This window comes from Martes martes (assembly GCF_963455335.1).
Source record: "Martes martes genome assembly, chromosome: 8".
Classification (NCBI taxonomy): Eukaryota; Metazoa; Chordata; class Mammalia; order Carnivora; family Mustelidae; genus Martes; species Martes martes.
The window spans coordinates 5,429,932-5,499,746 of NC_137895.1; the positions used below are offsets into that span (position 1 = coordinate 5,429,932).

General features: G+C 54.3%; 2 protein-coding genes across 2 annotated transcripts in view; both read left to right on the forward strand.

Moving 5' to 3' along the window:
- Positions 1-1,984: 1,984 nt before the first annotated feature.
- SULT4A1 (sulfotransferase family 4A member 1) lies at positions 1,985-32,873 on the forward strand (the record flags this gene model as incomplete). The annotated part of the gene is made up of 7 exons (XM_080812320.1): positions 1,985-2,153; positions 18,378-18,508; positions 19,681-19,761; positions 20,300-20,426; positions 24,731-24,825; positions 29,950-30,088; positions 32,761-32,873. The coding sequence occupies 7 exons, from the start codon at positions 1,985-1,987 to the stop codon at positions 32,871-32,873; spliced, it is 855 nt and encodes a 284-aa protein (XP_080668446.1).
- Positions 32,874-63,943: 31,070 nt separating this feature from the next.
- EFCAB6 (EF-hand calcium binding domain 6) overlaps positions 63,944-69,815 on the forward strand; it is a gene marked incomplete at its 3' end in the record, with an annotated part of 203,919 nt that continues 198,047 nt past the window's right edge. The window contains exon 1 of the mRNA XM_080812428.1: positions 63,944-64,092. Coding sequence (XP_080668554.1) covers positions 63,951-64,092 — 142 coding nt within the window. The 5' untranslated portion in view covers positions 63,944-63,950. The remainder of the gene's footprint in view (positions 64,093-69,815) is intronic.

Sequence of the window (69,815 nt, forward strand, 5' to 3'; positions counted from 1 at the left end):
ATTTTCATTGTATGGGTATATCACAATTTATTCAGTCTACCACTGATAGACATTTGAGCTGTTTCCTTTTTTTTTTTTTTTAAGATTTTATTTATTTGTCAGAGAGAGAAAGAGATAGAACAAACAGGGGGAGCGGCAGGGAGAGGGAGAAGCAGGCTTCTTACTGAGCAGGGAGTCCAACGTGTGGCTCGACCCCAGGACCCTGGGATCATGACCTGAGCCGAAGGCAGACACTTCACTGACTGAGCCACCCAGGTGTCCCAAACTGTTTCCTATTTTTGTCTAATATGTACAGAGTTTTTCTAATTTGGCCTTTCAGTCTAGCCCCCGTGTCCTTTTGACCTATCCTATCATTTTTTAACACTTTATTTTTTGACCAAGAAGATGCTTTAGACTCATTTTGTACTTTTTTTTTTTTTTTTTTTTTTACCCAGCCCTGGAATTGGCCTTGTTTCCCTGCCCACTCTCCCACCCCCCACCCCCCACCGCCCTCGGCAAGAGAGTCTGGTTCCTTTTGGTGGGGAAGTATTTAGGAAGGAAGATCTGGACACCTGGTGTGCCTCATTATTACTGGAATACCAGTACCTAAAAGCCTTTTCAGCAAAGATAAATAGGGACTTAAAAAAATACTAAGTCCATGTCAGTACCTCAGATTCCAATCCAAAACCTTCTCCCTTGACTTCTCCTGTAGTGAGAGCCCCCATCTGGAACATTGGGACGATTGTTCTTCATCTGCTCATTTTCTCCAGCCTTTGGTTAGCTGTCTGTGTCATTACCTAATCGTTAATGTCTCAGGTGCTTGGGTTGTCCTCTTCCGTTTGGATAAAGACACCCACAAGCCTCCAGAGTCAAGGTTAATTCCTCTTCCCTCCTTCTGTCCACTGCGTACACATGGCCCGTGCCCCCCGGCTCACGTGTGTGTGTGTGTCTACGCAAGTACATCATTCCAGAGCAAGAGAGAGAGGAAGTAGGTCCTGCCCACCTGCCTTGCTCAGGATTCTTGCTGGTATAGTCGTCTCTGCGTCCTCTCAGCTATAGTGCCTAGGCGTAGAGATTATCATTCCCTTCCCACAGTGGAGGTCATCTAGACTCAGAGAATTAGACCCGGATCCTACTGTTTTCATCTTTGTGTTCCCCCAGCCCCAAGCATGTGGTAGGTGCTTCGTACACGTTTGCTGAGTGAATGACTGGATGGACTAAAACCCCTTTAGAAATCATTTGTTCTTGAACTGCAGAATGAAAAAAAAAAAGTGCCTTATTAAATGCAGATTTGGAGGCGCTATCCCGACAGTCTGTCTCTTGAGGTCTGGGGTTGGCCTTGGAACCTGCAGTTAACACCCCCCCCCCCCTTTCCGCCCGCGGGATATTATGAAGCGTGTTCTTCGTCGCACCCATCACCACCTGAGATTATCTCGGTTACTGGCAAATGTAAGCTCCAGGAGAGCCGGGCTTTTGCCCGATGTAGCTCGGGAACCTGGACCAGTGCCTGGCACGGATCAGAGGGTCCCTAAGTACCTGTTAGATGAACCTTTAAGGTCCCTTCTCGCGGGAGCGCTCGTGAGCCTGCAGAGCGCTCGCGGAACGACGGCGTCCGCGGGTGGATGAGTGAACGCGCGACGGCGGGGGACGCGGACTGCGGGCGCGAGGGGGGCGGCGGCCAGGGGTCCCGTCCGCCGCAGGGCGCGTAAACGGCGGCCCGGTGCCGCGCAGGCCCGGCCCGGAGGCCCCGCGACGTCACGTCTGCGGAGGGCAGCCGGCGCGCGGCGGGCGGGGCCATGACGTCATACCGCGGAGCGCCGGCGGGGCGGGGCGCGGGCCGGGCGGCGCCGTGACGTCACGCCTGCGGAGCGCCGCGCGGCGGCTGGGGCGGCGGGCTCGGGCGCGGGCGCGTGCGGGGTGCGGGCGCGGGCGCGGGGTGCGGGCGCGGGCGCGGGGCGGGCCGGGAGCGGGCGGCGCGGCTCCGGGGCCGGGCGGCGGCGGCGGCATGGCGGAGAGCGAGGCCGAGACCCCCAGCACCCCGGGCGAGTTCGAGAGCAAGTACTTCGAGTTCCACGGCGTGCGGCTGCCGCCCTTCTGCCGCGGGAAGATGGAGGAGATCGCCAACTTCCCGGTGCGGCCCAGCGACGTGTGGATCGTCACCTACCCCAAGTCCGGTGAGCCCTGCGCAGACCCCGCCCGCCCCGCTCTGCGGCGCGCCGGCGCCAGGGGCCTCCCGTCGGGGGCGGGGACGGATCATCCCCGGGCGGGGTGGGGGTGGGGGTGGGGGTCGGCCGGCATTTGGGGAAACCAAGGCCGGAGACCTTCCGAGGTGGGCCCGGCTGTCCACGGCTGGACTGGACCGTGTGTCCTGGGGATGGAACCTGTTAGGCCGGAGCTTCCAGGACAGGCCCAGGGCCGGTCGCTACCCCTCCCTGCAGCCCCTCCCGTTACCCAGCTGGCTGTGTGACCTTGGGCAATCACTTAACCTCTCTGTTCCTGGGCCAGGTTCAGCGTTTGTTGAGTGCAAAGTCTTGGTGATCATTTGGGAAGGGGGCTAAAACGGGCGTCAGGGCGTCCCTCATTTTCTGCGTGGGCACCGGGTGGGGGATGGGATCGGCCATGCATGCCCGGTGTTCCCTTGTTTCAGGGCCGGCCCCCATCACTCAGGTAGCGTCAGGCAGGACCCAGGGCATTCATATTTCCCAGCATTAACTGACCTCATACTCGTGATAGTCATAGTCGTGTAAGGTAGAGACGGCCATTTTCACTTTACAGTCTAGGCAGTGAGGCTCAGAGAGGGGCAGTGGTTTGCCCAAGGTCACACAGCTGATAACTGGCAGAGCTGGGATTTAAAGCCAGGCTGGTCTGCCCAGGACTTGATGTACGAGATCATCATGTGGTGTCTCTTCTGAGGTTTGCAGGGGAAAGAGGCCGCTTCCCTGTTCTTGGAGCACACCTGAGGGTTTCCCTTGTTGCCACTGTGTTGGAGAAGGAGGGAGAGACACTTGGATCCAGACTGGGCCGTGTGTCTGTAGCTGGTCTAGACGGTGGCCAGCCTGGAGGTCCTGTTGGCTCAGCAGCAGTGCAGCTTGCTGGAAGAGCTGATTGCCAAGGTCTCCCAGCTGTTGCAGGGTCCTAGACTCCTGAGGGGTAGGCCTGATCCTCTGAGGAAGGTTGAGGACGGGGCCTCAGCGTTGGGTGGGATGAGTGTTGGTGGGGGAGGGGAGCTTGAAGAAGTCTGAACGTGCTGCCAGGCTGTCCTTGGGAAGGGGGAAAGTGAGGAGATGCACACAGGACTCTTGCCGTAGCGAGGGGCTTTCCTTGTGCAGCAGCCCCACAGCCCCAGGGGTATGGGGGACTCAGCATTTTCCCTTCAGAGCCATAGATCTACAGCTGAGACCCCCAGCTGGGTGTGGGACTGTGCTTTGGACCCACGTTAAAAGCGAGAGCAATCATCTCATGTCAGTATAGGACAGGGTTTGCCTCCAAATGAATTGTGAAAAACTTGGTTTGGGGAGAGATTTAGGATTTTTGAATTGCAGATGAGGGGTTCTGCTTCGTGTACCTTCCTCCATTTTATGAAGTTAAGAAGCTGGTGGGGGAGGAGGCACGGGCCCGAAGCCTCACTTGGAAAGCCGTGTACTTGGGGCTCGTGGGGCTGCTTTAGAGGGACCCTCCATTGGGGACCCTGGTGTGGTTTTGCAGGGACCTTTCTGGGCACCTCGATGAGGAATGAGGTGTTAGTTTAAGGAGGTTTTCTAGATGACCCAAGCTCAAATCTGGTTGGTAACTTACATCTTGCAAAGACAGATGAAAGCACACTCTAACCTTTTTATTAAGAAGAATAAACAGGGCTCTTTCCCTTGGTGACAGAAAACCCAATGGTGGCCTTGGGACCCTCGTGCCTTGTGTGAGATTCCTGCAAGAACCCCAGAGAGCCACCTCTTTAAAGCTTAAAAAAAAATTCCCAGCAGCCCTTATGGCCTTTCCAGGCTCTTAGCAGTGCCTCTGAGGGCTTTCATTCTCCCCACCCCACAGTTCCTGAAGTTTGTTAGGTGAAATGAGCAAGGGGGTGGAGCACAGGTCTCCAAGTCTGTGGTGAAGATTTTTCTCTCAATCAGAGAAAAGGGCCCTGGAAGTCACTGCCAGGGGCCTCTGCCGGCAGGAAGGGCCAGTTCCAGTAAGCTGTTGCCTTTGGGCGAGGCTGAGCCCTGGTTTCTTCTGCCATGAAAGTGGCAGCTGAAATTGCGCAGTCTTGGGTCTTGGGGGCCGTTTTCTTGAGCCCAGGCTGACTGCGGCGCAGGATGGACCCGGAATGCTTTAGGACTAGGTGAGCAGCCACTTACAGAATCCTGCAGGCCAAGTACTTTGCCCCCTTTGGAGCTGTGGTTTCCGCAGGGACAGGGGAGACTGCCTTACCACCTCGCTGGGCAGTGATGCGCGATCACCCCCTGCCTGTGCCAGCTGCATGGCGAACACGGGAAGGGGTCCTGTCATTCGCGCTGGCCTTCCCTCCCTGCTGTGCCCACTCGCTTTTCTGTGTGCTGGGGCTGCAGAGCAAAGTCCCGCCTGCCGCCCGCCCTCAGTGAGCTCACCGTCTGCTGGGGGCGCGGTGCCAGGATCCGGACAAGTAGCCAGGGCTAGCAGAGGCCCCAGAGGGAAACCGCAGGCCCCTTGGGTTTCCAGTGCCCAAGTCTGAGAGATTGGAATGACCTTGCAAGTGGTCAGAGCCGGAAGGGCTTGTAGAGCCCCTTGTCCTCTCCCCACTGCCCCGCTGATGGGGAACAGGGGTTCAGGGGGCTGGAGCGTCTCTGGTGGTAGATCCTGTTTTCCCCCCAACGCTCCGCTATGCTCTAGAAGCATTTTCTTTGTTTCTGACATCTCAGCTCAGGGGACAGGTCAGGACTGCACTGCCCACTCTAGGAGCCTCTGGCCACATGTGGCTTTTTAAATTCAGTGAGTCGAGATGAAATGTAAGTCGAAATTCAGTTCCTCAGACTCTCCGAGTCTTGGGTGCTCAGTAGTCACATGTGCCCGTGGCTGTCATGTTGGACTACAGGGACGTCAGGGACTTCCATCGAGGCTGAAAGTTCTTGCGGATGGCACCCGTTCAGACTGTGTTGCAGATACTGGGAACCCACTGTGCCTTCTGGGGACGACTATTGTCTTTATCTCCATCCTGGTGTATCATCATTCGTTCTTATAGCCTCTTTGATCCAAGGTGGTCGTGGTGTTAAATCGGCTCATCTGTGGGAAGGTCTCAGGACTGTCTGGCTGGGTGATGGGGATCACCGCTGGTGTTTTTGCCAGCAGGTTCCCTGTCCCCAAAGTCACGCACCATCAGCTTGGGATACGCTCCTTGCCTGGGCCAGAGCGCCCGCCTCCTGATGTCGGTTTCCTTTCCCGCCCTGAAGGGCATTCACACTCTCCAATCACTGGTTAGGAGGGAAGAAGTGAATCACCGCTGACGGGTGAGAGCCCCTGGGTCCTGCCCTGTCCCCGTTCCTGGGTGACCTCGGTTTGCCCATGAAACATGAGGGGTTTGGACCTGATGGACTCCCTTGAGTCTTAATTGTTAAGACGGCCTGGGGTGGGGCGGCTAGAGGGAGACCCTCGGGTCCCAGGCAAGGTGGATGACTTCCTTTTCTTTATACGTGCGTGTCACCATGCCTAGGAGAGGCCGGTTGAGGAGTGTTGCGAATGTGGTGACACTCTCCTCAAGGAAAGGGGGTGACATTAGGAAGCCGGGCTCCTGAGGCTGAAAGCTAACTGACAGGGTCATGTCAGGGGCCCAGGAAGGAGGATCACTGGAGGACTGCATGGAGGTGGTCGCCTGGGACCTTGATGTGAGGCGGGGTGGGATTACAGATTTCAGCCCCAATCCCAGTGTCTGCCTCTCTTGAGCCTCCGAACAACCCTGTGTTCTTGTGGTTGTTTCCATTTTGTAGATCGATACAGGTCCAGTGAGGGGAGTGGGGGGAGGGGTGGACCCAGCCTCTGAGCGGGCAGGGCAGTTTTTACTTGTAGATGGTGGCGGTGAACAAGCCCCAGAAGAGTGGGAGGAGAGATGGGGGGATGGGCACCCGCATTTGCCAGCACCTGTTCGGGGCCAGGTGGGTCCCAGGTGTTTACGTGCAGCATCTCGTTTCATTTTCCCACCGCCCGGGGAGGAGGGTGTTCACGGCCTCAGTGCGTGGACCGGGGACTAGTGCTCTTGCACACAGCGGCGGGTGGCCCGCATCCCGGAGGAGAGGGCAGAGGTTTGAAGTGTGTGAGGGGAGCTCTCCTTCCGGAGTCGCTGTGCCGTTCCTCTTCCCTTCCCCCCTTCCCTTTCTGTCCTCCTTCCTCTGCTCCTTCCCTTTGCTCTCATCCCGACTGTCTGCACATAATGCAGGGGTCTTGGGATCGGGGAAGAGGGTGGCATGTCCAGGCTCCTGGATTGGCAAGGGGGACCCCGGTCCTTAACGCCGCAGGGGCTTGGAGGAGAAAGCCTGAGGACGCGTCCCCAGGGCTCTGGAGAGCGGAAGGAGCAGGGGCCTCTAGGAGGAGTGTCTTCTGACCCCAGCAGACTGGGAGGAGATCCTGGTGACCCCCCAGCGCCAGGGTCTTGTCCTGATTCCTTATTCCTCCTCGACAGGGACAACTTCTGCCTCTCCTCTGCACACACCTTGTGATCCGTATCCGCTGCTCTGTCCCCTCCCTGTCCCCACTGCTGGGGAACCAGGGCTCCCAGGGCCTGGGGATTTCTGGGAAAAGCAGTAATTAGATCCTTTTTCCCCTCCAGCCCTCCACTGCTAAGAGTATTTTCGCGTTTCTGGCATTTTCGCTCAGGTGACGGGTTAGGACTGTGCCGCCCACTTCAGTAGCCTCTGGCCACATGTGGCTTTCTGAACTCGATGAGTCAAGATGAAATGCAAGTAGGAATCCATTCCTCAGTAGCATTTGCTGTGTCTCAGGTGCTCAGGAGCCCCACGTGGCCTGTGGCTGTCCTATCGGGCTGCACCTGGTAAGCTCAGACGTGTCTCCCCCCGCCCCTCCCGCCCCTGCTCCAGTCGTGGGCTTTTTCCTCCCTCACCTGGAACACTGCTTGGCCTCCCCTCTTAGTTTACCTCTTCCTCGGCAGCTGGAGGGACCTCTTAGAAGCAAATCCGGCCTCGGTCGCTCCCTCATTAGACCTTCACTGCCTCTTCTTTGCCTTCAGGCAGCATTGAACTCCGTAGCCTGTCCTTCTGGGACCTGGGACCTGGGACCTGGGACCTGCCCTGTGCTTCCTCCGTACTTGCCGGCGGCAGGAACCGGCGGAACATGCCCAGTTCTTTCTTTCTTGCCTTTGCTCCTGGTGTACCCTTCCCGCCCCCTTCCTTCTCCTCCTTCCTCTCCCCTCTGATGACCTGATGAGTTCTTCTCATCTTCACGATGCTGCTCATCCCGTAAGCATGGGACCAGCCATCCGTCCTCCCGGGGTCCCCGTCCTGGTACTGTTCAGCCGTGTCACCCGGTCGTCTTCTGGCTTACATAGCGTCTGTGGACGAGTTGGCTGTAATTCTTTGTTCCTTTGTGGGGTGGGTCTTTTCTCTTCAGAGCACCTTCAAGATTTTCTCTTTGTCTTTGATTTTCTGCACATTGAACAAGATGTGTCCAGGTGTCTGTTTTTTTGATTATCCTGCTTGGGGTTGTCTGAGCCTCTTGGATCTGTGGTTTGTTGCCTTTCATTATTTTTTTTTAACATTTTAAAATTTAAATCTAATTAATTAACATATAGTGTATTACTGGTTTCAGAGGTACAGGCCTGTGATTTATCAGTTTTATATAACACCCAGTGCTCATTACATCATGCGTTCTCCTTAATGCCCGTGCCCCAGCCACCCCGTCCCTCCACTCCCTCTCCCCTCCAGCAACCCTGTTTGTTTCCTCCGATTAAGAGTCTCTAATGGTTTGTCTCCCTCTCTGGTTTCATCTTGTTTTATTTTTTCCTCTCTTCCCCTTGGATCCTCTGTTTTGTTTCTTAAATTCCACGTATCAGTGGGATCATATGATAATTGCCTTTCATTGTTTTGGAAAAAGTCTCAGTTATTAGCTCCTCAAATATCTCTACAGTCCTGTTCTCTCTCCTTCTGAGATTCTGGTTATATATCTGTGAGATCAGTATTATCCTACAGCTCTTGGATATTTTGTGTTTTTTTCCCACTCTTTCTCTATGTGATTGTGCTTGGGAAATTTCTGTTGACTATTCAGTTATTCAGGTCAACTGATTTTTTCCCCCACTATGTCAGAGCTACAAAGTCAGGTCTGTGAGACATTCAGAAGCATTCCACATTCCTGTTTCTGTGATTTAATTTTTTCTCTACCATTTCCACTTCCAGTTTCCATGTTGCTGCCAAAATATCCTGTCTGTTCAAGCATGTTGTCCACATTTTCCATGAAGTCCTTTAACATATTAAACAGACTTATTTTAAATTCTCTCGAGTCTGATTGTGTCGATTGATTTGTCTCTTGACCTGTAACAATTCCTTTTTCTGGCCTTTTTTTTAACGAGTAGTCCTTTTTGATCGAATGCTGGACATAGTGTACTGACTTTGGAGATGAAGGTCAGTTGCATTTATGCTTGGAAATGGGCCTGCCTTTTTTTGCCAAGCCATTAGCTTGGAGGGGGAGTCAGTCTGGTATGAGTTGGGCTATATTTGGGTTCTGTGGTTGCTCTGGTTGCTTGAACGACCACTCGTTTTAATTCCGGTCGCATCACCTTGTGCTTAGCATGGGCTGCGCTTTTGGAGGGTCTTTCCTCATTGTTCCTGACGCACACATGCTTGTCCCCACACCCTTGTCCCTCCCCCAGGGGTGGACTGTTGTTATTTGTGACTCTGATTTGCTGCCTTAGAGAGGAAGGGTTTCGAGGGGGAGGGCCTACCCCTCGGGGATTTCTGCCTCTTGGCTGCCCTGCGGCTTCGGCTCTCTGATGCGCTTGGACTCGGGTGAGGATCTTGTGGCTCCAGCCTTTGCTCGCCGGCGTAGGAGCCGCGCTCCTCCCGCTCCCTGCATCCTGGGGGAGCGGCGCTGCTTCCTTGTCTCTTGACGGTCTGATGAGGCAGGGGGCAAGCCTGCAGCTTCTGGAATGTCGGACAGGGCGCCTCATGGCACGATGCTCTGTTGTTGGTAGGGAGCAAGGACCCAGCACAGGCTTCCGAGGTGCATTAAGGCAAGCAGAGGGGCGGTTGGGAGTTGGAAACGTCCCCAAGGTGCGCTCTGCTTGGGTCTTGGAGAGCCCGGAGCAAGGGTCAGAGTGGGGAAGTGAGGTGGGAGGGGGTCTCAGGAGGTGAGGGGGGAGATGGTCTCAGGACTGGTGCCCTTGTGGGTCCTGGGGCTCCCTGCCTGCTGGGGCCTCCAGATGGTGTGGAAGTGCCCTGGGGGCTCCCTCGGGGGGCGGGAGGGTGGTGCCCAGCGGCCAGCTCCTGTCCGTCAGCGGGAGAGGGTGTTGAGTGCGCTGGCTCCTGGCCCTTTGCGGCCTCCTCCTCCAGGGGCTGAGCAAGAGGCAGGCACAGTGCTTGCAGGTGATGTCCAGGGTGGCTGGGCACCGAGAGGGTCTGCTGGAGGAGGGGCAGGTTACAGACACCCGGGCCCAAGTCTCGGTTTGGGGTGAAGCCCTCACCCTTTCTGTGTCCTGCTCTTTGAAGTGGGGGTGATGGGCTCCGTCTCGCTGGGCAGTGGGGAGGATGGCATGAGGTATTGTGCCTGTAGCGCCCTGCGAGGACCTCGTACCTTGTTAGCCCTTGTTTCACTTGTCCCCTCTTTCACACGCATTCCACCTGGAACATTCTGTGCTTGTTGCCGTGTAAGAGCCCATCTGGACTTGGTGCCTTAAAACCAGACTGATACTGTAGCTTAGTGTCTGCTGTCCCTGACCTTGGGTACCACCCCCCACCCCGGGGTGGGGTGTCTGTGGGTCAAGTGGAGGCTTCGGACAGGGCTGTACGACCCTCCTCCAGGTGATGCTTCTCCCAGCGCCGGGACCTGCAGGCCAGCCAGGGAACGGCCCTCTCCTGGGGCTGGTGGAAGCACAAAGGAGCAAGTAGAGTTTTGGGGCTTCGCGTCCTGCATTGGCCCTGGCAAGTGGCCTGTTTGTGCCCAGTGTCACAGAGCTAGGTGCTGCTTGCTTACAGCGCAGAATGTGGACGGGACACGGTGGAGGCGGGGGGCCCTGCTGCTGTGCCCAGATGCTTTTCTAGCTCGAAGCGCAGGAGAGTGTCATGCTTGGAACCTGAGAGGTGGAGGTGTGCTGGCCATGTCCAGCCCCCCAGACTTGGCGGGAAGAGTGAGGCTGGGCATCTGGGCCCCAGATTCGAGGGGCCTCCTCCGGCAGGGACTGTGGCCGCCTGGTTGTCTGAGGGCTGGGTGTGCTGCGGCCACTTGACGTCATCTCCATGGGAGGGGGTAGTGCTGCTCAGCCTCCAAGTCTGTGTCCCCTTGGTGTCTAGCGGGGACCCAGATGCTGGCATGTGGGCCTAGAGGCCAAGTTTCCACAGTGGTGGGGGGGGGCCCAGCCCCTTCCTCCCTCTGCCTCACCCTTGTTCCATCCCCAACTGTGGGGGCTCAGGGTTAGAGCTGAAGCCTGCAAGTGAGAACACGCGGCTCCAGCCCTTGGTGTGCTGCCCGCTTGCTTTGTGAGCTTTGGGGTCTGTGTGTGTGTGTGGCTTGTATGCATATGCATGTTGTGTGTCTGTGTGTGTGATTTGCATGAGTGTGGTATGTATGAATGCGGTGTGTGTGTCATGTATATGGTAGTGTGTATGAATGTGTAGTGTATGTGTGGTGTTTATCATGTGTTGGTGTGTGTGTGTGTTATTTGTGTATATGTGTGGTGTGTATGAATGTGTCTAGTTTGTGGTGTGTATGAATGTGTATAGTTTGTGGTGTTGTGTATGTATATGGTGTGTGTGTGGTGCGTATGAGTGTGTGTGGTACATATGAATGTATATGGTGTGTGTGTCATGTGTATCTGTCATGTGTATGAGTGTGTATGGGGTTTATGTGTGTGTGGTGTGTGTTTTTACAGGTCTATGGTGTGTATGAGTCTGTGTAGCGTGTATGTGTCATGTGTGGTGTGTATGAGTGTGTGTATTAATGTGTCATATGTATGTGGGTGTGTCATGTATGCATGTGGTATGTATGCGTGTATAAGTGTGGTGTATTGTATGAGTGTGTGGTGTGTGTGTGTGAATGTGATATGTGTATGAATGTGTATGTCATGTGTAGGTGTGGTGTGTATGAGTGTGGTGTGTGTGTGATGTGTGTGATGTGTGTGTGTGGCACGTGGGAGGAACCACTTGGTTCTGGATCAGAGTTTAGGGTTCTGGGTTCATGGCTGCTGGTGTCTGTGGCCTGGGGCAGTTCATCTCTGAGCTGGTTCTTGGTGTGTGAAGTCCGATGATGGTGACCACCTAGGGGCTGGTGACAGTCGAATGAGGACATGGCTGAGTTGAGGTGACCGTGCCCGGGACACTGAGCACCATGCCGCTGTCTCTGACGTGACTGCGGCGCATGTATGAGCCGCGCCCATCTGCAGCCGAGGGACTGCGCTCTGGGGCGCTGCAGATGCCCGCGTGTCCGGGGGCTCCCAGGAGAGCCAAGAGGGCCCAGGTGGAGTCTCTCGGCACGGGGGACAGGGGCTTCCCCGGTGGTAGATGGGCCTGCTCTCCTCTCTCTTCTGAGGGGGTGCCTGGAGGCCATAGGGCCTGTGCGGAGAGAGCAGCTCCCACGCCTGGGGCAGGACCTACGGGAGCTGGGGGCCTGGATGGCCTGGGCCTGCTCTGCGGCCGCAGCTTCACACGCTTGGCTGTCGCTGTTTCTGTAACACGTCGGGCCCGGCTGTAACACGTCACTGTCCGGTGACACCAGAATTCCTGTGTGTGCATTCGGGGGAATGGCACGCGTCACACACATGGGCTCATCTCTGCTTCCTTTTAAGACCTCACTGCAGACGGTCAGGGAGTAGGAAGGTCTGCAACCCTCAGAGAGGGAGGGACAGTGACTTGGGATTTCGAACACGTGCAGATCCCACGGTCAGACGCGGTGGCTGAGCGTGAACCAACCTAGCAGGCGGAGAGCCAGGACGCCGGCAGCCGGAGGGCCGCAGGCACACCAACAGTTCCCGCTGGGGGACCCCAGCAGCGGGGGGCACCTGACACCTCCGAGGGTGGCAGTTGTGATTGGGGGCAGACGACAGGAGGCCGTTGCAGGCACGTTTCTTTCTTTTTTTTTTCTTTTTTTTTTTTGAGATTTTATTTATTTGACAGAGATCACAAGTAGGCAGAGAGGCAGGCAGAGAGAGAGGGGGAAGCAGGCTCCCTGCTGAGCAGAGAGCCCAATCCGGGGCTCGATCCCAGAACCCTGGGATCATGACCTGAGCCAAAGGCAGAGGCTTAACCCACTGAGCCACCCGGGCGCCCCCACAGGCACGTTTCTTTGGGGAATTTGATCCGGGGAGGCTGCGGACTCGGGGATGTCGAGCACAGTTCTCGGCTGGGATACGGTGCCAAGTCAGAAGCGGGGGTCACCTGAAAGCTAGGTTCCCAGCCCCCTCCCCTGCTTGGCTCCCAGGATGCAGGTGGACCCCCAGCGCAGGGAGCGGATGAGCTATAACGATTCCCTCGGGCTCTGCCGGGAGATGCCCAGGCGAGGCCGCAGTCAGCAGGCCTTGCCCCCCACAGATGGCTGTGTTCTCCAGGGGCTCGTGCTCACCTGCCGATGGACTCAAGGTCACCAGGTCTTCGTCTCCAAAACGAGGGCAGAGACCTGCAAAAACAAAAGGCGGGAGAAAAGAGCTTGGAGGAGTCCAGGGCGGTGCATGGAACAGGAGAAAACCCAAGACGGGGGACCCCCGCGCTCCTGGCTCTGGAGAGCTGCCTCGAGAGTGAGGACACGGTGCCTCCCTGCAGAGACGACTGGCCAGAAAGGAGCAAGGACAGGTCAGGACAGAACTCGGGATGAAGAGGACAGCCGTTGAACGTTCTGAAGACTCAGTTGCCAGCTTTGGATGGCCACGTGGAGGAAGTATCTTGGGAAGTAGGAGAAAAGGTTTTATGAAACGATGGCAGACAGGAGCCAAGAGATAAGAAAATGGGAGGATCCCGGAGCTCCAGGAAGAGAACAGTATGGGGGGGAGAGAGTGAGGGAAACGGGGATGTCGAGAACACGAGGGCGTGAGCTGGAGCCCCCCGAGGAGCCGGCAGGACGGAGCTGGTCGGAGCACGCTGCCCTGCGGTCTCGGCATCTCCAGAGGCGAGACGGGCCGCGCTCGGAGGACCGGGCAGCGGGCGCGCCTCGGTCCCAGCACGAGCAGCTGGGGGGTCGGGACTGTGGAGCGCGGGTCTGGGGAAATGCTCCGTGGCCCGGGATTCTGAACGCAACCAACCAAGCTGCCGGCCACGAGTGAGGTAGACGCGGATGCTTGCCTGCTCGGCCCCATGCTCAGGAGGCGTCGGGAGGCTGGGCTCCGCCAGCACGTGGCAAGACCCCAGCGAGGGGCACACGGAGAGGGGACGCGGTGCTTCCAGGCCCAGGAGATGGCGGGCGGACCGTGGTGGAGAGCAGAGGGGGCAGGGGGGAGTTCAGCGGAACAGAGAGCATCCCAGAGGGCAGGCTGCCGAGTCGGGGAGAGAATTGCTGGCGGCTACAAGGAAAACAAAGCAAGTAAACAGAGGCAGTGATTTACTCCAGGAAAATGAGTCTTGTACAAGAAAGTAAGTGTAATCCCTACACGGAGTACTTTGAGCAAAACACTCGGTTAAACTCCCAAGTAAGCCCAAAACTCCTGCTCTGGGTACACTGGGAGGAGGGAAGCGTGTGTGAGCGGACTTGGCCGATCCTTGTCTGCCTCTAATGAGAATCCGTAGACTGGAAACTAGACCGTGAACGAACTATCCAAGCACGTTAGAAGTTTGAGGGTAAGAGAAGCCCAACCGAGAGTTTGCTCTGAGTGGGACTGGGGGTGGGGAGGAGAGCTGGATTTTCTGTGACTCGCCTTCTAGTACTCTGTGAGTTTTTAAACAAGGTATATGCGTGGCTTTAGTCAAAGAATGCCGCAGGGTCCCAGCCCCAGGATCCTGGCGGCTTCGGGCCCAGTGCTGACGGGTTCTGGCCACCAGAGTTCTGGTGGGAGTTTTGATGGGCTCCACCCCCGTGTTGTGACAGGCGGACCCTTGATTTCGGGGGAGTTCCGCCTAGAACGTCAGTGGCTTCTGAGGAGTCCGGACCCAGAGGCCCAGCGTCAGGAGGCGCTGCCGCTGCCCATGGGAGCCGTGATTTGGCTGGAGTCAGCAGAAGCCCTTCTGGAAAGGATCGTCCGGTCGACTTGAAAGCGGAGCCGTCGGAGAGCGCGTGGATTGTGTTTCTGCCCAGGAAGGCAGCGCTGCCCCGCCAACCCTCCTGGTCTCCGGCTGGAAGGCCTGGCTCTCCTCCGTCTCACCTTGGGTTTGCCAGCGGGCGGTGGGCTCCTGGTGCAGGCTTCCTCCCGCACCTGCCTCCCCCGCTGGCCTCAGACGACAGTGGGAGGGTTGGGGGTGCTGAGGCCTCTCTTCTCCCCCACCTGCTCTAGTATGCCCTGGCCCAGTGGCCACAGGAGCGGGGGTGCTTCTGGCCTGGATGTGCCCCCGCAGCCCCTCCCCACCCCCGCCTCCGTGCTGGCTCTCCATGGGGCTGGCTTCCCTGCCCTCATGTTTGCTGGGCGCGCTCGGAGGCCCCGGGGCTGGGGTGGGCACAGGTGGGGACCTGCAGACTTGGGGCCCCACTCCGGAGGAGCACTCCCCTTCCCAGCTCGCTGACCTCAGGCTAGTAGCCCAAACCAGAGACGCTGCAGCCTTATGGGCACAGGCGGTGCTCCCAGGTCGTCCTCCTGACCTGTACAGGAGCTTCCCACTCCCCCGCCCGGTGTCACCTGTTGCCCGGGATGTAGCTTGGACATGAGGGGCCCGATGGCTTGCGTCCCTTGTTGGGATGAGGGTGGCCTGGATGGGCAGGAGGCTGTGCTGTGTGCTCGTGTGCACGCAGGCCTGCTAAGTGGAGCCTGTCGCGGCCTTAGGAGCTCAGAGAGGCGCTCATTTGGCTTGGAGCTGCTCACTTCATGGCCGTGCCCCCAACAGCCCTGTGAAGAAGGGGGGAGCATTGTCACATTTTTGAGGGGGGGAGGACTCCCAGGGTGGCTCTCGGCGCAGGCCGGTTGAATGAATAAAGGGGCGGATGAAGGGATAGCCCTTGAATGGCCGCCACCAGATCCTAAGGGAGGACTTTGACCTAAGTCCCTTGTGGGAGATACTCAGCCCCACTGAGTGGGGGTGTCCGCAGCCGGGCAGGGGAGGGCTGCGGCAGGGGAGAGCTGCCCCAGTTGTGAGGGACGTGTGGATGGCAGTTGTGGACGCAAGCCTGCAAGATGAGTCCCGTTTCCCAAGTGGGTGGGGGAGATCCTAGGGTCTCGTTCATGTGTCGGGCCTGTGTACTTACTGAGCAGCTACTGAGCGCCGGGAACCGTGTGGGGAACGTAATGTGAGTGCAGTCAGTAGAGTAACGGCCCCAAGCCATCCACGTTCCGATGCACAGACCTGTGAGTAGTTCACCTTTTGTGGTGAGGAGGATGGAGGTTACCAGATTGCTCCCGGGCGGGAGGTTGTCCTGGGCTCTGGGTGAGCTCACTGGGTGTGCCCACACTGGTTACCTACGGAGGAGGAAGGAGGCGAGGTGACATGATGTGGTGACAGCCGGAAACGGCGAGAGAAGGACTTTTCCCCTGGAGTCTCCAGCGGGGAGTGGTGGTGCCTGCACCCTGGTTGGAGCCCACTGTGGTCTGTGTTGGCCTCTGATGTCGAGCTGTGGGACAGTAACTGCCGTTTGAAGCCACAGCAGCCCTAAGAACGAAGATGTAACTAAGACGTGTTCTCTGTCCCTATGAGCCCCCCGGTCATGCCAGTGCGCCAGATGTGGTCAGAGCAGAGGCACAGGGTGCTGTAGGGTGGGAGAGGGCTACAGATAAGACACAGGGCGTCTGGGAAGGCCTCTGGTAGCAGCGGCTCAAAGACCATGTTGGTCAGGCAGGAGGGCGGCCTGGTGAAGCCTTGGGCCACGGGGGTGCTGAGTTGTAGGAGGAAGGGAAGACCCGGCCACAGCCCAGAGAGCCGGAGGGGTGGAGAGAGGAGAGGGGCCAAGAGCCGCCGGGACATAGCAGGTAGGGACATGGGTGGAGGGGTCCCTGCAGCCACCGAGGGGCCGACCGGGCTCACGCTGATATCCAGGCACCACCAGGGTGGCGGCAGTGGACGTGGAGAACAGAGGCCCACAGGGAGAGGCTGGGGTGCGGCTGGCGCCTGGTACAGACCCTTCTGGATGGCGAGCCTGGTTACGGTGACCCGTCAGTGCCCTTGTCATCATCCTCTTCAGCTGGTTTTTCTCCTGTGATCATTCTGTCCCGTCTTGCTAGCTGCAGAGGCCAGGGGCTGCCCGCTGTCCTCGTCCCGTGTGTCCCGTTGGCCGCCCCAGTGCTGTGGCTCATGCTGAAGGCCAGGCCGAGTTGCTCGAGCAGGAAGAGGACATGGACGGGCTGGAGGGGGCCGTGGGGGACAGGCCAGCAGTGGGGCAGGTGGGGAGCTTCCTTGGGCTCTGAGGAGGCTGGTCTTCCGGCGTGGGTACTTAGTGGAGGTGAGGAAGGGGCGTGTGGAGCTGATGGGTCACCGACAACGTCAGGTGGTAGTAACGTGCAGAGCGTCTGTCTGGGTCATTGCCTGTGAGGGCTGCAGGGCTGGGGTCAGGGCCACTAAGGACGGGTCCTGAGGCTGTCCCTGGGAGAGGCCTGCTTTGGGAACTCTGCCCACAGTCTGATTTCGGAGGGCAGGTGCCCCGGGCCGTTGGGTGAACAGACCTCGCCAGGAGGAGTAGGGTGGGAGCCGCATGCTGGCCGTGTGCCCCGGGACACAGTTTGGCCTCAGGCTCCTCATCTGTAAATGGGGGTGATGGTCACCACCTTTCAGGCTGGTGGGAGGATCCCATGGCTAATAGGTAAAGTCATTTCTGTTTGAATTAAAAAAGCCACCACACTGTTTTCTTCAGTTTCTTTGCTCCAAAGCTGCCTCCCCCAGGAAGTCTTCCTAAATCAACTTACCGTCTTCTGATTGCTCAGCAACCAAGGTTCGCTTGTGCGTTCGGAAAACGGGTTGGGCACGGCCATGTGCTGGCTGGCCGTGTAGAGCAAAGAACCAGGCCCGTGTCTTTCCAGCGGGGGGGGGGGGGGTGGGCACGAAAGGAACGTGCAAGCTGTTCCTGGCCCGTCGGCGCGGTGTGGGGCCGCAGGGAGTGTGCGAGTGTCAGATGTGGCCGGCAGGGAGTCCTCACACCTGAGGGCCTGCTGGAGGGAGGAAGGGGCCCAGGCAGGCGCCGCCGATCAGATGGGGGGTGAGCTGGGCGCACTCCGACCGGCAGGGAGGCCAGTAGGAGCTCGGTGGTCGGAGAGCGGGGCAGTCAGGGGTGCCGGGTAGGGACACAGAGAGCTGCAGACAGGCCTGCAGGCCGTAGGGAAGGCCTTGCTCTGAGGAGACGTGAGGTCCCTGCGGGGTCTTCACGGACGAGGGATGCCATCTAACGTCCGCATTGGAACGGCCGATCTGCTGCTTTGAGGAAACCAGACCGGTGGGTGGGGTGAGCTGGGCCCAAGCAGAGCCCTGTGGGGGGTCTTGTGGTGCCGCCTAGGATGGAAGGGACGGCTCTTCGCTCCCCCCGATTGGCAGATCCGGGGGTTGCTGAGTGTGGGCCTGAGCAGGGCATGGGCAGGCTGGCCGTTCGTCGTGGGGGCAGGTCCGGTCCCTGGGAGGCGGTGGGCAGCGCGCGTTCCTGGGTACGCAGACGGCCAGGGGAGTGTGGAACCGTCTTTGGTGGGGGGACGGCGTGAGGCCCTCTAGGGAGCGCAAGCAGCCAGGAGGGCAGGGGTCTGAGGCGGTGTTGGGGGCCGTCAGCATTTGCAGGGTGGGGAGATGAGAACAAGCCACAGACACATCCCCCCGGAGTACATGGACCGAAGTCTGGAGGAGGTGGCCCCGGCCTGCGGGGTCTGTTTCTCCTGAGAGGTTCGGGGGGTGGTGATGGGATAGCCCTGGGCTCGCCGGTGGTGCCGTGGAGCTGACAGCCTGAGCGGCGCGGGCTCCGCACACGGGCCAGACGAGGTGCCGGGGGTTACGTTCTTCGGTGGCCTGCCTGTCCCTGGGGTGTCCTGCTCTCTGCGGCTCTGCATTTGGTGGTTGGCTGGATATGGGATGGGCTGTGGGCCTTCTGGCCCGAGTCCGGGGCAGCAGGTGCTGCCTGGAGAGTGGGGCTGGCCCGCGGGTTTCCTCTGAGTGCTGCCCCCCTGGGGGCTTCTCTCCCTCCAGGCACGAGCCTGCTGCAGGAGGTGGTCTACTTGGTGAGCCAGGGGGCCGACCCCGATGAGATCGGCCTGATGAACATTGACGAGCAGCTCCCGGTCCTGGAGTACCCGCAGCCAGGCCTGGACATCATCAAGGTACTTCTCTGGGCCAGTGGCACCCAGCCTCTAGGATTCCCTGGGGACCTGGAGTGACAGTTGCTCCTGGGGTTCAGGGGGCCCACGGTGGAGGGAGAGCAGAGAGCTGCCGATCCCCCTGGACACCCAGGTGAGAGACCGATCAGCCTGAGCCCATGCCAGTGACCCTGAGATGAGAACGGTGGGTGACATGGGTGACTTTGCAGTAGAAAGGGGGCTCCCCGCTGTGGCTCACCCCCTCTGTCAGGGGAGCGGAGGAGGATGCGATGCTACGGTAATCAGTGTCAGGAACAAAAGGGTCATTCTCCCGGAGTGCTGTCCCTCCTCGTGCTTGGGTACCGCTGAGATTCTTTGTCCCTTCCCATCCCTGTCACCTCTTAGCTTAGGCCTCCTTTCCTGCATGGACCACCTGTCCGTCTCCCACTGGATGAGCATTCTGAAGGAGAGCTCCGAGAGCGCCCCACCCCCCCATGTCATTGTTCTCAAAGTCCTGGGGCCCGTGTACCCCCGTCCCTGCCTGCACTCTGGCCTCCGGTGGCTGCTGAGCTGCACCGGCTGTTTGCTCCGTGGCGTGGAGCCGCGTGGGGCCAACCCATGCCGACTCAGCCGTGGAGCCCCCTGGGAGAGCTGTGCTGGGCGCCCACCACGGGGCACTGCTCTTGGCCCTGGGGTACAGCCGAGGACAAAACCGACAACACTGCGTTCCAGGGAGGGAGACTTGCAGGGGAGGAGCAGGGAGCCGTGGTTAAATGGTGATCAGCACTGTGTGGGGACAGCACCCAGGGCGGCCGTCCTCTCTGGGGCCCCGCTGAGTAAGGTCGTGAAACAGGGGCCACGCGGGCGAGCTGGGGCACGGGCGGTGTGGGTGCTCCAGGGGCAGCAGGAAAGCCTGAGGCCGTGGGACTGAGTCGGCAGGTGCCAGCGCGCGCCTCGGCCTCCCGTCTCCTCGGCTGCACTTCACGGCCTGGGCGGGCCCTCGGAGCAGACCCCCGGGACCGTGATTGGCCGGCTCACACTGTGGGTGCCCAAGGACAGGGACACGTCCTGTCCAGTCTGGAGGGTGGCCAGATCTCGGGTGAGAAATTTCCCGGTGGAGTGCGGGTCCTGACCGTTAGGCCGGCGAATGAGCAGCTGCGTGTCGTCTGAACGCCTCTCCCTCTGACCGTCCGCAGGAGCTGACGTCTCCCCGTCTGATCAAAAGCCACCTCCCCTACCGCTTCCTGCCCTCCGATCTCCACAATGGCGAGTCTAAGGTAACCCGCGCCCCCCCCCCCCCCCCCCCCGGCCCCTGGCAGAGCTCCCAGCAGGCAGAGCTGGTCCTGCCACACTCGGGGCTGCCGCCAGGGTTCCTAGAGGCCCGCCGTGCCGAGCACCATAGAGGCCGTCTTGAGCTTGTACCCCCAGGCTTTTGTCCACGTTTCTGATACGGGTTTTTCCTTACAGTGGAACTTGGGCTTGACCAGCCCGGGTCCGGCCTCTGTTCCTGCGTCAGGCCCCGGACCCACCGCTGCTCACGGTCTCTGATCTTCCGCGTTTTCTCAGCGTGTTCCGTTGATGAGGCCTCGATTCTCATCAACAGGGTCAGGCCCGTCGTGTTGCGGGACGGAAGTGTAATCAGACGCTCGGGCGTCGTCCCACCTGATGCTGTTAGCCAGAGGAGAACGCACCTCTGGCGTGGAGGCCACACACACCTGGGGCCTGCCTTGGGGCCAACCTTGGGGCTGGACTAGGCTGTCGGTTTACAGGGGGTCAGAGGAGCAGCGACTGAGCCACCCGTCCCTCCCACTACAGGTCATATACATGGCGCGGAACCCCAAGGACCTGGTGGTGTCCTACTACCAGTTCCACCGCTCCCTGCGGACCATGAGCTACCGGGGCACTTTCCAGGAGTTCTGCCGGAGATTCATGAACGACAAGTGTAAGTGTCTCAGCCTTCGAGGGTGGTGGGCGGGGCCGGCTCGTTCCCTGAAGCCCTGCGTGTACTCACGCTTTGCCCACATCGCCCCCAGTTTCCCCCAGGTCCCCCCTGGTCCCCCAATGAGCACGCGGCTGGGGCCCGCTGTCCCGCTGACAGGCAGAGAAGTGGGGCTCAGGGGCCCCTGGAAGCTCGGCAGGGGTCGTAGTGGGGGTGGAGGGACGCAGAGCCGGCGTCCAGCTCAGGAGCCCTTCGCTCTCACCGCATCGCTGGGCTTCTGAGAAGGTCCCTAGTTGAAAGCATTCCTCTTCCCGCCTGGATCCTGAACAGTAGAAAGGGAGGAAGGGAGAATTCTGCCGTTGGTGACAGAGGCCCACATCGGGGCTATGGCCTTGTGGGAGAGCCCCGGGGGGCCTGAGCTGTGCTCGAGGGTTGGGCCAGAGACTTGGCCCCCAGCCCCGGGCTGTGTGATGGGCAGGGGCTGCTCTGCCGGAGCTCATTCCCAAGAGAGAAGGCGAGGGAGGACCTGGCTTGCCGGGGACCCTCCCCGATCTCCCCTCTCCGGGACAGGAGCAGACTGGATCAGGGACCTGCCGAGGTGGCTCCCCGGTTGCTGTCCGTGGCTTCTCTGGCACCTTCCGGGACCCCCAGCGGCAGTTGGGTGAGGGATCCCCTGCAGGGCCAGAGAGGGGCTGCATCAGTACGGGGAGTGAATCCTGGCCCAGACGGTTTGTGTCCCAACTCGAGTCTTAGCGCTCAGCCCTGCCGTCCACTTGTGTGACCCAGTCCGAGGCTCTGCAGCGAGCCTGTGTGGCAGGAGTGGGGTGAGGTGCTTGGGCGAGCCGGGAATGCCCTGCCCCAGATGAACGCCGGGCAGCCGGACCCGAGCTGCCTCCCACACCACACGGAAGGGCGGACCCTCCCAGGTGCCACACTCCCAGGGCCCTCCGTGCCCGAGCCCCTCAGAACCTGCTTCAGCGGCACCAGGGGGAGCGTCCAGGGGTGGAGGCCACCCTGGAGCCTGCAGAAGCCCCTCTGCCCAGCTTCCCTGTCCCCCAGCCTCCCTGCCACCTGGCTCAGGCCCTTTCTGGTCTGCTGGGTGTTCGGAGTCAGCCATTGATGCGGTTTTCAAAACCATGTTCTTAAGTCCCAGTGTGTTCTGCCTCTGGAGAAGAGCGACCAGCTCGGGGCCTGCGCCCCATTAAGGAGTCGGCGTCCACCCAGTTCAAGCTGCCACCTGGTGTTGGTCTTACGTTAGCCTCTTGCTCAGGCTGGGGGAGTTCAGTTATCCTAATACAGGTCTCTTCGTGTTTTGAAGGTCACAGCCCACTTCTTGAAGGTCAAGGCCACAGGCACTTGCTGTGATCCCACCCAAGCCTCTGGACACGTGTTCTTAGCCCCCACTTTCTCTCTCCTCCCGGCGCTCGCAGCCGGTGCACCGTAACTCGGGCCCTCGGAGGCTGGCGTTCTCTCCTCCATCTGAGCATGGAAGGGGCAGTGGCCAGCCCCGTTCACTGACAGAGCGAGCTTGGAGAGAAGACGAGGCAGAGTCCGGAGAAGGGAATGAGGACCGACTCACCAACAGGCCTTTGACACAGGCCTGCCCTTGGGTGTTGTGACCTGTGCGCTTGGGGCAGGCGTGCCTGGGGCTGCATGTCCCGGTGACAGGAGTGTGGGAGACTCACCGTGTAGACAGGGTCATTCCCGGAGAGGGGGCTGAGTGAGCTGCTCTTGTCCCGGATAATCTGTTTGGATAAGCACGCTGACCTCCTACAGCAGAGGGACCCTGGTGGGCGGAGGCTGGGGGTGCCCCGGTGGGGTTCCTTCCCAGGGTGACACATCCTGAGTGGGAAGAGCAGTGTCTCCACCAGCAAGGTCTGTGGCCCTCTCTGTGCCGCTGGTCAGGGCTCAGAGACACAGGCCATTGCTGTCCTTGTGATCATTGACCCCACGGGAGTGACCACTGTCCCCATACCTCACTGAGCCCCCCACTTGTGTTCTCGTGTGTAGCGACCACTCTCCTCCACCCTCACTGTCCCCACGTCACGCTTCCTGCTCAGCCCCCAAGTCTGCCCCTGGGGGCATTGCTTGCCTGTTGTGCAAGTTTGCTCGCGCAGCCCCTTGGAACAACAGGGATTTTCTTAGCTTCTGTGTTCATGGCTGTTGGACTCCAGCTCTGTCTCAGGGCTGAGGTCACCTAGACTGTGTGCCATCCTGGACACTGACACGGGAGGCAGGTTCTCCTCTTGGGGCCTCCGTGATTATGAGCCTGTTGGTGAGTCGGTCCTCATTCCCTTCTCCGGACTCTGCCTCGTCTTCTCTCCAGCGGGGAGCCCGGCCTGGCTGTTTCAAGGCCTGCCTAGGGTGTGTGGAGTGAGTGTGATGTGCTGGGCTAGCCGAGGAAGGGGTGCCAGAAAGACCCCGGCCCAGCCACTAGACCTCTACAGTGAGGAGACCTAGGCCTCTGCCGGCCAGGATTTGCCCCGCAGGGGGTCCCAAACTAGGCCTCTTGGCTGAACCTGTGTTCTTTTCGTTCTGTCATTTCTGCCTTTCCCCCCACGCCTGCAGAGCCCCTGCTTCGTTCCTTATAAAATGTGGGTTGGGGTCTGGGTGGCCTGAAGGGGGCCTTTCTGCTGTGATCTGGTCCTTAAGGCCAGCCCTTAGCGACCCCTGGCCCACTCCTCATCCCTCAGAACCCCTTTGGGCTGTGGGCCAGGCGGCTGCTCTGCTGCCACCTGCTGGCGAGATGGCAGACTGCAGGGGCTGGCCTTGGCGGGAACTAGGTCTTAGGTTTTCTCTCATCTCTGTCGGCCTGTGAGTCTACAAGGTTCTCAGCAGCTTGGGGGCTGAGGCTACGTTCTCTGCTTGAGGTGTGGCTCTGGCAGGGGTGGTAGGTACCAGTCCCCTGCCACCCCTCGGCCTCCGTGCCCCTCCGCAGTGAGCAGGACCCAGTGTGGGTCCCACGAGAGGGAACGAGCGCTCACTTCCCTCTGCAGGCTGCACTCACGCTGTCACCGCCCCCGGCCACGCGGGGAGGCACAGGTTCTGTTGTCCCTCCGTTCCAGGAGGACGAGGCCCCGGAAGGGGAAGCAGCCTGCCCGGGTTCCGCAGCTGGGGCAGGCCTGGAGAGGCTGCGTCACCCAGAGGCTGTGTCCTCTACCATTCTGCCGTGCTCCCTCCTTCCCCTCCGATCTAGTCACTGTGCCCCGAGCCACCCTGATGGCCTCGTGTGCCTTACCCTTCTGACTCCATTTGCAACTGTCGTGCTCCCTTCAAGGTTTGTGTCCACGTGGGACGGGGCTCCCCTCTGTCCACGGTGCCTCCCTCCCAGCGCTGATCAGTCCATAGCCTCGCTGCCGGTCTCCTTGGTGATTCCCGCCAGGCCGGGAGCTCCTTGAGCCCCAGGCCACGAAGTGGGATCCACGGGCCTGGGTCTGTGAGACGGGTGGGCACCCCGGTGAGCGAGGGTGCAGGCAGTACGGCCACCGCTCCAGGCCGGCACCCAGTACCCAGCGGCTGCTTGCTGGTGCCGGGTGGGACAGGCACTGCGTGGCTGAGGCCTTCCTGTGTTTCGTGCGGAAGCCCCCTCGGGAGACTTAGCCTGCGGAGGGGGCTGAGAATCCGTAGATCGATAAAGAGTGTCTCGAAGCAGTCTGGCTACACTGCCTGGCGCGTCCCCCACCCGCCCACGTGACCCTTACCCCGACCAAAGCCCCGAGGAGTGTGGGAGGTGCAGGGCTGTGGTGTGGGGCGTGAGGCTCGAGCGTCAGGACGGAGCCCTCTGCCTCTCTGCGCCTCTGCTCCGTCCCACTTCCGCCGGCGCTGCTCCTGCCTGTGGGCCTCCTGCCTGGCAGGGCCTCGTGCTCGGGGCTCAGCGGCTCCCGCACGTCATCCCCCCCCCACCCCCGCCAGCAGCCCCGGCCCCCCCGTCTCTGTTCCCCCCGGGCTTACGCTCTTCCCGGTGACCCCGTGTCAGACAGAACGGGAGCCAAGCGGCTTCCGTCCCCCGGGTGAGCAGAGGCCTTTGCCCAATGGTCGGGGCTTCAGGGTGTGCAGGAGGTGTGTAGGGAAGGGGGCTGCGAGCTGTTGGCAGGAGAGACTTGCACGCGGCCAGGGGACGTGGGACTTCAGAGGGGGCTCGTCTGTGAGACCACCCCCGGGGCCGAGAGCTTGCTCCTCCCTTCCCAACCCACAGCTCCTGGGCAGCGAGAGGGGGGAACCTTCCGGAAGGCAGGGAGCCAGGCCACCCCACTTGTGCACGCCTGCTCCCCCGAGGCCGGGACTCACTTGTTCCCTTGTCTCCACAGTAGGCTACGGCTCCTGGTTCGAGCACGTGCAGGAGTTCTGGGAGCACCGCATGGACTCGAATGTGCTTTTCCTCAAGTACGAAGACATGCACCGGGTGAGTGCGGCAGGCGGCCAGCTGTGCAGGCCGGCGCCCCCGGCCCCGCAGCTCCTAGTGCGGGAGCCCTCCCGCCCCTCGGACGCCAGGGTGGGCGTGCCTGGAGCGCGCAGCTGGACTCTCCGAGACCCCCGGCTTCTGGGCGGGAGGACTCGGAACTTCCAGGGGTGCACAGAGTCCTCCCGGCCAGGGCCCTGCCCCCAGTACCAGGCCCCAGGCCTGGCCCCAGGGGCGGTCTCTGGGTTGGGCTCACTTAATTCTAGAAGGCTTTTTCCCTCTCTGCTCTGTCATCTCTGGAGGGACATTCTGATGCTTCCCCTTTCTTAGAGCAGACGAGAGGCGAGCTTTCCCCACGTCCCTTCCTTCTCTCACTTCTTGGCCACACGTGGCTGCGGGTCCCCTCAGAGTTGTCCCCACTCCTGAGCCCGCTGCGGCCGGGCTCGCCCCTGCACCCCCCGTGCTCTGTCAGGGCTGCCCGCGGCCGACTGCTGCTCGGTCTGGCGCTCGGTGTTCCCGTCCTCCCACCTGGCCTCCCGGCCGCGGGCGACTGGAGATGGCCGCCGCCTCCGCCGGGCCCTCGGTGGCCGGCTGTTCCCACGTCCCTGGCTGCTCTCCTCTCGCGGCCCAGCCGGCCTCCGCTCTCCTCCCGTCCTAGCCTCGATCCCTTCCCTGGTGACCCTGGGCCGGACGTGGACCTTCCCCAGACTCGCTCTCCACTGACCGCCGCCTGCACCTGGCTCCCGGAGCTCGTCTGAACCAAACTAGAGGTTTTCCTTCAAGTCCTCCGCAGTTCCTCCGTGCGAGATGGTGGCAGCCAGCTCCGTCTGGGTCACTCGGGTGAAAGTCGTGAATCCTCCTCGACTTCTGACTTCCTCTCGCTCTCTGTGTCCATCTTCCCAGTCCTGTGGCCTCTGTTCAGGGTATGCCCCTCATCTGACCATCTGTCTCCCGTCTCTGGGGTCCGGGTCACCCTCGCTTCGGGCCCGGATCCTCGCTGGCATGGACTCCTGGGTGGCCTCCCTGTGTCCCCTCAGGCCTGTGTGCTGTGCAGTGTCTGCTCCAAGGGCACCCGCGCCGGTCAGACTGTGCCCAGTGGCCACACGTCGTCCTGGGTGTAGCTCGTGGCCCCCACGGCGGCCTGGCGCCCAGGCATCGCCCCACGCCCGCCGGCCTGCCTGCCGCTCCTTCAGCCTGGTGAGCAGGCTCTGTTTGCCGTGGACCCGCCTGGAATGTTCTTCCCCTCCCGTCTCCACGTGGGTCACTGCCTCGCTTTCTCCTGGTCCTGGTTTCTGTCAGTGACACTTCCCCGGGTCCCCACTTGAAGTCGGCCCCTGCCGACCCAGCACGTCTCTCTTCCCCCTCCTTTTTCTCACAGCGTTTACCATCCACCCCGTATCTGTTCGTTCGTGTCTGCGTTTCGCTCGCGGTCCTCCCCGCCAAAGCAAGGTCCCCTGAGGCGGGGTTTGTGCCAGTTTATGCTTTTAAGTCAGTGCCTCACGGCTGGCAGGTTCTCGGGAACCAGCTGTGGGTCGGACGGACGGTTCAGGGTGGAAACCCTTCCTTGTTAAGCAGCCAGAGGCCTGCGGAGTGAGGGGCTTGTCTGGGCTGGGCTGTCCCGGCTCCTGCCCGCGCCCAGGCCCAGCCACTCCCTACGGCGTGGTGGCTGCGAGCGGGCGGGGAGGACGGCACCAGGCGGACCAGCCCGGTGCCCTGACTGAGGCTCTTGCCCAGGCCTGGCTCTCTCCGTGTCCAGGAGAGTCCACGTGGTCCAGGCGGTGCAGATGGGGACAGGGATGGGGGAGGGCACTTGGTGACGCTGGGCAAGCTCGGCAGGGCGTGGTGTGGAATTTGGTCTGGATCACACAGTGACCTGCTAGGAAACAGGGAAGGAAGGGCGGGCTCTGCGTGGAGATGGAGAGCTCGCTTTTGGCTTCATGGAGTTTGAGGGGGATTGTAGGATAGCCAACAGGGATGCCACGAGTAGGGGCCACAGGACAAGCTCAATGAGGGGCACAAGTGGTTTGGCCACCCCCCCCACCCCCCTCCACCCTGTGAGTCCCACCTCCCACGCTGACCTGGGGTAGGCCACGTGAATTTGGAGACCTGGATAGGTACGCTGCAAGCAGGAGCCTGGGGAGGGCTCAGGGGCCAGGGCTTGCCCTCGCACAATGCATGTGGGATGCCCACGTGTCCCACGGAGGTTGCCATGGGAAGAATGGCCCTGCCACCAGCCCTGCCTGCCTGCTGGACCTGGGGGTGGTATCGTCCCGAGGCTCCCGGGCCCTGGCAACCTTCAGATGGCTGCAACAGAGGGGTGCCTCTGGGGATCCAGCGCCCTGCTCTCTGTGGGGCTGACCCAGGTGTTGGGGGTGGACTGCTCACACTGGGACCTCTCTGGGCCTGATTGCTGGGAGGTGAGACCGCTTCTTCGTCACAGGATGGGGAGGCCTCATCCTCAAGCAGGGCCAGACGTGGGCAGGCCAGGCTGTTAGCGGGCAATCAGCAGGTGTCTGTCATTGTAGCACATGCTTGAGGTCAAGTGTACAGATCACAAGTCCACACCTCGATAGACTTTTTACAAGTACGTGTCTGTGTGGTTGTCCAGATCAAGATCGAGAACATTGTTTTTTCTCCGGTTGATGCCTCTGCTTCCCAGAGGCAGTCTCTCCTCTGACCTCTGTTGGTTCCGATTAGCTTGGCTCGTTTTGGAATCTCCCAGGAGCGGACGCTGGTTCATCTGGGCTTCGTGTGGCGGGGTGGTTCTCACGTCCATATGAAATTTCGCTGCAGCAGGAACATGGCACCATGTATCTGTTCAGTGTCACTGGCCTTTCCAGGGGTTTCTGTTCAGGGTAGTTGGAGATAAAGTGCTGTGAACGTTCCTGCGTCTTGGTGGACACGAGTTTTCTTTCCCCGGGCGCCTCCCTGGGGTGGGTATCCTGGGATACTGACAGTTTGATGCTCACCCGGACCACGCTCGTTCCCGCCTGTGTCACAGGCCTGGTGTCCGTCCAGCTGCGTGCACGCCTGTAGGGGCCAGGAGCTGCAGGAGACTCAGCAACGAGGAACTGAAACCATTATTTTAGTCACTAAACCACGGGGAGTGGGCTGCACCGTTTATATACAGCTCGTGGCTAAAACACAGGCTGATGCCTGGCTACGCTGGGTTCATTCCGGGCGCTTCACGGTGAGTGCTCGTTCTGTGCCTTACTGGGCCCCTCTGAGAAAAGTTCATAGACGGGCTGGTTTCCATCGCAGTCCAAACCGCCAGCCCTGCCCGCACCTGTCTCCGTCTGGACTCATGCTCCCAGTGCCAGAGGGACGAAATGGCCTTTCCTGTGGTCAAGATCCTAATTTCCAAGTGTTTACTCTTTTTTTGGAAACCTCAGTAAGGGTCTGGACACCTTTGATAGAGGTTGAGGAATTTTAGGAATTCACCTTGTTTACATTTTACTTCAAGAAAACAGCCCCCAGCTCCCGGTCTCCGGGAGCGCAGCCAGGCCTGGCACATTCTCATCTTGGGGTTGGAGGTTAATACTTGGCACTTGCGCTCTTGCCGCCTCATGCGTCCCCCCCCAGGGGTTCCCCCGTCTCCCCATTTGCTGTGGGCTGTGCACGTGAGCAGGACACCACGAGGCTGCCCAGGTGTGTCCCCCAACAGGTCCTGCAGTCACCTGTGAGGGGTGCTTGCCAGCTAGAGGTGAGGAGTCTTGACTGTGACCACATGGCAGTGCTGGGACTGGACCAGGGATGCCTGGGAGGTCCCATCTGCTGTCCAGAGCTAGTCTGTGGCTGGGACGCCGCCTGCCTGCATGACTCGGTGTCATCACCGGGAAGCAGGCTGGTGGCAGGCAGCTGGGTGCGTGCTGGCGAGTATGCCTCCCTCCCTGGGCTGGAGGTGACACCGGTGGTGTGTGTCCCTGTGAGGATTCTGTTGGCCGCTCTGGCAGTTTGGGTCCCTCTCCTGTGGTGTCGCCTCCAAGGGCCGCTGTCTTTAATTTCTGTTGCTGCTTTTTGCCTTTTAATTACAGATACTGGGTGGCAAAGCAGGGAGAGGAGCTCTTCCTGTTCCTTTTCATTCTAACGTTTTTTTGCGCTGCCGATCCCGGCCGAGCTCTGCACACGGGCCCTGGAGCCAAGCACCTGTGCCGCTCTCCGGTGGGAGCCCCTGAGCGGGGGACAGCTGTGAAAGTGGGACGCGGTGCCCAGTGGTGATTACCGTGGGAATCCAGAGAGGAGCTGATGCTCAATCTAGCTTTCCCAGAACTTTTTCTTTTAAGGTTTGCAGAACACCGGGAAAAAAATTAAATAGATTTCTTTATCGTAGGACTTTTCAGGGGCTTTACTCCGTGAAATGCTTTATAAACCATCAAGGAGGCAAAGGCCTCCAGCGTTTTCCTGATGCAGGGCCTGGACATTGCCAGAGTTGGGAGACGGCCTGGTGCCAGGTCAGGGTTCTGGGCACGACATTTGACAGTGTACAGATTGAGAACGTTAGGCGCCTTGGTATTTCCCAGGGAGAAGGGTGGGGGGGGCAGGGGCTGTGTGGTGAGCAAGTGTGTGCCCCTCCCTCACTAATGCTCCCTCTATCCAGAAGGGGGGAGTGTCAGGGCCCAGAGATGGCTTTATGTCCCTCGAGTCAGCTGTCACTGAACCCTTACACCAAGCCAGCTCCTCCTGCCGGGTGAGGTGGGCTGGCCCTGGGGCCTCTCTGGGGTCCCCAGGGGCGTCCTCGTTTGCCCAAGTGCCAGCTGGTTCCGGCTGATGGCATGGAAGGAAGGGGAAGGAGATAGAGAGCCGGTGTGGCTCCTGGCACAGCTCTAAAGTGAGTTTTCCTGTCTCGCTGCTGTTTTGAAATGGCCACAGCGATGTGCACAGCTCGCGTCTGCTCCAGATCCCTCAGAGGACTGGGGTTTCAATTCCAGCCCTGCCACTTGAGAACGGAGTGCCCTTGGGCAGTTCCTGAACTTGGATTTCTTTTCAGACAAAGCCAGGATCAGGCTTGTCTCGAGGACCGAGTAAGGAAGTGTGTGCAGAGCCCCTGGCGAGTGACCAGCCAAGAGCCTTGGGTCAGCAAAGGCACCGCCCCTGACGGGCTCCCTGCTCTCTGCTCTTGTGTTCCAGGACCTGGTGACGATGGTGGAGCAGCTGGCCAGGTTCCTCGGGGTGTCCTGTGACAAGGCGCAGCTGGAGGCCCTGAGCGAGCACTGCCACCAGCTGGTGGACCAGTGCTGCAACGCCGAGGCCCTGCCCGTGGGCCGGGGTATGCGCACTGCAACCCTCCCCCCCACCCCCAGCCCTCCCAGCCAGGGTCCGTGGTCCCCCACGTCCCTGTTCCCTGCCCTGGGCCTCGTGTCTCTGGAGCTCTCGAGCAATGGGGGGCCCCCTGCTGGCATGGCATTGCGACTGTGCGAGTGGCCTTGGAGATCTCGGGGTGACTGTCGGGATGTGAGCTCTGTGTGCAAAACACTGCAAGCAGGTGCCTTTCCCGACCGCCCTGCAGAGCAGATCCCGGGGTGGGTTCGGGCTGTGAGATGTGGGAGCCCGAGGCTGGCAGCCTGCAGCTGGCTGCAAGGAGCTCCCCTGCAAGGAGCAGGGGCGTCTCCCCCTTTGTGGGGCTCCATCGGCTCCTCTCCATCTGCACCGTGGGCCCCAGCACCACGTGGGCCACGGCGGGGAGACTGGCACTGGCTTCTGGTGCCGCGGCTGCCTCCTGGGCACAAAACGGGTGAGGCGGAGGACGCGGTCCAGGCAGGAGCCCTCGGCACGTTTGCCTGGGTTGCTGTCTGTCCTTCGAGGTTTGCAATGTTCGAAACTGCTTGCTGGTGGAGACCTCGGTGTTACAGTGCCCTGGCCCTTTGGTGGGCGCCGTGGCCCCAGGAGCCACCGTCCTGGCAAGTACGAATTGCCTGTGGCGCTTGGTGTCGTGCACCTGCCGTCGCTTCCCAGCTGGGCGAGCTGGGACCTTCCTCAGGCGACAACGTCCGGAGGCCAGAGCCCGCAGCGCGTCTCGGAGGCGCGGCTCCGTCCAGGCTGGTGCCAGCCCATGGCAGCATCCTGGGGAGGGCCTCGGGGCGGGCTTTCGGGCTCCCCCAGCTCCCGCTCTTCCTCTAGGAAGGGGCAGTGCTAAGGTCAGGTGGAGGGCACCCTCCTGCGAAGGCAGAGCAGGCGGCTGGAACCACAGCACCCTGCGGGTATTTCCTGGCTGCGTCTTCACAAATATTTATTATTTAAAATTTATTTGCTCTTTTTTCGTTTCACTTTTGCTGTGTTTTGTTATCCTTGGATGTGACCTTCTCCAGAATACCCCTTTTGGTTCATTTGCGTGGTAAAGAAGTGTCGAGAACATACTGCGTGCCCATATGCTCCTTCTGATGTGTTTGCTTTATCATTGTTTACCTTGGTTTTGCTTTATTTCAGTTCTTTGATTTTGTTTTCTTTTAGCACATTGCCTCTTTGCTCAGAAGACCTCCTTGCGTTGGTGAGAACGCAGGGCTGTGTAGCCAGCCGCATTGCTTAACTTTGATTCATGTCACAGCATAAATTGCACTGTCTTGATTCCAAACCCTAAACCAGGTGGGTGACTCCTTTGATGAGCTCTCAGCTGCCTCGGCTGAGAAAAATAATCATGGAAAAATATATTTATAGTGTGGTTGGTCTAGAAGCTTCTAATTTTGTCCCTGAGGTATTAGTAGAGGGTACCAGGAACACTTTCTCGTTTCCCCCTGCCCCGGACATGGATGTATAATGTCTCATTACCAGAGAGAAAATTCCTGTCCTGTCAGGTCTAGTAGCTCAGCATCTGCAGGGTTGCATTTTCTCCTTCCTGAGGTCCCGCCAGGACGAGGACTTCTGTTAATAGTGGAGCTAATGACGGATATTGGCTGGAGACAGTCGCAGCTCTGATCTCAGAGATGCTGATGCGGGAAGGAATTCAAAACGAGCATTTTGGTCCCCTGAGGGTGTTCCTTAAAAGCATGGGGATGGTGCTCGGGCAACGGTCCTCATGGCACCTGGAGCTGGGGGTTCGGAACCCCGACGCCTGCCATCTTCCTGGGCTCTGCTCGTGTCTGAGCAGACCATCCGAAGGTTCTGTAGTTACCAAGCAAAGTGGGTTTGCTGGCCTTGGGCATTTTGAGCCCTCTCTTTCTCCCCTAAGCGTTCATAAACGAGCACCTAGCCCGTGCCTGCCTGATAGTCCTCAGGGTCCATGCTCCTGCACATCTGCCCAGAAGAGGTCTCTGTTTTGACTGAGCCTCCCTGAGCTGGAGCGGCACAGAGCGGCTGGGCATCGCCCCCGACTGACTTCTGTGGGGCTCGAGTCTGCCAGCCGCACATCTGGCATCTAGTTGCAAAAGCTCGTTTACACTGCGACTCTTCTGTTCCGTTTAAATTCCTCCCCAAGGTTGCATGGGCAGGCTTCTCGAAATCTTTACTCTTGACTCTGTCGGGAGCCTTCCTACTCACCATAAAAGGTTCTGCCTTTTTGGATGGTTTTTTTCCTCTTTGCGAATTCTCCAGAAGCAGATGCCGCCTTGGTGGAGCTGTTGAGTCGTGAGCGAGTAGTGAGACCCCGGAGAAGCCAAGTGCACATGGTGCCCCAAGTGGTAGAGCCATAGCACAGACACCACCCGTCCCCCGGGGTGTGCGCCCAGCCGCTGGGGATGCGCCGGTGTCCGGGGGCCGAGGCCCTGCTCTTGAGCCGCAGCGCGCCGGGCTCACGCGGTGGGCGAGGGACACCCAAACGGCCAGACTCGGGGAGATGGGCTCCGCTCGTCTGTAGTTCAGGTGGCCTGTCCTGCCCTTGTAGGCCAAGTTCGGAGGGGTCCAGGAATAGATCTGGAACCTTCCAGAACCTTTTCCAAGGCTCCCTTTGGTTCGGGATCTGGCCTGACAAAGTGAGTTCAGCACGTCCTACTCTTGTTTGTGTTTCAGGAAGAGTCGGGCTCTGGAAGGACATCTTCACCGTCTCCATGAACGAGAAGTTTGACTTGGTGTATAAACAGAAGATGGGGAAGTGCGGCCTCGCATTTGACTTCTGTTTGTAATAACAGCGACAGCAGATTTGCATGCCCACAGTACCCAGACCCTCCACTAGCTAAAAGTCCCGTACGCACTCATTTGTTCCTTGCTGGACGAACTCCGGGAGCGGTGTGAGGCCCGGGGGAGGGAGGGACGCAGCGGAGACGCTGGAGGAAGAGGGGGCCTTGCTTCTGCCCCAGAGCAGCTGTCTCGCCTTGGGGATGTGAAGGCTCTACCTGTCTGATTACAAACATTATAAAGATTGCGGTTTTGGTGGCCTGTATCATAAGTATAAAGTCTGTAACATATGCAGCTAGAGTGTCTACCTTTTACAACCCCACATTATTTATTGTATTTTATAGAGCTTTTCACTGGAAATTTAAATAAATGTCAGTAAACCAAATACAAGTTCATTTCCAAGGGGACTCAGGAGCGAGCCACACCCGGATGGTAGAAAGATCTCAGGGCTGACTCTTTATTTTTGTAGTTTTGTTCTGTAAGGCACAGACGTCCTGTTCTCACCCGGCTCGGGAGGAAGGTGAAGACAGGATGAGTTGGGGGTGGGGGTGGGGGAGGCCTTGATTCGTTTTGATGAGTTCAGTTCTTTGTAACCTTCCTAAACAAAGCAGAGACTGTCCGGTAGGCACTTGCAGAAAGGTTGTCCCTCTCTGCCGGCGGCTCCCAGCGGGTGGCCTCAGAGGCCCAATCCACGGGAACTGTTGGAACATTCCTCGAGGGAACCTGCCCAGGGGGGCTGGCAGATGGGGTCCAGCGCATGACTTGAGAACCTGCCCCAGAGCCTGAGCGTGGGCGGAGCCCGAGTTCTCGTCCCGCTGACTCCTGTTCCCTGTGCCGGGGGCCTGTTTACGCAGGTGAGCAGGTACTTGACAGCAGACTCCCCCAACTTTTATCATTCGGTTCGTTCCGTCTGTACCTGAGGCTCTCGGCCACGGGAGAACCACTTCGCGGGTTTAACACCCCTTTCACTCAGACTGGTTGGCCATCTTGCCTTTGTACCTCAGTTTACCCGAGGGAGCGGAGGTGGTGTCTTCACCGCCCCACCCCTTGCTTCCCCGTCTGACCCACATTTGGCGGGAGAAGCATCGAGACTCAGCCAGGTAGCAGCAGGGCCGGCGGCCAGGCTGTCTGTGTGTTGCTGCTGCAGCGGGACCGGGGTCGGCCGGATACACATGTGGCTGGGAAGTGCCCAAGGCGGGGGCTGGAGGGTCGCTGCTGTGTGAGGGTCTCTGGGCCGTGTCACTGTCTCGGAAACGGAGCAGACACGTGCCGGTGTCTTGTTTGTGAAGGAGCAGCTTGAACAGGGCAGGTGGTGCGCGGCGTAGCGTGTGGTGGGCTTGGAGGCACCTTTTCTGTGTATCTGTGAGGGAGGCTGCTTTCTGTGAAATTTCTTTTCTATTTTTCTATTTTCAGTACTGTATGGATATTACTGAGCACCACACATGGTAACGCCTGTGCTTGCTTGCATCTTTAATAAAGACACGACCCATGCCTTGTGTTGCGCGTGTGCTGATGGGTGGAGAGGGGCAGCGTTTTGGGGCAGCGCGAGTGGGGGCCCCGTTGACGCCAGGTCCTTGGGGCTGACCGTGGGGGGCCGGGGGCACAGACCCACGTTGGTCTGGCTTTTTCACTCCGATCTGAACATTCCGAGCGGTGACGCCCCTCGTTTATTCGTCTGTTCACCGTTGCTGTTTCTTAGAAGCTGAAAGGAAGGTTGGGGGGGGAGGAGATCAGGGTGGAGGGGTCCCCCCGAGAGGGTCCCGTGTTTAATGCAGCTCACGGCTGCGTATGTGGGGACCCGCCCGGCTGATTGCACTTGGCCCCTTTGAATTCCAGAGCTTGCTTTCCTGATTCCTAGTGGCAGGAAAATCCAGGACTTCATGTAACCTGACAAAGCTCGGGCTTTCTGGAAAGCACGTTTATTTTCAAACAGGCCAGTTCCTTCAGGTCTCGGGTGGAGCCCCAGGACTACTGTTGGTCTCCACAATTACCCTAGACCCCAAGTTAGTGCATGGAGGGTCCGGTCTGCTGCCCCAGAGGGGCTGCTCCCAGGCCACTTAAAAACCACCTGAAATCAAACAGGAACTGAGGGGGCGCCTGGGTGGCTCAGTGGGTTAAGCCTCTGCCTTCGGCTCAGGTCATGATCCCAGGGTCCTGGGATCGAGCCCCGCATCAGGCGCTCTGCTCAGCAGGGAGCCTGCTTCCTCCTCTCTCTCTGCCTCTCTGCCTGCTTGTGATCTCTCTGTCAAATAAATAAAATCTTAAAAAGAAAACAAACAAACAAACAGGAAATTGAGGGCCAAGTCTGTGAACCGAGAGGCAGGCGGAGCCATGGGTCTTGCGCTCACTCCGCTAGTGTCCCCAGCCCTCCGCCCTTGCTGTGTCACTTCCTTTACTGGATCCATTTTATTCAGGAAACACCTGAGCGCCCGTGAGGCCCTGGAGCCGCTGGGGGCGCTGGGGTCCCCCAGGGAGACCAAGTCCGAGGGAGGCTGGCCCCGCCCTGGCTTTGGAGCCCTTGGGAGGGGGGTGGGCAGGAGTGGGTGGGGAGGGCAGGGACTGCTGGACACTGGGCCGAGGGAGGGGGCTGGTGTGGCAGGAGCCCCATTTTGGAGGGTAGCCAGGAGCCGGCCCCCCGAGGGCCTTATAGGGCCTGGGAGTTTGGATTTTGGAGTAAGAGCTAGGAAGCCACCGAAGGGTTTGCTCAAAGGAACGTTGCCCAGTTCGCATTTTTGCAAGCCCCCCCCCCCGACTGAATGGGTGGCAAGGCCTTTATCCTCGCTGTGTGACTCAGTCCCCAAAATGAGGGGGGTGGGGGGCTGGGCTGTATTAGATCAGCTCCAGGGGTCCCTCTGACCTGATGGTTGGTTCTCAGCGTTCGTGGGCGGTGTGTGCCAGACCCCCGAGCATTACCTAGTGTTCCTGCTCACCTGGAGCTCAGACAAGGGGGAGATAATTGGGGGTGCAGGTGCCATGAAGCTCGCCAGCAGAGCCGGTTTGGAGGACGGGACGATGGGATGGATAGTTGTGTGCAGGTGCAGTTGGGGTTTGAGTCGAGCTACGAGGGGAAGGAGGCTCTGGTCAGATGGAGGAGGCGGGACGGCCAGTTGAACAGAACGACGACCACGGGAGCCCCGAATGGCAGGGTCCTGAGCGTCTTGCTGGGCACCTGGCCTTTTGACTTCACAGACCGACAAGATTGCAGGAAGTGGTGTCATAATTTTCCCAGTGGGGACCGTCTCCGTCCACACCCCTTTCGCAGGAACGCCTTCGCAACAAGAGCGAGGGTCTTCGGAAGCAGAAATCCAGTTCACACGTTGGAGCGTCCATGGCCGGCTCCACTGGGCAAACACCGCCACCCCCACCCCCACCCCCCCCCCGCCCCTAGTGGGACCAAGACCCCTCTGCCTGCTGACCTCTGGCCTCTGGCAGCCACAGCTGGGAGCGCCCTCCCTCTGTGTGGCCTCCGAACTGCAGAGACAGGCCAGACGTGTGGTCCCTGTCCCAGGGGCAGGAGCCAGTGTCCCCAAGTAGGGGACAGTGTTCCCACTTTTCAGAGCCGGTGGCTGCAGTTTGAAATGGGTGGAGGGAGTTCTTGGGTCCTCGGGTGCGGATGGCGGGTCTCGTGCTCCTGTAGAGTTTGCCCGGCCCCCCACCCCGTGCGACATCATTGCCCTCTCTTGGTTGTAGAATGAGCATTTTCAGACTGGGGGGTGGGGCACGTTGGTCAGATGGTCCAGCCTCACCGACCGAGAACTGTCCTCTGACGTCCCTGACAAGCTTGCTGCCTCCCGGGACAGCCATTCTGTTGCTGCTGGTGGTCTCCAGCCACATCCTCTGGCCCTTGCCCCAGCCTGGGACCGCCCTCATCCCTGGCCTCCTTCTCTGGGACACCCAACCCTGCCTTGGCCTGGCGAACATCACCTCTGCTCTGCTGGTGCCCCCCGCTCTCCTCTCTCATCCCACCCACCTCCCAGCTCTGCAGCTGTCTCCCCCCGTGGACAGTGACACCCTAAAAGCAGGGCTATGCTATGTCTTCCCTTGGTTGGAGTTTGGCAAATAATCAGCCGTTGATAGTTGCTAAGGGAGTGCCATCTTTCATTGTTAGAGTAGATTTTGCTTTTTTTCTGAAAACTGCCCCATCCCTTCTGTGCACGGCTCCTGGGTCTGCCCTTGGAGGCTGTGTCTTCCCAAACAAGAAGCAGGCTCCCCTCCTGTCTCCTCATCCCAACCCACCACTCTGGGCCTCTGCCCCTACAACTACACGCTTCTTCCTTTAGAGCCAACAGTCTGTGTTCCGGTCATCTGTGTTCCCCTCCCCGGCGCACCTTCCTGACAAGTCACTGGCTTCTCAAATGTAGATGTAACTATGGGAGGAGCAGTTTCTGGTGCTCATCCTTCCTTTCTCCCTCTGTCTCGAAGCCCAGAAACACACGACCCATAAGAACAGCCTACACCCTTCGCTGGGCACGCCTCCCCCTCTTCCTTCATCTCCTTCCTTGGTGTTAGTGAGCATCTGCTCTGTAATGTACCCGTGTGGTCCTGGAGACAAAGACGATCACAGTGACTCTCCCCTTCAAACTGAGCACCCCACTGTTCTGTTGTCTGGGGACTCTGCTCTCATTTAGTACCCAAATACCTACGGAAAGAGCCCAGGCTGGGGACCAGAGGACCTGAGCCCTAGAGTCCTGGTTTCATCTTGGTCAGCTGTGTGACCCGGGGCAAGCCAGCTGCCTTCTCTTAGCCTGAGTCGCCATCCCTCCCAAATGGATGTTTTGTAGTAAGCCGTCTCGAAGGTCTCTTCTGCTTGTTCAAGTCTCCAGTTCGTGGCTCCGGGAGCTTTCCCGCAGTCCGCCACCGAGCACCGCCCGGCCAATGCGAGCATCTCCTCCGCAAGTGAGAAACAAGGTGTGGTGCGGAGGGCTGGCACCAGAGAGACCCAAAGCAAGGAGAGCGGGGAGACTGCGTAACGTAAGCAGCAGACCCTGGGCTGGGTCTGGAAACAGGTGGGAGTGGGCAGGGGCCCGAGGGAGGCACGCTAGTGGGAAGAAATAAAAAGCGCCAAAACGAGTCGGGCACCCGGGTCAGATTCCGGCTCCGCCAGTATCGGTGGGACCAGGAGGGAAGCCCCTTTTGTCTCATAATGGGGAGGTCTCAGCCCGGGGGTCTTGACATCCCGCCCAGCACGAACATTCTGCGACTCTTAAGTGGTCCCACTGCCTGTTGACTCCACCCACGAGGAGCCGATGGATCGGGGAGACCATGAACTTGCAGCCGGTGATGGATTCTACCAGCAAGGGCAAAGAGATTCGGTCTCAGATGCACCTGCCACACAGCTTGGGCCTGCAACCGCCATCTCCGAGGCGTGCTGAGCCCTTGCCAGATCTACACATCAGATGACAACTTGATTCTCACACTTGGATCCCTGTGAGCTAGTTGGCACCGGATGTCTAAGCCACAGTCCCTAAATCTGTCCCTCACCATTGACGGAAGGAATCTGTGCTCTATTAAAAGCATTCTTCAAACACCAGAGAATGCTAAATGTGTTTAAAATATAAAAATCAACCAGAAAATGCATTTTATTCTCCTTAAAGTTGTAATCTTTGCATATCTCCATGGTTTTGAGCACCAGCTGGGAACAGAAGTCCTAAAATACCCGAGCAAGGCCATCCCTGCAGAAGGCAGGACTCTCCACAGAGCCAACAAGACTCTGTCCTCTGATTTATGCATCCCCACAAAACTTCTAAGTGGATTGGTTAAAATCTCGCTTTCCCGCTGGTGCTCCTGTCTCTCAGTTCTCCCCTTTATACTCCATGGTACACGTGATTTCCAGAAAAAAATCTCAGATACAGTTGGTAGGTAGGAACCCCTCTCCCTCCGCTCAAGGACCACTGGCCACGTGGACCTCTGTGTCCGCTTAGGCTGTTCCCTCTCTCTGGATTGCCATTCCTCAATGTGGATGATGCCCACTGAGGCTTTGAGGTCGGTATGGGCGTGGCTATAATTCAAGAACCCCCCACAGTCCCCTCCCACTCCCCCCGACTGCGGAGGGGTCGGAGCCGCCACAGTGCTGCGCGTAACATACCCAAGACCCAGGGACTGTCTCCCCTTAAGGCGAGGCCGTGGCCCTTCCTTGGCATGAAGGAGTCAGCTCCTGAGAGGTGGTGAAGTCAGCGGTGGCCGGTGAGGCCTTGATGGCCGGGCTGAGCCCACTGTCTGCCGAATTCAGCCACACCTGGTCGCATCTACACTCGCGTCGTTTGTTACTTGCCACTCGGGCCCTCTGTGGCCGGGCAGTGCTGCTCGCTGCTGGGAGGCCCTGACCTGCACTCCTAATGCGCTCTTTCCCAGCCCCTGATGGACCATTTTGGCCTGTTGGAAAGCCTTCCCTGCTATTTCTAACTGCTGCCAATTGATGTCCACCGCCTGCCCCAAATGCCCCTACATTTCAACCTGTAGGAGGCCGTTGTGAGTTCCATCTTCGCTCAGTGACGCTGCTGTCCTGTGGGAATCGGGGCTTCCCTGTTTGGCAGAGACAGAAGGAGGGCTGCTGGTTAGAGCAGCCAACTGGCTTTCGGTGGCCGGGGGTGTGCCGGGGGGGGGGTGTCTCTGCCACACCTGCCCCCCCCCAGGAGAAGGCCAGAAGCATCCTCAGCCTGGAGAATGGGGGATGGCTGGGTCCCACACCCACTATGAGACATGATATGGCCCCCAGCACCTCCCTCCTCAGAATGGAACGTGCCAGGCGTTCGAACCTTCAGCTCTGAAGTAGTAGTAATCCCCTGGAATGGTATATCGGCTTAACGCCTGTGAAGAAAACATTTTGTCACTTTTCAAGTTTCCTTTCCAAGGTCTTTGCTCTCAGCCCCAAGAAGACGTAAGACACGTGCTCATTTGTCACTTCGTCACCACACGGTGCTTAGCCCAGTGCTCCCTTCCTCTCGGGCAATCAATAAACGCTTGTTACCTAACTAAAGGCAAATTAAATGCTAAATAGGACTAATTACAAGCTGTTGCAAGATCCTGGCTCTTAGCGAAGAGAATTGCTTGTGATTGTCAGGGGTTTGCCCAGGTGCATGGAACAAGAAATTTTTTTTAACTGCTTCTTTATTCCGGAGGGTGGGCCACTCTTCTAAGATTATTGTCCTCTCCCGTTCAGAGGGCAGGATTTCATTAAGATTCGGAATGTCGGTCTTCCACACTGTGGAATCCCGTTCAGGAGGGAGCTAAGTGGATTTTGATTCCCAGTTCCATGAGAGGAGACGACCAGTCACCCTTGCAGGGAACGAAGAGCTCACGAGTGCATTAGCACACCAGAGGGGAGTGAAAACACGCAGAGGTGCCCCATAGTCCCTGTTCACGCGCCACCCTCAGAGAGCTGCAGAAATGACCCCGTTTGCAAATAAAAATCAATGATTTGTAGTGACGGTGTTTAAAATGTGCAATTTAGCTTCTGGCTGATTGTACTAAAATGAGCAGCTGCGTCAGCTGTCAAGGTAAAATATCAGAGAGGAAGCATCTATTTTAGTAAAGAACAAAATAACCACAGTAGCTTTTCCAGAGGAGCTACTTACACCTCATTTGTTTTTATTTAATTTTTTTTTTCCTTCAAAGGACAGCTCAGCAGACTCGGATCTTCATTTTATGAGGCCATCAAAAGGACAGCGGTCGGAGCAATCTTTGGTAGTGGCTTTCCCAGGGATGTTCTCCGCTCTCATTTAGACAAATCATGTATCTATTGTCACATGCCTGCTCTTTCTTCCTTCTTTATTAATAGATGAGGTGGAAAACAGTACTTAACTTCTTAGGGGTTAATCAGTTCCTGCTGTGTATTTCTCCCCATGAAGGCACAGCTGCCATTTATAACATCATTATTGATCACCGTGAAATAATTTCAGGCTTGATCTTAGTGCCCAGTCCCCTAGGTATCCATAATTGCAGTGAGTACTCAAAACCTGGAGGGAGGGACCGAGGATTATTGCCTCATGGCTCTCCATGATCCCGAGTTTCCTCTTGATTGCTGGGGGGATGAGCTCTTTGCTGGCTGTCGTTAAGTGTGGAAATATTTTCTCCAACTTCCCATGGCTCGCTTCCCTAGATTATCATTAAAGGTTTTGAGCAGCAGATTCTTGCATGGGAGTAAGTAGTGGAGACTGTAGCAGTTCCTTGGGCAGGGAGTGTGAGAGATTTAAAGGACGCTGGATGGTATTTTTGGACAAGGTAATGGGTTCAGCCTTGTTGGAAGTAGATCTGCTATAGGAATCTAAGGGAGCCGTCAGTGTTCTTTGGAAGGTATGATCAAGGAAGACAGCAGTCTCCTCCTACAAATTCCTTGGGGCCACTGTTACATTGCAGAGCTGTGGTCTGTGTGAACCGAGGTCAAACGGAGTCTAACGGACTTTATGGGCTTATCAGGACAATCTACAAGTGAGATGAATCGAGATCTTGTAAAAATATAAAAACTCCCAAGTTAACTCTTTATATGGAATGGAAAATATCCAGAAGCAAGAAAACACTTTCGATCGAAGATACTCTGAAGAAAAAAAGAACAAGAAAAGACAATTACCTGACAAAACCTCATGTCAGACTGATCTAATCAGTCATTTAAATACATGAAAAAAAAAATCATCCTTGCGTTCAAGGAGATAAACAAGGATTTTGAGTTTCCCAATTGTTGGCGATGTTGCCCTAATTGTATGCTTCATCTACTGAGTTCAGAACAGTTTGAAGACATTTATTAAGTCCCTACTAAATACTGTGTTTGCTCACACAGAAACTATCAGGATTTTTCACCTATAATTTTCCCTCAGAAAAGAGTTACCAAAAACTAGAAGCCTTACAAAGGCTCTCATGTAGCAGCTTATGTCATTTACTTGACTTTGAACAGTGCATTGCCTGCACTATGCTGATTTTGAACAAGCAGACACCTGATGGAATTGGAGAGCGAGAGAGAGAGAGAGAGAAAAGGAAATTTAACACAGGTTTAGTAAATTCCTAGGCTATGTCATTGCATTTTTTGGTGTTGGGTACATTTGATGTTATTTTAAATATTTTAAATAGGCCTCCTAAAGTGTACTTTAAAAAACAAGAGCAAGATAATCCTGGAGATTACAAAGAGTCCCAGAATATATTTTTAAAAACAATCATCCTCCTGCTATGTGGATAGGTACTTGTGGCTCACAGTTAAAGGAGGAGATGAAAAAATGGGGTAGAGCAGTATCTGAAGAGATACTGACTGAGGACTTTCCCAACCTGATGAAAGACACTAAGATACACATTCTAGATTTGCCACGAAACTCAAGCAGTACAAAGACAAAGACAAATATACCTAGGTATATCTTGACTTCTGGAGAAAAGCAAGATGCATGACTTTCCAAAGAGTAACAATGACACAGACAGAAGACTTTGCAGCAGAAATGATGGAAACTAGACCATAACCAAATGGTGTCTTAAAGACGTTGAACAAAAATAGTTGCAAACCTAGAGATCTATAATCAGGAAAGTGACCCTTTGAAAGCAAAAGCAAATAAACACATTTTTCAGATAAAAAAACTGAATTAATTCATTGCCAGCAGACCCACACTAAATGGGATTTTTCGTGTCATTTCTGTTGGAAACTGAAAACACAAATAGCAACAACACAAAAATCAGTAGAAAAATGGAAAACCTCAGTACGGTTAATGGGCTCATCCACGTTTTCTCCTCAGAAGGCAGGGTAGTGTGGTTGAGGCTGGAGAGAGTGAATGAATGAGGTCACAGTGTTCATATTCTGGTACTGGAACCAAGAGGACTTGCTGAGAGACTAGATGTGGGGGATGACGTGATGATCATAATCGCTAACAAGGTTTCTTGGTTTGAGTGGTGCCATTTATTGACAGAGCGGCCGAGGTTGGAAGATCAAGGGCTGTGTGGGTGGTTGACACCCGAAGAGTCTCTCATACACACCATGGAGAGGGGTCACGGCTGGTGATAAGTGTAAGAGCGTGACCTATGTCAGAACCAGAGGCACCCTGAGGTCTGAAGGCCACGGAGAGGGGGAAATCAGTAGTGAGGCCTAACAACTGAGTAGCTGGTGATTCAGGGTGAAACCTAGGGTTGTATGGCTTCAGAGGAGTGATGAGAGCGTGTTTCAGGTGGAAGAGCGATAGGTCGGCTGGGCTGAATGCTACTGAGAGGCCAAGTGAGGCAAAGTCAGGTACAGATGACATATTCATGAAAACTGACCAGGCACCAGGGAGTAATGGGCTCTGCCTCTGGTAAGACCAATCCAGAGTGAATGGTAACCGAGACAGCAAGTAGACATCTCTAGAGAAGTAGGGTAAAGGGGAGCGGAGAAATGGGGTGGAAACTAGGTGGGAATCGTTTTTCTTTTCTTTTCTTAAGTAGGTAGGCTACTGAGATCAAGAATCAGATGTGTAAGCAACTGAGCCACCCAGGTGACTACCCCTGCTCTTTTTTTTAAAGATGTGAGATACCAGAGCATATTTTATGAGGGAAAGAGGTCAGGGGAGAGAGAAAGGGAGAAACAGATTGAGACTGTTGGCCCTAATGGGAGAGAGGCAATGACCTAAGCCCTTTTGATTTCAGGACCACACTTTTTGGCCTTAGGATCTATCTGCACGCTTGAAAAACAACGAGGATCCCAAAGAGCTTTGGTTTTTATGAGTTCTATCAATGTTTACCACATCAGAAAGCAAAACAGATAAAAATTTTAAGTATTTGCTTACTAATTCATTTAAAATACTAATAAACCCATAATATATTAACATTTTTATGAAAAATTATAGCTTTCCAAAACAAAACATTTGGTGAAAAGAGAGGCAGTTTTATACTTTTGGGAATCTCTTATGTCTGCCATTTTAGAAGACAGTGGGATTCTTCTATCTTCATTTGCATTCGATCTGTTGCAATGACACACATCATGTAGTTTCTGGAAAACCCTATTGCACACTCATGAGAAAATAAGAGTGAAAAGGCAAGTCACATCTCCCTCTTACTATGAAAAAGGTTTTGACAATTATGGACCCTCTGAAAGGGTCTCAGGATCCCTGGGGGTTCCCAGGACACACCTGGAGCATTGGCTGCCCTAGGCAATTAAGTCCCAGAGAAGGCCAAAGGGGGTGGGATTTAGGACACGAGTGGGTGGGCTGGCGTCCTCGCGAACAGAAGCAGAAGAGACGGTGTCTACGGGGTTGGAGGACAAGTGTGCTCCACTTCTACGGCTTCGAGGCGAGGCTGGGCGCCCAGGGTGCAGGTCAAGCCGAGCGAAGGTACTCCGTACCCCTCCGCGAGAGGGAAGACCAGCTTCCCACGGCCGCGCAGTCCGGTGGCCGAGCCGGACCGCGGATCATCCGCTTCTCTGCTGTCCGAAACCTGCAGAGGATTCCTCAGCAAGGAGGGCTGCGACTAGCTTGCCTGGGTGCTAACTCCGGTTCAGCCATCGAGTAGCTGCGTGTCCTGGGACAGAAGACCCTCTCTGGGCCTCGGCTTCCCATCTGTAAAATGGGAACGTCCACGGAGCGCGGTTAACTGGAGGCTGAGGGCGCACCGAGGCGGGAGGCGGGGGGTGAGGGGACAAGCTGGCCCTGCCTCCCGGCGGCTCTCGGCCTCCTGGGGGCCGGCAGGGCACAGCCAGGCACGCGCACTGTCGCAAGAGCCACGGGCGCGGCGAGCGCTACCCTTAAGAAGGGCGCAGCACGCACTCCGCGCTGCACCCACTTTCCTCCCTTCATCCGGACCCCAGGCCCCGCGCCCCTATGCTTGGCTTTTACAGGCCGGGCTGTCGGCTTCTCACAGGCCACGCGCTTCGATGCGGTTCCAAGGGACCAATCCGACCGCCCCCTAGCTCGAAGGCCACGTCACAGAAACCCACTGCCATGACGCCCTCGCCGGGGTACTCCGCCGGTTCCCGCGCCCTGGGCGCAGGCTTCCGGCGGAAATTCCTCCCGCGGGGGCGGAGCACCGGGCCAACCTGGTCACGCCTCTCACTTACCGATTTAGCCAATCGGGGCCTCGCTTCTTGCCGGGTGCGCAGACCCCTCCTCCAATCGGCGCGTGTCGTCGTTGCTGGGGCAACAGCGTCCTAGAGGCGGCGAGTGGGCTGGGCTTCTGTGGACGCGCGGCCTTGGGTCCGCGCGCTCTGCGGTGGCTCCGCGAGGTGGAGAAGCGACAAGGGGGCTCGGGTAAGGCGGCGCGGCCTCGGAGTCCCGACCCGCGCGCTAGCCGAGGGCAAGAGGAGGGTCGGGGCGGGCGGTTCTGAGGGTCCCACAGCCCGGGCGGAGAAGGCTGCTGCTCACCGCTCACCCCGGCACGCGGAGCCTCCTGCCCTCAAACGTGCCATTGGGCTGGTGACTCGCTCACCGGGTCCGCACGTGTGTCAGCCGGCGTCGCAGGCTCTGGCGCTACTGCGGTCCGCGGTGCGGTCCCCGTCCCGTGGGCTGACGTCATATTTGGGGAAGGCACACCACGACGTGGAAGGTGGCGACCTCTTCCTCCCTGCCTCTGTGGAGGTCACACGGGAAATCTGTGGCAATGCCTTCGCTCACTCCAGTTTCCAGACTGTTCCGTGTCCCTCGTTTCACGGGTCCCCACAGCCACCTCGAGGATCATTGCCTCCCGCTTGTAGATGGGGAGCTGAACCGTACGGCGTGAAGGGGATTGTCCAGACTCACCCAGCCAGGGAGCTGCAGAACCGGAATTCAAGCCCGGCATTTGCGTCCCCGGCTAAGAATCTCTGGCCTTTCTAGAACATTCCTTGTCCTCAGACCACACACAGTTATCCTTGCCTCCCTCAGAAAGTTTGTCTGGAAAGCGCTTTGTGAAACGTCCTGTTGCGCAGAGCATACTTAGGATCGCGGGCTAAGGCACCCCTGGCCTTCCCTTGTCCTTCTGTCCTTTCCTTCCCTCCTAAAAATCTTTGCCTGTCAGACCGCCTTGTCCCTGTTAAAAGGACTCTTACTCGAAAAGAGCGATTTAATAACGTTTCTTGAGTCCTGTGTGCCCCTAAATGGGTGGACTTTCAGAAGTGCTGTGAATGACTACTGGGTATTTACCCCAAAGATACAGATGTAGTGAAAAGAAGGGCCATCTGTACCCCAATGTTTATAGCAGCAATGGCCACGGTCGCCAAACTGTGGAAAGAGCTGAGATGCCCTTCAACGGAGGAACAGATAAGGAGGATGTGGTCCATATACACTATGGAGTATTCTGCCTCCATCAAAAAGGATGAATACCCAACTTTTGTAGCAACATGGACAGGACTGGAGGAGATTATGCTGAGTGAAATAAGTCAAGCAGAGAGAGTCAAGTATCATATGGTTTAACTTATTTGTGGAGCATAACAAATAATATAGAGGACAAGGGGAGATGGAGAGGAGAAGGGAGTTGAGGGAAATTGGAGGGGAAGGTGAACCATGAGAGACTACAGACTCTGAGAAACAACCTGGGGGTTTTGAAGGGGCGGGGGGTGGGAGGTTGGGGGAACCAGGTGGTGGGTATTAGGGAGGGCACAGATTGCATGGAGCACTGGGTGTGGTGAAAAAACAATGAATACTGTTATGCTGAAAATTAAAAAAAAAAGGAAAAAAAAAAAAAAGAAATGCTGTGAATGAACTTGACACACACCGTAGTCCCTCCAACTCTGTCCTTTATCCGTTGCCCTCAATTCCATAAACATTTACTGGCGAAGTGAGGGGGGTCATTCAGAAGTGGAACAGGCTTGGCCCCTTGGATTATCTGGGAACATTTCCTTCCCTCTCAACCCTGTTGCAAGCTTCTTGAGGGCACGTGGGTTATTTTGGTGATTTGTGCTTTCCCTTTCCCTCCGACTTCCGTATGGTGCTTGGCTCAAGGGAGGTGCTTGCAGAAAGTTGCCAAGAAGGGCTTACTTGAGACTTTCAGTTTGCTCTCCAACTGTGGCCCTTTCCTGCCCTTTTGCAGGCACCCACCTGATCCCCCATGCACGGAGATCTCTCCAGCGCCCACGCTGTGACTCCTGCAGCTGACCGGCACATGGACACAGAACCGGCTCCAGGACGATGTTCAGTGGGCTGGTGCCCGCCCGGCGCAGGGAGCCACTGGGAGGCCACTGGCTGTTGACAAGACAGTTGCTGTGATACAGCTTCTTCGCAGGTGTGTATTGAGGTTGTATCGAATGCTGGAGGTCAGCAGTTGATGAGCGCCCCCAAAGGTCTTCCTGGATGGCTCCTTCGCCTGCCAGGATGGTCCAATGTGCTGTACGATGCGCGTGAGAAAGTGCGAGAGGCAAGATGCTAACGCTGCCTCCCTTCCCTCACATACCGCGAGTGAGCTGACCTTTTCACGAATATATTTAGATATAGGCTTGCACCATCATGGAGCTTGGATTCTTGTAACTCTTAAATATTAATACACCTTCAGCGAAATGCTACACCATTTGGAAGAGGAGCTTCAAAGGAAAGAGACGTGTTTGAGAAAAGCCTGTGAACAGAGAGAGCCCATGAATGGGTTCTGCTTCTAGCCCTGAAGAGCTTCGGTTTCTACCTCTTTGCCTCTTGGTTTTGACCTTTTACCATCTCTTTCTTGGTTGACGCTGTTTTGGGTGCTCTGGTTGTTTTTCTCCTCTGCGTCTATTTGCCTGTAGTTTTATGACTTCCGTTTCTGCTTCTAGACCTACGGTGACCATTGTGACTCCTGGCTAGTACTTACCGAGCACTTACTGTGTTCCAGGCACAGCCCAGGGCCTCGCATCCTTTTTTAAGTTTAGTCCTCACCACCTGCTTCCAAAAAGGAACAGTTCCCCATTTTGTAGTTGAAGCAAAAGGGACTCGGGGAAGTTAAGAGCCTTCCAGGCTGAGAAATAGTAGAGTGTGCCTTGTACCCCAGGATTGACTGACAGGAGAACCTTTGTGTTTGTGACTCGTGCTCCTCGCACTCAGATGTTTATCTGCTCCCTAAGTCCCCTGAGGCTTGGAGATGACTCCTAAGAATAGGTATAATATGGTAAAATAAACACATGTTCACCAGGATCATGGAGACTACAAGTAGAACAGGAAAGTAACATTGCGGCAGCGGGTTGGGGGGAGAAAATATTCAAATTGTCCGTAATGCTTAATACAGTCGGGGTGCAGATTTAGCTGTGAGCTTCTTGTTAACTCAAGAGAAAAGAAAATGGGAGGGGATTGAATTTATTTTGTTCAGGCAAATAAAACATTTTTTAAAAAATATTTTCTTCATTTATTTGAGAGAGCAAGAGCAAGCGAGGGGACGGAGAGGGACAAGCAGACTCTGCGGTGAGCACAGAGCCCAGTGTGAGGCTTGATCTCACGACCCTGAGATCATGACCTGAGCCTAAATCAAGAGTCAGACACTTAACTGAGTGAACCACCCAGGCGTCCCCAGCAAATAAAGCATTTTAATTCATCTGGAAAACTAAAGCTTTTGTAACATGCAGGTCTTTATCACAAAGCCTGGGCAGGGCTCGATTACTACCAAGGGCTGAGGTGTAGGCTCAGCCTACACCTTCTACACTTCTACACTTCTACACTTCTCACCAGTTAGGGAGAGAATGCAGACTACTGAAAGGACTCTGGATGGTAACCGTTTTCAGTAACACCTTCTCAGTTTTATCTCCCCCCCCCCCCCGCCCATGAGACTTTGTAAATGCTGGTGTCCTGTCCCCTGCGTCCGTTCCAGTCATTTGTTTGCTCATTTACTCAACAGTTACTCGCTGAGCACCTGCCGTGTGCCACCGCAGTGACGGTCATGTCACTGTCCTGATACTTTTCTTGCCTCCGCCCTGTCACTTTCTATGGCCGGGTTTTTTTCTGGACTGACTTTGGTTTGCCCTCCCTTGTGGTTTTTATAAAACCCTGAGAGGATGCTCACCACTTACACCGGAACTGCCCACCTGCTTCTGCGCCTCTCGTGTGTTCTGTACCTTCCCAGGACCTAGAAAATGATGGCGGTTACCAAATCGTGAGTACGACCCGCTCTGTGTCCACTGCTTTGGGTCGGTTATCCATGTCCCTCCCGCAGCGTGGACAGCGTGGCGCTGAACCATTTTTGGTTCCCTAGCCCTTTGAGAAGCTGGGGAAAGCAGTATGTCCTCTCTCTAGAAAGATCATTGCACAACACCTTTGCATTTAATCTCAGAGGGTTTGAAGGTCTGCGAAAGCACACACGTGGACCGTGTCCCTAGATTCCAGGTTAAGAATATCTCCTTCAAAGAGAGACGTTGTTTCCATGTTGAAGATAAGGAAACCAGGTCAGGAAGAGGTTAATTAACTTGTGAGTTGGACGGTAGGTGGTGGAACCAATTAGACCCTAAGTCTTCTTGACTCTAGACACTCTGTTTTTTCCCATTGTCCAAAAGTATAGATGCTCCATAAATGACTGACGGGGTGTATGGAAGGCTAAAAAGAGAACTTTCTGGGGTATGTGTCCCAAAATATGATAAAACATCCATATGATACCAGATTAGACAAGGAGAAAGATTTTTCTCAAGTATTCGAATTTAACTGCCAAAATCTTTTTGTTGCTTGCAACTTTTTCCAAGTGACAATCTCTCCCCCCGCCCCCACCCCATGATACCAGTTCCAACAATTTTTGCTTCTGATGCCATTTCTGTTTGGCTGCACACATTTCTTACTCTCGTGTTGAATTATGTTTTCTCTGGATGCCAAGGCAGATGGATGGCACTTTTGTTATGATTCTGTTATAAATAGCATCTGTTAAAAACTGGACATTAATACTTCTCTGGCAAATAAACAAATGTAGCAGGGAAAGAGCCCTCTAGTTTTGGTTGCCTGTGGCTAAGAAGTGTATGTGATGGGTCTGTGACTTGGTGCTTTTGGAGGGGGGGGGGGCATTGGTTTTATGAGCCTTCTTAATTTCTACCTCACCAAGTTCTGAAGTAATTTTTTGGTTAAGGTTCTATTTTGAGGTAATCTCTACACCCAATGTGGGGCTCGAACCTACAACCCCAAGATCAAGAGGCATATGCTCCACCCCCAGAGCCAGCCAGACGCCTCTGAAGTCATTGATGAATGTCTCAGGGTTCTCTTTATTTGGAGAGCCTAAACTGTGGGTGGCATGAAGCCAGAGATGACCTACATGTCAGAGTGCTGTGCTCATGCCCAGGGCACTACTTAGCTTCTGGAATCAAGGGTAAGATTAGCCCAGCCTTCTTGCCCTCACTGTACTAGGTGTTGTCTGCTGTGGTCCATTGAGAACAAAGCTCAGTGTGTTGAGTGTGAAGCGGTGAGACCAGCCCATTCCTCCACTGGAAGGGCTCACCAACCAGCATGGGCCACGGAAAAACGGCCAACAGAAAATTCTGGAAGCAGAGAATCAGAGCGCACAGAGTAGTAGGGCTAGAGTGGTGGCCCAGGAGGTGCTAATAATTTTACTTTACGCTTTGGGTCCCACCCGGCCCCACAGCAAAGGAATGGAATTACAGTACCTTGGACCTTTTTGTCCTTTTCTTTGTTAAATAAAACACGCGGCAAAACAAAACCATGAGACCAGGTTCTCTGTAAAAGCACAATTAGTTTCAGTTACAGAAGATAGGAAGGAAGGAGGAGGGACTGCGCCCTCTGTCTTGAAGGGTGAGCCGCAGTGTGCAGGCGGGAGGGGTGGAAGGAAATCGTGGCAAAAGCATGAACCTGAGTTCAAGTGGGGAAGGACACGGCCTCTGCGGACGGCTGTGTGAAAATATAGGCTACATGGAGCGCTGGTACCTGGCGGTCACTCAGGGCCAGGTTACTCATGTTGGGAATGAAGGATCTTTTCCCCCACAATGAGGGGTTTGACTTCAGTCTGGATGCTCTGGAGAAGTCTTGCATTTTTTTTTTTTTCTCTTTTAAGCTTAAATAATTTTCAACTCTTAAAAATGTTGCAGAATCAGTACAGAAAGTTCCTCTGTGCCCCCAGTCTTCCCCCTACTACCCTGGATCACATCGTACAGAATAACCGTAGCACAACGATGGGAATTAGGACAGCGCTAGGGACTAAAGCACGGACTGGATTCAGGTCTCACTAGTTGGACATGCGCTCATTTTCTTCTCGGCACATCGTTCTGGGAGATTCTAACATGTGTATAATTCCGCATGGCATGTTTTTAAGCCAGGGAATAACACAACTATATGTGTGCGTGAGAAAGATAGATCATGGCAATGGGGAGGATGGGTTAGAGGGAGAAGGGGGGACCTGGAAGACATTTGCAGGGCTATGCCTGTAACCCACGTGAGTGAGGACGAATGCAGCCGCGATGTTAGTGGTGGGGAGGGGCAGGGAATAATAGATCGAAGAGTGTTTTACAGGTAAACTGGCAGCTCTTGCCAGCTGCTCAGAAAGAGAGCCGGAGGCCAGCGTCAAAGGCAGAGATTTCTGCCTTGACTTAGCAAGGTTCAAGAGCGGAAGCAATTTCATTCGTTCACTCAGTGAGTTTAAACACCCTGACCGCTAGTTCCTGGCCCAGGATCCGGAGGTATACAGATGATGTAAATTAACTTGGTCCTTGCTTTACAGCCCTCTTTACAGAGACAGGCATTAACTGAATACTCATGCGGATGGGTAAGTCATTACAAACTGGGCTGAAGGCTACGAAGGAGAGCAGAGGTCGTTGTGGAAGTATGTAATGGAGACATAGTCTAGTGCGGGGGCACCGAAGAAGGCTCTCTGCGGAAGTATCATTTGTCCTGACATCTGCAGCATTGGTTTTGGGCGGCAGCAGCAGCATCCCCTGGGTACTTTCCAGCGAGGCATGTTCTCAGGCCCCCACCATCCCCATGATCTAGATCTAGAATTGGGATCTGGAGCTGGAGCCCAGCGGTCTGTTCCTAACAAGCGCTCTGGTGGTTCTGATGAGAACCAGTGGTCTTTGCAAGGAGGAGGGCATTAGGCAGACCCGAGAGAAGGATGATTGGTCTGGGGGCAGGGTGTTGGCAGGGTGGGGGGGCTACCACACTCAAAAACAGAGCTTCCATGTAGGAAGGCCACATCAGAGGGGCGGCCAAGGGTCACTGTGGCTGAGGCTCAGGGAACTGGGGGAGGAAGACAGCAGGAGAAGTGGGCATGGTGTCCTGCACAGGCTCACGATAACCATTAATGACTTTGGTTTTAATTCTCAGGGCAATAGGAAACAGTTGGAGTTTTTAAAGCAAGGAAGTAATATGAGGACATCAGTATTTTATAGTAATTATTCTGGCTGATGTGAGGAAACTAGAGGGGGACCACAGTAGGGTTAAATGTGTGATTGTGTGTGTGTGTGTGTGTGTGTGTGATCTAGATATGGGCAGATGAGTGGTGCTCATATTGTGCTGAAGTAAGATCACTCCCCTGGGAGACCTACAATTTAGTATGAATTCACGTAGCGGACCTGCCTGAGGTTTTAAGATTTTATTTATTTGACAGAGAGAGCACCCGCAGAGGGAGCAGCAGAGGGAGAGGGAGAAGCAGGGGGAGCAGCAGAAGGAGAGGGAGAACCACCTTCTTTATCCTCCCTGCTCAGCAGGAAGCCCGATGCGGGGCTCTATCCCAGGACCCTGAGATCCTGACCTGAGCCGAAGGCAGCTGCTTCACTGAGCCACCCAGGCGCCCCTGCCTCAGGCGTTTGACACAATTCTCCAGTAGCTTGCAAAATCCGTTGATTATTCTGTGGACCCGCAGGCTCCATTCTTGCAGCCTGCTAAGGTAAATAAGAAAATCTGCCTGCCAATCTGTGCTCACTCATTGCTCTCTTATTTTTCAGAATCCACAAATTCAGAAGTAGTTAATTTTGAAGGAAATGAAACGAAGTAGCACCAAAACGCATGAAACCACAGTCAACAGCACAAAATCCTGCAGCACCAAGGCCAGGTGAGCCGCCTCTGTCTCCCCAATGCCGGTGTCTGCCAGCGGGACCGAAGGGAGGGTACTGTGTCCACTGGTGGGGCTGAAGGGGGGGCGAGCGCGCCCTACGGAGCTGGGTGTACGACCTCCCTGGAGAGAAAGTGCTTTACAGGCTGATCATGACCCTGGGATCGCTCCCGTCTGGTTTGTGTCATTCATGCAGAAGGTGCATACTAAATGCTGATTTGGGGGCCAAAAGGGTCTAGGAACTTACATATTTATCGTATCCACAAGCATCAGTGTATACATCTTAAAGCTGAATGTCCTTAATTCGGGGTCAACGTGATGACAGATACTCAACAAGTCTGGGGACATGGGAAAACCAGGGAGCCCGCTTCCCTGCAGGGGGCCGGCAAGCCAGGTTTGTCCGTGGCCGCATATGCTCCGTTCCCCCGATAGGTGGCAGCAGCGTCAAAACTTTCGCTGAACTCCGGAGGGGAAAGCATCGCGACTTTCCCTTGCCAGCATCCTAGGACTTGCTCGGCGTCTACACTATAAATAGGATGTGTTAAACGCTCCTTGTCTGCTCACAGGAGCTGGAGGAGAGCGCGTAATGGTTTCCAGCTCGTACATTTTAAAAGGCTGCCAGGGAAACAGTTTCTGAGATGGGAACAGCTGTCTGACAGCCGACGTGCGGTCAGTTCTGACACAACTTGGTTGTCGCCTGTTGCTGTATCTGCCATCGTGTTAGGCGTGGGGGTGAGTCTGAGAATGGTCATTAGGTAAGAGCGAATTTCTGCGACGCTTCCTGACATTAGGTGTTTGTGTGTGGGATTGAGAAAGCACGTTACGAACAAAATGGTGTAAGCTTTTCCTCCAGGATCTGTGTTCCCACTGAGAGAAGTTATTCCAAAACCACAACACTCAGTTCAGTTAAACTTGACCTTCCTTATTTTTTGGACCACCGTGATCAGATGTGGCCCCTGGTATCGTGACACTAATCATCTAATGGGAAGACAAGGAAGACAGTTACAAGGGCCTTGGGTGTCGATTGAGAGCTTTCTGGCCGGGGTCACCGGTTCTCCGGGGCAGGGGGGCTGAGAGTGAGAAATCAGGTGTGATGCTGAAACTTAGGCCCTGGGGAGCAGGAAAGAGGGAGATGACCCTAAATGGGTCCAGAAGTAGAGGGACGTGTGTGCGTGTGTACGTGTGAGTGTGTGTGTTGGGAGGAGGATGCTGTTGCGTGACAGGGCTGTGAACAGCCTTTATGCATTAATTTGAGAAATACTTCCAGTTACATGCCGGGTACTCTGGGGCTGGGGGGTCAGAGGCGTAAAAGCCCCATTTTATGTCATGGAGCCTGCAGTCTACGTTGTCATTTCCTATACTTGAGTGTGGCTTCCAGCTGTGGGGAGAGCAGTGCCGGGAAAGGACCAGCTGTGATGAGAGGCCGCAGAGGAGCACACAGACAGGGTGATCAGGGAGACCTCTCTGAGGAGATGATGGTCACACCCAGGTCTGTGGGTGACAGGAGTTCGATGGGGAGAAGGGCCGCTGGGCTGTAAGAGGCCTGGAGGGGAGCATGAGGAAGCAGGAGCTGAGCTAGGCCATGGCTGCCTGGGGGCCCAGTAGGCAAGTTCTTTCCAACATGCTGCGAGACGTTTATCAAAGAGCATTTAAAATAAAAGAGATCGCTGCCTCCCCCACGCCACATAGCTATTTTCGTCCCATGTTGTGGACCCTGTCCACACATGAATACACGTTTCTTTATCACTGTGTTCATAGTGTCTACCCCACCGTGCTTTTTCTCTTAACATTGTCCTAAACACGTTTTTCTGTTTCAATATATTTATAATCATTATTTATACTACTCCGTTAAAGCATATTAATGTTGAGAGGTTTGTGTTAGATTTCGAATTTGATTTCTGAGTGTGTGTGGGTGTGTCTTGTAATGTGTGTGTGTTGGGGGACTTAGGCTTGGAATTTATGCTGCAAGAGAAGGTACTGGTTAAAGTGAGGTCTGGGAGGAAGGTGAGAGCCTGTGTGGGGATTTGGGGACAAGCGTGAGTAGGGGGGACCATTGGTGGAGGAAGTCTGTGGCTCAGACTCGTGGGGCTGCAGGCCCTAGAGGCAGGTCACTTTTTAACCACAGATTTTTCTGCTAAATTGAATTCAGTTGACTGGCTAAATTGTTTTTTACGATACCCTATCATTTGGAATATATTTCTAAATCAGCTTGCATTCTTATAATCCCTATGTTTAGAACAGTAGACGAGGGGTTGCCAGCAGAGTCTAGAATATTGAGGGGAGTATGAGGCTGAGATGGGGGAGGTGGCACAAGCCCCGGAATCCTAATATATGATTAGATTATTATGGAGATGATTTGCTTTTAATTTTCTACATGTTCTTTTGAGTAGGTTGCAGAATTGTTAGACTGGCAAACGCAAGGTGTCCCTTCTAGAATATTGACAGAGTTTTCTTATTATTCTATCAATATATGCAAACGTTATTGTTCTCATATATTTATTTTTGTGAGAAGGCACACAAGTCACTCATGCACCTGTGCAAGTACACGCATGCACATGCACACACACGCACGCACATGTGCGGGCACGTGCTTGCACACACACACCCCTGGCACAACTGGGCAAAAGCCTAGCATTAAAATCAGCAGAGTTCAAGTCTGGGCTTCATGAGTGAATTTGGTTCTTTATTTATCTCTTTTATTTTATTTTCTCTCCAGTTTAATTTCCCCACCTCTAAAAATATGGATAATGGTATCTGACCTGAAAGGTCGCTACAAGTTTGATGGTTAACGGAGGGTCGCAAGATAGCTGCTCAGTTATTGCTAGGCGAATCTACTAGAATCGCTTCAGTGTAACATTTGTGATCTTTTACTTCATTTTGATATTGAGCAGGGGACTTTACAGAGCCTCCTTCTAAATTTGTAGACTCATACATCAACTTCAGGGTCATCTAAGCACTGGTCTCAGCCTGTTAAGGCACTAATGGCCGGGCCGCCACTCCCAGAGTTTCTGACTGGCTGGGCTGGGTGGGACCTGAGAAAATGCATTTCTGGAAAGCTTCTAGGGGATGCTGATACTGCTGGTTAAGGGACTACATTTTTTTTTTTTAAAGATTTTATTTATTTATTTGGCAGACAGAGATCACAAGTAGGCAGAGAGGCAGGCAGAGAGAGAGGAAGGGACGCAGGATCCCCGCTAAGCAGAGAGCCCGATGTGGGGCTCGTGATCCCAGGACCCTGGAATCATGACCTGAAGCGAAGGCAGAGGCTTTAACCCACAGAGCCACCCAGGCGCCCCAAGGGACCACATTTTGAGAACCACTCTTTTAAAGCTACATACGTATCTGTGTGTCTGCTTCAATAGCCTTTTAAAACTAATTTTTTAAAGGTGCAAAGGAAATACATTTTAAAATAAAAAATCAGTAATAATTTAAAAAACCATGTTATTTCTTCATGAGGAATCTACAGATGGACTAGCTCTTTCCCCCCGAGGTGACCTGAGGATGGCATCTCTGGGGAAAATTCCCGAACCCCAGAGAGAGAGTGATTTAGTTCACGTTCTCAGCCACTCGAGGACAGGAAGTCACTGAGTTTCTACCTGCTACCTCAGAGTCATTGTCCATGCAGTGGGGATATCTTTACCTGTGCCTGAAAAACGTGGCATTTTCCGAAAAGTCCGAGTTAAGACAGTGAGCTGCTGGAGGTCGGGTGGCTCATACTTCTCCTTCCTTCCCTCCACCTGCGCCTGCATGTGGCCTGCCGAGTTTGCCGGAGAATGAGGGGACTGCCAGGGGATAGTTGCTTGGAAAGATGTCAGTCCCATGACTGTTGAGGTCTGTTCATGTTGTCAGACCTACCTGGGTCTGGCTGTCTGGAATATTCACATTGTGAGTGAAGTCTCACTGGCTTTTATGATCCTGCAATTGGTAGAAATTAGAACTGGAGAAGCCCCATCAGGTCATCCAGACCATTCTCCCGCTGGAAGAGGATTATTCCCTGCAGTGTGCTCAGTAGCATTAGGAAGAATTACTTTTCATATGATTATTTTTTTTTCATGCTGTCTTCAACTAAGTGTTTCTTGAATTGAACCGCTTTGTATTCAAGTAATAAAATGCACAACAGGCAGTACATTTCTGGGTGATTATCTCACTCCTCAGGTGGTGTAATAAGGCACGAGGCCAAAGCCCTGGCTTGCCTTATTGTTATTAGGAAGGGAATTTATGGATAAAATAAAGCAAGTGGTTATTTGCATCAGCAATCACTGCAACCAGGAATGCAGTTACAGCGGGGCGTCCCCGCGGGCTTGCAGAGCAGGGGTGAGGCGGGGGGGACGCGTGTTCCTCACCAGCCCTGCAGCTCGGGGAGCCGGAGCCGCGCCACGACGTCCTGCAAGGCGCTTGTTAGGGATTGTGTCAAAAGCAACAGGAAGACCTTGGTCATGGCGACTGGATGAACTTGACCCGTGGAATGAGCTCTCCTCCCGGACCTGGCTCTGGTCTCACCAGCACCATGGGAAGCCCAGTACGTGCTTGGCCCTGAAGAGGCTTCGGTGCTGGGTTTTCCTAAATCTGAAGCATATTTCCTGGCTCTGAGTTAGTCCCCAGTAAGGGGTCATTGAATTAGTGTCATTTTTTTCGTTCTTGAAATTCTTCACGAGCCTGAGTTTCTGGTCTCTTCTCTTGCTCCGGCCCGTCCAGTGATACCGGGACTTCCCATCGCGTGCGGGGCTCCATTCTGAGCAAGATGTGCACATGGTGTCCCTTCTTCAAGCACACACTCGCCCCTTCCTGGATCACACTCACTTTTCCAAAACCCTGCCCCCAGTTACATCCAAGGCTCTGCCTCTCCGGGGCCTGGCTCTTGAGTTCCTGCCCATGGAGCTCAGATGGGCTCTTACAGCTCCCTGGTGGTCATCCTCCTTCTCCCACCCTCCCCTGGCCTTCTCTTCTAGATGACTTTTCACTTAGTCCTCTCTCCTGAATCCTGGACGCCTCTCCTGTCCCCACTTCCTGCTGATGACCCGGCATCCTGTTTCATGGAGGAAACAGACTCGAGCCCCAGGGATCACCCTACCCTACCTGCTTGTCACCATGTCTGTGTCCTCTGCCTTCTCCTTTGTCATGAGCCATGGACCGACTGTGCTCCTAAAAAAGGCTTATCCAGGAGATGAGATCCTGTCTCCACTGGTGAACCCATGGAACTGGCAGCTTCTCCTTTCCGTCCTGCTTTAGTATTTTTTGCCTACAGAGAATCGCGACTGGGAGTATCCACTCGGGAGTCCCCATTCTCCTCATTTAAAGACATTCTTCCTTGAGCCTCCCGCCCGCCCCAGGCACCACATCGTTTCTCTGCTTTACAGCAGGGCTTCTTTCCCTCTTTTACCTGTGACTCACTTAGGTTCCCCCACAACTGCCCAGTTCCCCCAGTATGGCGTGTCTTGGCGTTATAGGTACCACCCACGGGGCTTAATCCAAAGTGATTCTTGGTCCTTATCTTCCCTGCTGATCACTGTGGCGTTTGACACACATCATCTCCCCCTCTTGAAACCTGTTCCTCACTCAGTTTCCAGGACACTCCGGTCTCCTGATTTGCTCCGTTCTCACTGGCTGCTCTTTTTTGTTTTTGTTTTTGTTTTCTTTTCTTTTTTCTTTTTTTTTTTAAGATTTTATTTATTTATTTGACAGGCAGAGATCACAAGTAGGCAGACAGGTGGTCAGAGAGAGAGAGGAAGGGAAGTAGGCTCCCTGTTGAGCAGAGAGTCCGATGCGGGGCTCTATCCCAGGACCCTGGGATTATGACCTGAGCTGAAGGCAGAGACTTTAACCCACTGAGCCACCCAGGCGCCCCTCTTTTTTGTTTTTTGCTAGTTCCTCCTCATCTCCCTGGACTCTGGAGGTTGGAGTACCCCCAAAGCTCGGCTCTGGCATGTTTTCTCTTTTTACACCTGCTTTCTCAGTGGGCTGACCCCATCGTGCCTTATATCCATTGTAAGCGGACTGTCCCCACACTTGTATCTTCAGCCCCAGTCTCTTTCCGGAGCAAAGGCTCATATACCCAACTGCTTATTCAGTATCCCCTGGGGAGATCTACCAGATGTCTCCAACTTAACATGTGCAGAATGGAACTCTTGATCTCCTCCTCCACACCTGTCCTGCTTGGGTCTCTCCCATCTCAGTTAATGACTACTTCTTCCAACCTTTCTCCTGCATGCCAGATCAAACCTGTAAGAAAATCCAACCGACCCTGCCTTCACAACATATTTACAGTCTGACTTTTCCAACACTTTCACTGAAACCATCTTGGTCCAGGCCACCGTCTTCTCCTGCACGCATAATTTCGGTGCATTTGGTCCCCTCTTTCCTCCCCTGCCCCTTTAATTCTATTCTCGACATATAGCCAGAGGAATCCTTCAAATGCAAAGGCAGATCATAACCCTGCACGTAACTCTTCTCCGCATGTAACCCTCCAGTGGCTTCACATATCACCCTCAGAGAGACTCATTGTCACAGGAGCCCACTCGGGCCCTCCGTCTGGCTTCCTCTTGCTTCTTTGTCCTCTTAATGGCATTTTTCCCTTCCTGGTCTCTGATCTGTGCTCAGTGTCATCTGTTCTCTTCCCCGGCTCCATTTATCTTCACAGTACTTGTTCACATGTGTCATTTACTTAATTACTGTTTGTCCTCCAGTACTAGAATATAAGGCCCATAAGGTGCATGATTTTGCCAGTTTTGCTCATTGACCCCCAGACTTCTAGAAGGAAGCTCAGTAAATGTATTTTGACTATATAAACACACACCAAGCCATGTTCTTCTAGAAATTCACCCGTGCTATGATTCTAGGTTTCAGTTAAACTTAACCTAGTTGAAGGAAGATGTATGTGGGACTCTGCTGTCAGCCTCACATGGCTTCAGCCCTGGTCTGCTCCCTGCCCACAGAGACCTGTGCAAATGAGACAGGTGCAGACCAATACCGTGCCAGGCAATCAGGGACTGCCCAAAGAGAGATAGACCAGAGCACCAGCCAGTGTGTATTTCTTACACATTAAAGAAAAATTTGGATTCATTTCTTTAACTCTGTAAACTTAAATTCTTAAAATCTAGGACTTTAGAGCTATTGCCTAGTTTGATTCTTTATACTGATATAGTGCCATGCACGTCCATCTGTTTTTGAATATTAAATAATTATGCATTTACATTTACATTCTTCTCCTTTCTAAAACTTCCTTGTAGGGGCGCCTGGGTGGCTCAGTGGGTTAAAGCCTCTGCCTTCGGCTCAGGTCATGATCCCAGGGTCCTGGGATCGAGCCCCACATTGGGCTCTCTGCTCAGCGGGGAGCCTGCTTCCCTTTCTCTCTCTGCCTGCCTCTCTGCCTACTTGTGATCTCTGTCTGTCAAATAAATAAATAAAATCTTAAAAAAAAAAAAACTTCCTTGTAGAGCTAGAGCTGGATACCTTTTATTTCCTTTTCTTACCTAATTGCTCAGCTAGAACCTTCAGTACAATGTTGAATGAAGTGGTGAGAACAGGCATCCTTGTTGTGTTCCTCATTTTAGGGGGAAGGCTCGCTGCTTTTGTTCTTCTACCATTCCGTGTGATACCGACTGTTGCTTTTTCACTGGTGCCCTTTGTTGGGTCAAGGAAGTTCCCTCCTATTCCTAGATTATTGAATGTATTTATCATGAAACAGTATAAGGTTTTGTGAAGTGCTTGTTCTGCATCTATCGAGATGGTCATGTTTTTTCTTGATTGTCTTAATGTGGTGTATTATAGTGATTGGTTTTTATATGTACAACCACCCTTGAATTCCTGGGATAATCTTACCTGGCCATGACATCTAATTCTTTTACATGTTGTTGGATTCCATTTGCAAGTATTCTGTTGAAGATTTTTCCTATATTCCTAAGGAATATTGGTCTTTAGCTTTCTTTTTTTCTGATGTCTCTGTCTGGATTTGGTAATACTGGCCTCATAGAATGTGTTGGGAAGTGTTCCCTCTTACTCTTTTTTGGAAGAGTTTGTGAAGGATTGGTTGGTTTTACTTATTCTTCTTTAAATGTTTGGTAGAACTTAACCAGTGAGCCCATCTGGTCCTGGGCTTTTTTTTTGGTGAAAGTTTTTGACTTCTAGTTTAATCTCTTTACTTGGTGTAGGTCTACTTAGATTTTCTGTTTCTTCTTCAGTCAGTTTCAGTAGCTTGTAGCTTTCTAAGAATTTTTCTAGTTGGTGTAGATTAGCTGATTTGTGGGCATATAATTGTTCATAGTATTCCCTTATCCCTTTTGTTTTGCGAGATCAGTAGTAATATTCTTTCTTTCATTACTGATTTTCATACATTGAGTCTTTCTCACTTTTTTCTTGGAGAGTCTAGGTAAAAATGTATCAGTTTGCTGATCTTTTCAAAGAACTACCTCTTCATTTTGTTGGTTTTCTCAATTTAATTTATTTCTGCTCTGATCTTTTTTATTTCCTTTACTCTGTTTAGTTGGGATTAGTTTACTCTTATTTTCCTAGTTTCTTAGGGAAGAAGATTAAGTTATTTGAGGTTTTCTTCCTTTTAAAAACACTATAGGCATTTACAGCTATAAATTCCCCTCTAAGCACTATATCCCCTAATTTTTGGCATGTGTGCCTTTGTTTCCATCACCCAAAAGTCTTTGCTAATTTCAGTTGTGATTTCCCCCTCTTTGATCCTCTGGGTTAGTTAAGAGTATGCTATTTAATTTCAATATGTTTGTGAATTACTCAATTTCTTTCTGTGATGGATTTCTAATTTTATTCTAGTGTGGTTAAAGAACATACTTTGATTATTTCAATATTTTAAAATTTATCAGGACTTATTTTATGTCTTAATATATGGTTTATCCTAAAGAATGGTCCATGTGCCCTTGAGAAGAATATATATTCTACCATTGCTGGGTGGATGCTAGTTAAGTCTAATTGGTTTATGGTGTTGTTCAGGTCCTCTGTTTCCTTGTTGATCTGAATAGTTGTTCTATCCACTTTTAAGAGTGGGCGTTGACATCTTCAGATGTTATTGCTCAAGTGTTTGTTTCTCCTTTCAGTTTTATTGGTTTTTGCTTCATGTAGACTGGGTCTCTGTTATCAGGTGTGCATGTGTTTATGTTACCTTCATTTATTCTTTCTCTAATACTTTTCTTTATGTAAATTTGCATTTCTGACTTATATCATACTTCCTTCTTTCTTTCTTTCTTTTTTTAAAAAAGATTTTATTTTATTTATTTCTTTGACACAGAGAGAGAGAGATCACAAGTAGGCAGAGAGGCAGACAGAGAGAGGGGGGAAGCAGTCTCCCCGCTGAGCAGAAAACCCAATGCGGGGCTCAATCCCAGGACCCTGAGATCATGACGTGAGCCGAAGACAGAGGCTTAACCCACTGAGCCACCCAGGTGCCCCAGTTCTTCCTTCTTTCTGAAGAATTTATTTTTTTTAAAAAAACACACCTGCTGGTGTCACAGTTGTTCCTCAGTTTTTGTTTTGTCTAAGGAAGTATTTATTTGTCGTTAACTTTTGAAGGAAAATTTTGCTGGATATAGAATTCTAGGTTGGTGCGGGTTTTTTCTTTCTGTACTTTAAATATTTCACCCCACTCTTTTCTTGCTTGTATGGTTCCTAAAGATAAGAACGTATGGGCCTTTCTTTCTCTCTTTCTTCCTTCCCTTTTTTTTTTTTTTTTTGCACGTCTCAGAAATTTTTTGTTGGAAACTAGACACTTTAAATAACGTGGTAATTTTTGAAATCATATTCTTTCCACTTTTCATGTTTTGGGTTTTGTTTACTGACTTTTCTAAACTAACTTTGTAAAGTCTGTATACTTTATGGTGGACAACCACTGAAGTGTCTGACTGGTTAATTGAGGGGTCAGCTCGTGGCTGGACAGGAATTTCCCTAAATGGCTGCAAACTGTAGTCTTCCAGGCTTTGCTGAGGGGCTCTTGGTGTGTGCTGGCACTTTCTTCAGTCCTCTGCCAGGCAGTTTACAACCCTTCCTTTGGCTTCACTTCCTGCTTGTGCAGAGCCTCAAGGTCAGCCATAGGTGAGACTGCAGGGCTGTTCAGTTCTTCCTGAGCACACTCACCGCCCTCCACATGTTAGTGGCTTTCTAGATTCCGAAGAATATGTGGGAGCTTCTCAGAGCCTCAGTGGCCATCTCATTCCCCAGATTGCCCTTTAAGGTTTTTGGTTAGTCTGTTATTTGCTCCATCTATTATCTTGTGTCTCAGGCAGCTAGAAGGGTTTTGTTTTGTTTTGTTTTGTTTTTCAAGATTTATTTATTTGATAGTGAAAGACACAGCGAGAGAGGGAACACAAGCAGGGAGTGGGGGAACACAAGTGGGAGAGGGAGAAGCAGGCTTCCCTCTGAGCAGGGAGCCTGATGTGGGGCTCGATCCCAGGACCCTGGGACTATGACCTGAGCTGAAGGCAGATGCTCAACCGACTGAACCACCCAGGTGCCCCAGGCAGCTAGAAGTTTAAACAACAGTCATGTCTGATTTTTTTTTCAACAAATGCCTTTTGACAGTTTCTGGTAATGGGGCTTGAAGGAGCTCCAGCGCCATTCTGCCCTTTCCAGTAACGGGCAGGCTGCTGGGTTTTCACTGGAATTGCAGGCTTTTGGTTTCAAGGCCACTACTGATTTGGGGGCCGAGGCAGGGGGGGACAGGGGAGTTGAAATGCCACAGAACTTGGTGTGCGTACTGAGATTCTGCCATATTTCTTGACTAAGGGCTCCCTAGATTATTGCAAACCTTTGGCTAATTTCCACAGTTCCGAGAAAGTTGGTTCTGACCATTTTTGCCAGTTTTCTTACTACTTCCATGGAGGAGAGGATTTCCAGAGGTTCTTACTGCACCATTTTTGGTGCTGTTGTCTCCTGCTCTGCCTCTGACAGTGATGGATATGCAGTGAGAGCATGGAGAATCCAAACTTTCCACCCTCACTGCCCACCAAAGAAATGAGTCAGTGGTAGTCAAAATGCTGATGAATTTTCCTATCTGAGAACTTCCTTATTTTTCCATTTTTGAAAACTTTTGGATCTGCTAAAAATGGGTATAAAATCATGATTTCATGTTTGTTTTTGGAAGAATTTTTGGAACATTGGCAAGAAGGTATTGACTAGCACTTTGAGAGCCTCTGGCTGTCCTTTCAGAAAGGGAATAGATAGGAGGTCAGCCACCTTCCTAATGTGAGCTTGAAGATAATGTAATCTGTTCTCTTTTATGTCACAGGGATTTAATGCACAAAATGGCGAATGTACCAGATTGGCATATTTCGTATCCTTACACACGAAAGTTCATGAATTTAAGACCTCACTCTTCACCATGTAGGGTGTATTCAAGGAACGGTTTCCAAAATATGCTTAGACCTTTCTCTTCGGGTGAGTATCATGAAGAAAATCCACCAACAGTAAGCTCTGTACAAAAGCTTCACCTCTCATTTAACCACAGGCGATAGAGCTACGCAGTAAATTCTGATATTGTCCCTATGTTCTTGATGGGGAAACTGAGACAGAGGGTGATCAAACCACTTGCCCAAAAGTTACATAGTTTTGAAGAGGCAGGGTCAGGATTTGAGCCCAGACAGCGTGATTCCAAAATCCATGGACATAATACTGTGCTGGCTACTAGACCTCCTCACTTAGTTTTTCTTAATTAGTAGACAATTTTTTTGAGCCCTTTTAGGGTTACAGAGAGATGGAGCCAAGGAACAGAGAGTTCCTGTACACTCCTCACTCCCCACCCCCAGTGTCCCTCATTGTCAACATCTTGCATTATTGGTGAGGTGCTGTTCTCACCGCGGATGAGCCAGTATCTGTCCATTGTCATTAACGCAAGTCTGCCGTCCACAGTAGAGTCTGTTCTTGGTGTTGTACTTTCTCTGCGTCCTGATAAACATTTAAGGACACATTTCCAGCATTACAGTATCACACAGAATCATTTTACTGCCCTAAAAAATCCCCTGTGTTCCACTTATCCATCCCTCCCTACCCCTAGTCTGGGCAACCACTCGTCTTCTTACTGTCTCCATAGGTTGCCCTTCCAGAAGGTCCTAGAGCTAGAGTCATGCATTATGTAGCCTTTTCAGATGGGCTTCTTTCCCTTAGCGGTGTGCACTTAAGGTTCCTGCCTGTCTTCTCATGGTGTGATGGTCTACTTTTTAATCTCTGAGTGATATTCTCTTATATGGATGTACCACAGGTCGCTTATCTCTTCTGAAAGAGAGTTTTGGTTGCTTTCACGTTTTGGCAACCATGAATGAAACCTCAATAAGCATTTTCACACAGGTTTTCGTGTGCATGTAAGTTTTAAACTCATTTGCATACCTCCATTTTAAAGCGCTAAAATCTAAGATAATAATTTCCCTGAAGTGTATGTCATTTCATCCCCCCCTTCCTTCTTTCCTGAACATCTTCTAAGCCCCAATATGTGACAAGAACTGTCACAGGTACTGAGGATGAAGAGATGGGTCCAGTGGAGGCCCTGCCCTGGAGGCGCTCACAGTCTAGAGGGGGGATAAAGAACTTTAGTTGCGTGTTTATCACATGCAGCGAGCACGGTGGGCGTACGCCCTGCGGCGCCAGGAGGCCTCAAAGGGGACACAGGCAAGGATACACTGAATTCCTCCCTGTGATGGGGGCAGGCATTGCAGTCAAGTCCGTACTGGACACCATGCTTCCTCACCAGGCAAGGCTTGAATCACGCGGTCACAGGCATCTACCGGGGAGCCTGGAAATACAGACCTTGGGATGCCGGACCGTCTCCCCAGATTTCAGGGTCTCTGGTTCTACGGGAGGAAGGGGGAATGGACAGTGAGGGCCGGCTAGCAGCTTCCAACACTGTTCCGCAGGTCTACGTGTACACTGGACTTTGGACACATCTCAGTTTCCCTTTTGTACCTACAGAGAAGTCTGGGGTGAAGTGGGATCACTGGGTCAGAGCTGTCTCTGCTGAGGCTCTCGAGGAGCTCCCCCGCACTGCCCGTTAGAAGTTCATGCCTGGGTATCCCCAGGGGAACACTGGAACGTATTTGTCTCTAAGAATATTCTCAGTTACATCTTGTCCATTTGATATGCAAAGACAACATTCCGTTGTGATTCCGTGTGCCTTTCTTTGACATTCAGGGTAGCCACAGCCCTCCGGTGTGTCAGCTTTCCGTCTGTCTTTTGTGATATCCTTTGCCCATTCACCTGCAGTGGGTCTTTCCGGGGATTCGCAGGCACTCACTCTGTAGGGAAGATACTAATCCGTCATCTGCCTTCATGTGCCGTCGGCGTCTGTTTTTCCCTTTTGTCATTTGCCTTCTATTCTTACTGATGGTAATTCTCAATACCAAGTTATTTTTTCTTGTTTAAATTAAAAGTCTCCTAGCACCATTTGTCCCTCCAGAGGTGGTCAGTGGGAAGCGTTCGGTGGGTCTCTGTCTCATACACGCACGTGTACGTGGAGGTGACGTATTTGTGTAACTCACGTATTAAGTAAGCATGGCTCAGGGGGTGAACCACAGATATGACACCCCCTGTTTCCTTTTAAAATGTTTGGTTTTTTTAAAAAGATTTTATTTATTTGACAGACAGAGAGAGATCACAAGTAGGCAGAGAGGCAGGCAGAGAGAGAGGAGGAGGCAGGATCCCTGCCGAGCAGAGAGCCCGATGCAGGGCTCGATCCCAGGACCCTGAGACCATGACCTGAGTCGAAGGCAGAGGCTTAACTCACTGAGCCACCCAGGCACCCCTAAAAAGTTTTTTGCTTTATGTTCAAGTGTGAAGAGTTTCGGTTGACCCGACTTTCTATTCCCCGGGCTTTTCTCCTATCACGTACAGTCTGCTGTTAAGCAGATCAGGTGAGCTTTTCGCTTCTGATACTGTATTTTTAATTTCTAGCCTCGCCGTGGGCTTTCAAGAACCGTTTCCTTTTCTCTGCTGAAATCCCCCCTACACGCTGCATGTTGTCAAGTTTTCCTGTAATCTCTTGAACGTGTTTACCGTTCCTGCCTTAAATACCTGATCATTTCTCCATCTGTTCTCTCTCCGGATCTTCTGTTTTCTGCTGTTGATTAGGTCACCTTTTCTCATTTCATTTGTCTTACAATTTTAAAAAAGACTGAACAGCAGACATTAGTGTGAAGCCCAGTGGAAAGAGAAGTGACTAGTCTGGCCGGGAAAGGGAGCGCCTCTTCTCTCAGGCTTCCTGTGAGCCGGCCGGGCGCAGGCTCGTCTCGGACCGAGCCGTGTCCAGATGTGGTTGCGGTTGCCCCTGGTTTCCAATACTTCTCTTCAACAGGTCTTGACATTTGAGCCCGGCTGAGATTTCAGGACTTTCTACTTCTTTACAGACCCCCTGCTGGTTTTGGAGGGTCTCTGGGGGGTTCTCTTTGTCCTCCAGAGGCCTGTCTCTGCCCCGCTGCCCTACCCCGAGGCTGCAGTGGGCCGCTGAGGTGCGCTCCGGGAACGCCCGGGGTCCTCAGAGGGCCTCGGCTCCATCCTCCCCTCTGCCCATCCTTAGCCTTTGGTGAACAGCTTACACTCCCGTACGGGCCTGCCCTCCTGGGGCCACATCACGCAGCTCTGGGCCTCGCCCCCAGCTCTGGTATGCCTCTTGTACCCCCACGGGAAGGCCCGAGAGGGCAGCCACTGACTCTCTCTGTGATTGAGGCCCCGGCCTGCGAACCCATCACACCTGTTCACCTGTGGTCACTAAACAGCATGTTCTTTTTTCCTCCCCCAGTCCGGAATGGATTTGCTTTACTTCCTCTGACTCTGCAAGGATAAAAGCGTCCTGGGTCCTTCCTCTCTGAGGAACGCCTTGTCCTCTGTGGGATTTAGTTTCTTTGCACCCCTCGGTTCTCTCCGTGGGTTTGAAAACTGTATAGTTTAGCTCATCCGACTTGTTCTCATCCTGAGGATGAGAGTGACAGTCTGTTGTGACTTTGTATATTCTAAACGGATGTAGACAATTTTGTTAAATTGCCCTCCAGGAAGATTTTATCAGTTTCTACTCCCACCAGCGGGTTATGCAAGTTCGGTTACTGCTTTCATTTTAAAAAATCTAGGAAGGTGCATTAGGCACGTGAAAGAAAAAGTTTTTCCCTCAAATGTCACCGAGTGTCAAACAATATTTCTGATACATTTAAATTAGAGTTATTGATTGCAAAGATGGGGCTTCTTGGAAAGCAACTGAAAATACACATGAGGAGTCTGAAAACAGATTTCCAGGTGGACTTAACAGGAGCGCCCAGCCCCTCACCCATGACCCCGGGAGCAGGAGGAGCAGCTCTGGGCTGAGTCAGCGAAGGGAGAAATCGTGTTCCCCAGCCCATGTGGAATCAGGCGGCTCCTCCCTATGAATCAGCAGCTTCTGAGAGCGCAGTGACAGTCAGAAATGGAGAGGGGAGCATGGCAGGACCCCTGGGAGTCTTGTGGGAGATGTCAGTCTCTTCTCTCTCTGAGCTGTGTGCCTAGTCCTCTCCCCTGCGGCTGTCCTCTCCCAGGTGAGCTGCTGGTTCCACATCCCTACGTACCATGGGTAACCCAAAGTGATAGTCCCATTCAGACTTGCCTCCTGAGCTCTAGATCAGATCTCCAGTGGCCTAGCAGACCTCTCTGCTTGGATGCCTCATCTGCTGGATGTCTCAGACATGGGCCGGCCAACCAGATCTCTTGATTCCTGGTGTTCTCCGTCTCAGTAAATGGCACCATCATCTACGTAGTTCTTCCGCCCAGCCCCCGGTTAGCCTTGGTTTCTTCCTGCCCCGCCCTGCTGAGCCAGTCAATCAGCAAAACCTCGTCTGCTCTGGGTCTAGACTACCTAATCTGTTTGCCCCCCAACACCTGGCACCCAGGGCTACCACGTGATTTAGGCCACAGTCAACTCTTCTTGGACCCTTGGAATTGCCTCGTCTCTGGCCCTCTGTTCTCATTTCTTGTGCCTCTAGAATCTACTCTCTAATTAGCAGCTAGAGTGACTTGTGAACACAGTGTATGTTAGAGGCGATCACTGCCCTGCTTCACCTCTCCAGAGCCTTCCTCTTGCACGTGGGAACAGCCCCAGTCTGTGGGCAAGCGTGGAAGCGTCGCCTGTGCCGATCTCAGCAACCTCTGCCCTCCATCTCACGCGACACACGCGTGCTCTGTCCACCCTGGCATTTTGCTCTCCTCGATACATCAAGCTCATTCCTGCTCAGGGACCCTTTACCTGTTGCTGTGTCCCCTCCAGCTTCCCGTCTGGCTGGCTCATTTTATCATTCTGGTTCAGCTCATCAAACACCTCGAGAGGACTTCCCTGACTTCTCCACCGGAAACAGCTCCCGCCTCTCTCTACCCCGTTCTTACTGTCCTATAATAGCTACCACTACCTTTATTCATTTGTTATCTGTTTCTTGTCTTTCCTCTCCCCTGCAGATTCTAAGCTTTATAACGGCGGATCTCACCTGTCTTGTTCACAGTAGCCCTTCAGTGCCTAGAGCAGTGGCTGAAATAACACGGAGGCTCAGTAAATATTTTTTGAATGAATGAATTCTGCGTTCTTAAAAGTCAGTGTTTCATGGGGCTCCCTTCTTTTCCAGAGTGGCATGTTTCCCCCATGGCTTCCACGTGGCTGGTTTCCACACCTGCCCCTCCAGCGCCTCCCACTTCTGATCTCTAAATTTATACATTCACCTTTCAAATGGACAGCCCCACTTAGAGATCGCAACCTGAATTCATTAACTTTCCCACAAAGTTGTTTCTTTCCCATTCCTGCTATTAATTGCTGTATATGAACTCCTCCACACACAGAGGCTTGGAATCGTGTGTTTTGCTCCCAGATCTGCAATGTGAGCAGGTCCCAGGGACAGCCTGTCTGTGTTCTAGGTGGTTCCGTGGGGGAGGTGCGAAGGCAGCAGGTAACGACCCCTGGGGCTGGAATCGTCAGAAGGCTGGCTCCCTCCGTGGGCTGGAACCCCGGCTGGGGTGTTGGCCAGAACACCTACCTATGGCCTCTCGGCATGACTTCTTGACTTCCTCAGGGCACGGCAGTTGGCGTGAGTATCTCGTAAGGACGAGGCACAAGCTACGGCACCTTTTGTGACCTCATCTTGGAAATCACATAGGATCATTCTGCCCTA